Source organism: Vidua macroura, chromosome 6 (assembly GCF_024509145.1).
Source record: "Vidua macroura isolate BioBank_ID:100142 chromosome 6, ASM2450914v1, whole genome shotgun sequence".
Classification (NCBI taxonomy): Eukaryota; Metazoa; Chordata; class Aves; order Passeriformes; family Viduidae; genus Vidua; species Vidua macroura.
This window is the reverse complement of record NC_071576.1, coordinates 43,723,765-43,791,664: the sequence shown is the minus strand read 5'-3', so window position 1 is coordinate 43,791,664 and position 67,900 is coordinate 43,723,765. Positions and strand designations below refer to the sequence as shown.

The following is a 67,900-nucleotide window of genomic DNA, read 5'->3' as shown; positions in this document are numbered from 1 at the left end:
CTCTGCCCCCAGAGTTGGAAAAATAAGAGGGTTCAGCATCTTCACTGCTTTCCCTTAATTCTCTTAATGAACTCACCCTCTTAAGAGACCCCATAGGAAAGCAGTTGTCTTTTGTCTGGATTGGGGTCGAGTAACTTGTTTCCTTTCAACGAAGGCAGGCAGAAATTTTTTTATATATTATTCCTTTTGCAACGGCATATTTAAATATGAATGTTGATATTCATAGACCAAGAACTGATTGCACAATAGGGAAGCCCCTAACTAGTGAAACTGCCCTATTCATGAAACTTGTTTCCTACCAGTTTTCTTTAACGAGAGTGAACCTTTCCACTGATTGTTAAATCTTGTTGATGAAAAGTGTACAGGAAGCCCATATTCTTAGGGGTTTTTTTTGTGGATTCATTGGGTTAAACTGTTCTGATTCTTAAGGGTTTGTTTGTAATCATCATAATTTCATCTTACCTGTAAAGTAACTGACTAATGGGTGGCATAAGAAGATCTCCCATTTTTAAAAAATATTGCTACGTGCTAAGACTTTGACACAATAGTTAAAGTGGAGGAAAAACTGTTTCATGCACTTTACTTTGACTTTTTAATATTTTTTTAATAGAAGACCTTTTTATTTTACAAAGTCTGCCTTTTATGTACATTATATATGTTCATAAACTTTTCTGTAACATACTAAAGAAACTGATATTCCAGTAAAGTGTGTTAATGTTTTGCCTTCGGTGGCCTGGATGTTTGCCTGAGCTTTGACAAGGAAGCATGCATCTCCTAGGTCTTTCGTGATGGGTGATGGAGGTCACCACTTCACAGCTTGTCACTCGACTGAACAGAATGAACTTTTACTCAGTCCCTCTGAGGCAAGGAGGGGTAGAGTTTAGCTTTCCTAGGTGTTCCTGAAAGGGGAAAAGCTCTTGGAGTGGCTAAAGTAGTGTGAGTGCTTCATCTGAATAGACATTTATCTGGTTTTCAAAGCCTGAAATGGACTGCCTGGGCTAACCCCAAGATAACTGAAGCGGTTAGTTTCAGCAAACTGACAGAGCTGGTGTGGGCTAGCTGCTGTCAGCCTTTTTGGGTGCTGGGACTGGATACCAACCTGGCGCAGGTTCAGCTGTTCCTGCTTCAAAGGTTTGTCCAGGAATTGGAGTGCTTTCAGTGGTGTTCATACTGTCTTCCCATTTTGGTTATCTTTGCAATGAAGAACAGGAAAACTTTTTAATCATTCTGAAATAGTTGATGGGTTTTTTTCCCCTACAGAATTCTGTTCTACGGCGAAGTAGTACCAGTGGACGTACAAAATAAAATATTGGCATCGCTTGCTTGCTTTTTTAAATGTACCAGTATTCATAGAAGAGGCCATTGTATGGCTCGAAATAACAGCCAGAATAAGGACAACGGATAAACTAATCCCTTTTAGACCCCAAATGCCAGTATATATCCTGCTATAATCAAACAGCAGCATAATCTCTTCTACATCTGGACAGGCAGCTCTCGATGAAGGCAGCAGCATGCCCCAGTGGCTGCTGTGCAAATAGGTGCTGTTTTCAGTGCCGAGCACTAACCCTCCCTTGAACTCGGGAGGGCTGTGCATTCCTATCTACAGGAGGTCTTTGGTCTATTCATTATTTAGAGTAAACTTCACATAAAGACAATTTTCATTGGCCATTACAGTGTTTTGGAGGTTTTGGGGGATAGTTTTTTTAGTAAGACAACAGTTTTGCAAACAAAATTAATGGTTAATTAATTAGATATGTTAGAAAGTGCATCTTTGTGTATGAGTATTTATTTCAATATGTCCCAGCAGCCTGCAAGACTAGCTTTCGTTCAGCTGCTGAACTGTCAAGGCTCTCTATTGAGCTTGTATTTATAGTTCACTGCATTTATCTCTACGAACAATGCACAGAATCCCATGTGACATTCCCTTGTCATTTACATGATAATACAAAACTTAACTGTAATTCTTAATTCTTCTTTAGCATTGCTTTGTAACTGGAATGCAGCAGTTTCTGTCACATTCACCTCATGAAAATATATTTAAATAATAAACTGCTAGCATACATTTTAAACCACTGTGAAGAGCAAACTGCTGTGCCACAAGCATCTAAGGTTTTATTTCTGTTTAAGTACTTCTATAATTATGGCACAACTGTGGCTTTGATGGCTAATGAGAAGTAAATCTCGTTTGCAATGTCTTTAGAGCCAGAGCCTAGCTAATTACCTCTTTCAAGAAGAAACATGATTTCCTATTTGGTGACTGGTGACTACCTCAAGTTATATATAAGTTTATATATAAGTTACATATTCAAAAATGGTGTAGTTGTAGGTTGGTGTGAAACCTAGAGATGCTATGCTGGGGAAGCAGTGCCCTGGGAAATGTGTTCATTCAAAAAGGATGGACAAAACTAGCATAGATGGATGACGATACTTCATTCTGTTGCTCTATTTTATTCTTCTGGTGCAGATCATCTTCTGTAAAAGCTTTGAATTATCATTATATTAAGGCAAACTTACTCTTTTTCTGTGATTTCTTTAAGGCAACAATGCTTTAAGCAAATTAGTAAAAGTAAATTACTTTTTGCACGTATTTTAGCTGTATGTGCTGTGTTACATTTGACTATCCTGCAGAACCAAGGGATGAAACTCTGTAAAACTTGATGTGGTGTAATTTCAATGGCACTCCTCTAACTCTGCTTACTTCCAGTAGAGTTTCTTTTGAGTCAAAGTAATCAGACAGGCAAGGAGAGCTGAGAACAGGAAGACTTCAGAACCTGAAAGTTGTGAGTAGAAGGTTGTCAGTAGTAGGATCGGCAGGTTCTGGCTATGCATTGCCAGCTCCTCAGCAGCACTTTACCTGGAGCTCAAGGAATTGTCTGCTCAACCTGTATGAGAATGGGGCTGTAGGGCTTTAGACCTCCCTCAGCAGAACACTTAAGGATGCACTTCCCACTACTTTTCACAGGCTTTCCATAAAGTGTGTGTTGACAAAGTGGGCTGCACTGGTGCCTTGGTCAAATGTGGCCTCTTGCATAGATCTGAAGAGGCTGGGTGAGGGTCACAGCCCAGATGTGGTCTGGGTCTCTCCCAGGTGTGAGACAGGAGGTGTTTAACAAAGTAGGTAGGAGACGGTGCTTAACTGGTAACACAAGCTTCAGGGGAAAAAAAACAAACCAAACAAAAAACCCCAAACAGAACAGGGAAAAGTATCTAGAGAGGATGTATTTGAATACACTGTATTCAGTTCCGTATTCCTGTATGTTTCCCTAGTTAAATTCAGAATAACTCTCCTGATTTTTTCTTGCATTGGAATCTGAGGAGGCTTGTAGGGTTAGGTGGTTGCTGCTATTCCCAGCTTGAGTTCATAGCCACTGGGACAGTGTCTCCAAGAACTAGCACAGTGAAGGGAGGGCCAAGTTCACAGTTTCTGAGAACTAAAGGATATCAAAATTGCACTTCCAGTGGCTATTGCACCCCCAGGGTGCACCAAACAGCAAAGCCTGTGAATTCAGTGGGGTTCCCACTTGGTAAAAAAAGCAAGAATGTTGTTTGCAGCACAAATCTCCTTTGCTTCTCTTTGCTTGCATCTGAAGTAATTTCCAGTATGGATTTATTTTCAGTGTGGACTTCCATTTGAGAATTTCCTTCACAGCCTGGGAAGCTCTTCCCAGGTGCAGAGTTCCCTTACCTTTCACACAAAGCAGCTGCCCTGGGGATGGAGCTGTTTTGACCTCTGGTGCCACACACTTCACTGCCCTGCTGTGGCTGTGTCAGCCCATTCAGAGATTGGGGAAATAGCTCAGGGCCAGTGGAAGACAGCGAAAATGTAGTTAGTAACACTGACTCACTGGTCATACAGCATGCTCTTGACATCACCAGCATATTTTTTTGCTTTCCCTTTGAAGTTTGATGCCTTTTTTAAAGTTAATAAACTTAGAATTATCTCACTGACATTACTAGGTGGTCCAGGACTGTGAGATAGGAGATTATATTAAAACTTAATCCCATTTTGCATGTTATTCCTACTTTGCAACCACAGCATGAAATCTAATCACTTCTTCAGAGCTGTGCTCCCTGGGTTAAATGTGGTAGAGCTCCCAGGAGAAGGGGCTGGGCTGCACATTAAGCAGTGCCTGCCAGGCACCCACAGAGCTCCTGCTACTCTCAGTGACCTAAAAAACCTTTTACCTTGCTGGCTTAGGTGCTAATATAGCTCTCCCTTCTGAAGCAATGCATGCTTACCTGAGTAGAAGTTAACTTCTCAGTGGGGTGATTAATGTATTTTACTGTGAATCAACTGGTGTTTTAACAAACATTATCAGTCCCACACTCAGGTACTGTTTAATCTGAGTGTACTTTGGGTATGGGGCAGAAACAAGGTGTTATATTTGTGATGTCTTAACATCCTCGTGTGCTGTGGCTTCTATTGCCTGCTCCAGTGCTGGATGAGTTTCTGGGAAAGGACACACACAAGCCTGCATGAATCAGGGCTGCTGCTGTGTGCAGGTATGAAAGGAGCTGTGCAGATGAAGGAGACTGATTCCATCTGAAAGCAAACCAATGCTGTACTCAAGGAAAAGAGCTCTGGCTGGATTATTGGAGGATGAACAACAATAATAGGACTAAAAAGAGGGTCTGACTTTGCAAATGGATCGTCTGGTTTTGCATGATTCTGCTATTCAGCCACTTCCTGTGGGGTTTGTGTGTGTGGCACTTGCTCCATTTCTGCAAGAAAACAAACACAAGGGAAGACTGACTACAAAGTGCAGTGATTGCTGATGCAGGGAAAATTGAGCAGAAGACCCTGAAGACCCAGACCCTTCCAGTTCCTATCCCAACAAGGGATGCACAGGTGAGGGGATTTCAGGTGGAATACAAACAGAATGCAAGCTGGTTACAGGGACAATTAAGATGGGGAGATTTAAATTGTACTGCCAGGATGTCACCATACTTATCCAGCCTCTGTCACCTGGGCTGTTTAAAGTGACACACTGTCAAGCCAGTCTTTGGTGTCAATCCAGCAGAATGTGTTTTATAAGAAGTAGTCAAAGGCAAAAAAAATCAAAAAAAGAAAAAAAATATGTTGAGGCACTTTAAAGCAGGCCAATTCCATCCAGATGCTGGGACCAAGCAGCAAATATCCTTTGATGAAATTGGATGGCAGCAAAGATAGTGTTCCCCCAACAACATCCTTTCTCTACCTTCCGTGACAGGTTTCTTGCAACAGCCTCTGAAATGGGCCTTTTTGAGGCAGTCTGTGTCACAGAATAAGGAGAAAAACGTGGAAGTTTTTGGCACTCCTGGTGTGGAGGATCTGGCTTTTCCCTGTGTAGACCATTGGCAACTAATGATCTGGAAAGAATAGGCTCATTTTCAAAATCTCTCATGAAATGTTTTTGTTATCTGGTGAATTTCAGCCTGTGTAACATTATGTATCCTCAATGATTTTTAATGCCTTCAGCATTTTATTTAACCTACTCAATATTATTTGCCAAAACTCATTAAGTACTTTCCCCATTCTGAGTTTTGAGCCATTCACCAAAAACTCTCTTTTGATGCCGTAGAATCCATTATAAAACTTAATATCCAAGTATGTAACAGTTAAGGTTTACTCAAACTTGGGGCATCCTCAGATCTTACACCTTCAGCTGTGTGATGGTGAGGATTAAGAGGTTTGGGATCAGTGTAGTTTTGTGTGAGTGAGGCTGGAATGGGCTCTTTGCTGCTGCCACTGGCTGCTCCTCATGTTCCCCAAAAGTATGTGCAGGAGTTAAAATTACTCTTGGTCTGTATGGTCTGAGTTGATTTTCCTGTTTTGACTAAAATGTAGCTGAAGGGCTTTGTTCTGAATAGTATCTCCCAGAACACAAGAAGGAACTGTTTTAAGTGTTATTATCCATCATGTCCTGCCTCCCACCACCTACCCTTCCCTAAAAAACTCCCCCTTCTGCCAAAAGCCTTCTCCCCTCATGGTGGGATTTAAAAAAAATGCATTGCAGTGAAGCCAGACAGGTATTTACTTCAAATGATAGCAGTGCAGTAATGCCCCCCAGTAATGAGGCAAGGAAGAAACATTTTTTTTTTTTATCAGTATCTCCAATCTCAGCATAAAAGAAGGGAGGTGGATTTCTGCATAATGTTTCAGTCAGAAAAGTCATAATTTTTTAATGTCCCTTTTTTGCCAGTTTCCTTTCTGTGTCCTGCTGTGGGGTAAAGGGCATTAATAAACTTTTCAAGCTGCTGTTGTGAATATTTTTTAGCCATACATGATTTCTTGTAGGCAAGCTAGAAGTCTGCTCCCAGAATTTATTTGTTTAAGTGATTGCTGTTAGTTAATTTGCTTTAGTTTAGCTGTGTCACCTTTATCACCCCTAAAGTTTTCAATGTCCTTTACTGTATTCAAGCTAAGGGGAGGTAATTGCTTCCTTTGTTTTTTTGAAAACGTACAGGATTTGCTCATCAGAAAAAGAGTTGCTTTTTATTTTTTAACAGTGCAGTTCAAAGTAGGGTGGCAGATTCTGGATGAACCTGGATGCAAGGATCTGAAGGATATTAATGGTATTATTTCCTTTCACACCAGCTACCCTGCAAGGCAACTGTACAGTGGAGATATTTCTGGTTTGATAGCCACCAAAGATCAAAATTAAACCTTCTGTTTGTGATTTATTAAATGCAAGTAACACACTAAAGCATTTTCTGATTTACAGCCCTGCAGGCGTAAGAACATGAATTTCCCTGCAGTTTGGATGCAAAAACTGTTCATGAGTGTATCCACAATAAGTGTTATTTAAGATATGCTTTTAGAAAGGACAAAGGGAACTACAGTGGAGCCTCTTGCTGCTTTCTTTGCTGACTAACCCAGCAGATTGCTGGGATCCCAGCTAACTAAAGCCGGCTGTGAGAGTCAGGGTGACAGGAGGCTTTGAGACCTCCTCTAGCAAGAAATATTTCAGGTTGTGCCAAAAATGAAGCCATCATCTTCTAGCTCATAAAAACAATGAAGATGAGTGGTTGGAGCTGCTACAGTTAAATGGATGCTCCTGGGTTGCCTTCTGTTTTTCTGGAATCACAGAATCACAGAATGGATAAGGTAGGAAGGAACCACTGGAGGTCATCTAGTCCAACCTACCTGCTCAGGTAGAGTCCCCTAGAGGATGTTATTCAGGACTGTGTCCAGACAACTTTTGAGTATCTCCAGGGAAAGAGACATTTTTCTTTAAAAAGAAAAAAGAAAAAAGAAAAAAAAAAAAGAAAAAAAAAAAGAAAAAAAAAAAAAGTACCCCTCCTTAGGTTTCTATTAGTGCTTCAGGTGATTAAAACTAAATTAGAAATGCAATTCCCTTATTAGTGAATAGTCCAGATAGTTATTTTACTTATATGTTGCTCCTCAAGGAGTCACGGTACATAAACGAGGTTTTGTCAATACAAAACAGTTTTTGTCAATAGTGAGTCTCCAGGCAATTTCCTAAACCTCCAACAGAATCAGGGCAGTGCAGTAACCACAATCGGTGCTCCTTGAAATGAAGCTATACACATAAAAATAAGAAAAATTAATAATGTATTTTACAAAAAAGAATATTTAAGATTTTTTCTTCCTTAATCTTAACAAACAGGCCACAATTTTTTCCCCTTTCAGACTGTCAGGTTTAGCTCCTTTATGCTGAAGGCAGAGGAGACAACTGCTTCATGTGACATCATCTATTTCTTACTAAACAGCATGGCAATCCCATCTGTTTTAGCAATGCTTTTGGTGACACCAGGAAGGTTGTCTCTGATCAAAGAGGCATAGTACAGGTAGGCTACTCACTGAAGTATGGATCCAAGGCTTGGTTGCTTCATGGGTGATGTGCTGATGCTTTGTGAGTGTATGGACAGTTTGTGTTGGTATGTAGATCCCTGTTGCATATGCAGTGTCAGAAATTGATGTGAATTGTGACACTAGTGAATTCAGGTGTTAGAAAGGTTCTGTTTTGCACTGGGAGAAGAAAACCCTTAGGATCACCCCTAAACAACCATCTCCCTTCCTCTTCCTTCACCTCCCCCCTCTTCAGTTGAAAATAGATGTTTGAGTCACAGAGCCAAAGCAAATTCAGCAAGCCAAAGCAAATTCAGGCAGGATCAAAACAGGTGGCCCATGAAGCTGGAAGGTCTGTGCTAACTCCAGTGTAATTCTATGTCAGCAGAGTGGCAGCTGGCACAGAGGGTGGAGCTGAGTTCCTCCAGGAGCAGTCACCCTGTCTGCCATGTCACAGTTCTGTGTTCTCTCTGGCGACATCATCCGCTGTGCTGGGGGCCAGAAGCCGGGACAGGCACAGCTCTCTTCCTACACAAGAGAGAAACTGGACACATGATCTCTAGCAGGTATCAAGTGGCAAAAAAAAAAAAAAAAAAAAAAAGTTTTTTTCTGTAAATTTGCTGATGCAAGGTAACTTCTTGCTCCAGACTTGGTGCTTTTCCCTGCTAGGATCATTTTCAGAACTTCAACAGCTAAGGCTGCTCTTGAGACACAGTTTGACCTCAGAGGTGGGAAGCAAAAGTAGAAGGATCCATTAGGAAGAAGGGAGACTGCGGCTTTTGTTCTTCACTCCGGTCTCGGGCAGCTGGGGCGCCCGGCTAGGTGCTGCCTTTTGGTGAGACCGAAGCTGCCACGTACACGGAGGCCCTAGGGCTGAGCGCTCCGACGTGGGTTTACTGCTTTCGTAGCCTTTCCCGTGTGGCTGCTGCGGTGGCTGGAGCGGCTGTTCCCAGCCGGCACGAGGACAAAATGGCGCCGGGACAAAGATAGCATTGGGTTAAATAGGGGCGGGCAGACAGGGGCGGAAATCCCCCTCGCCCAATGGGGACAGACAACAGGGGAGTGATGTGAATTACAACAACCTTTGGAAACGTGACTGAGGTGGGTACAGCATTCTGGGACAACTAGGAATGCAAAGGTGGGGTGATTGAAACAGAACTTTCAGGAAGAATTCAGGAGTGGCTACAAGACTGACATGGGAAAGCTCCTGTGGTAGACAACTTGGAGCGAACCATTGTGAGGGGAAAATGGGGGTACATAGAACTGACTAAGTAACATTTATTAAAACCCCTAACTGAACCAACCCAGCATACAACAGGAGACATCCTGCAAGTCAAGGCTGCAGATGTAAGCAGCTCAGCTTTGCCAGTGGAAAGGTTGGAATAGGGGCAGAGCCAAAACTGAGGTGGGATGGCTGCTTCTGCAAGAGACTTAGCAGAGTCCAACCAGCAGGGAGGAACAGGCTCCAGCCAACTCATCTGTTCTGATGGCATTGAAAATGCTTAAATCCATATTATCTGGAAAGAGAACTAGAGTGTATTGACTCCTCACTTTGTTTAAAGTGCTCAACTCCTTTTCTTTACCATCCAGGTAATTTTTGCTGCTGTCCAAACTTTGCTTCAAGTTCTCAGATGTCTCTGATATTCACACATGCTGGTACATGTTATACAAGTCTACCTGCCCCAGGGTCATGCTCCCTCCTCTTTGCTACTCTGCATTAGGAGGACCTACCCACACACATGGTGCCCCAGAAACACCAGCTGGGGTGGTAAGAAACACATGACATGCTCTTTTATGTTGAAATGCAAATAAGTGTTTTCCTCATTGTAATTTTTCAATCTGCTGTCATTTTAATGATACCCATCCATTTATTTCAATTCCAGCAACTATCAGTATGTTCAGAGTCATCAAGAGAATATTTTTCTCAGAAAGAAAAGTATACTCACTGAAAAACTTTCAAAATTATCCTGCCTGATATGAATTACTCACAAAGCTTGTTAATATTTCAGTTCTCAGTTTGCATAATAGCTGAAAAATATAGGTGTGCCAGATGGAATCTTTTGTGCATTAGAAATTACAGAATTTTGACTTCTAACATTTCAGATGTACATATATCTTCCTGAAATTGTTTGGAAAGGGCATATACAAGAAAAGCATTTCCAACATCTCTGAACAAGTGCTAAGAATCAAAGATATAGCATGGATGCATAATAAAGAATAATATTCATGCTTAATGGTAATGACATGGACCATTCACAGACAATAAATTTGGTGGTAATATTGATGATATGCTTTGAACTTTTGCAGAGCATTTCGTGATGGATTCAAAGCATTTTATGAAGATGAGTTAGGCATCACAGTGCTCTTGTGGCGTCTTACTGCTCTCATGTTACAGAGAGAAAAACAGGTATGAAAAAACCATGAGAGGATGTTGAATGGCACTGGCAGAGCCAGAACATCCAACTTAGCAGGAAAACAAGGCCAGTGATGGGTGAGCTCCAGTACTGAAAGTGGAAGTGAGCAAAGGCAAACCTTGCACCCATGTGGCCAAGACTTGGACACAGGGTTTTTTCTACCAGCCATGCTGTGCAGGCAGTAGCACTCTCTCACTTCAGTGGTGCTCTCAATGCTGCTGGCTGGCAGGAGCCTTCACCATCTGCCATGGGCAGGAGGAGCCCTTGTTCAGGGTCCTCTGGGGACCCACTTCCCCAGAGCTGGCAGCTGGCAGCTCAGGCTGCCTGCGCTGCTGCCAGGAGCCAGAAGAAAGCTTGCTCCTGCTGCTTGGCTTCCCCCGCACCTTTGCCCTTGATGGAGCAGCACATCCACGTTGAAGAGGGCCCCTTGTTTCCCAAGAATGTCAGACAGGTTTCAGGGTAAAGAAGAGGGATTATAGATACAAGTTTCATCCTTGCATAATTGCAAGTAAAAGAAAACTGTGACATCTTTGTCTCATATTTCTCCCAGAGTCCTTGTGTGATACATGCCTTGAAGGGCAGTGATGTGAATTCAATGGAATAACTCAACTTCAAGTACTCCTCAGTATCCAGATGAATTATTTCTCTTCCCCTCCATATTTGGACCAGGTCTTTCTGTTCTTAATGAGCACGAATGTGGAATCAATGTCTCACATACCTACATCTGTTGTCTTCTGGGATTCTGACCCCAGAAAGATGGCTTAATACACAGCCTTAAAGTGTGCTATGAAATCTATGAGATTTTACCGAACAGTGCTGTATTAACTGCATGCATTTTCTGAGAAAACTGTGCTCTTTGTGCCTGCCTTTGCTAGCAATCAGACAGAGCATCTTTGGATACAGTATTAGCAGGAGTCCAGGAAGAAGTTCTGTTCTGGTGAAGCCGTTCAGATGAAGCTTTTCCTCTCTTCATACTGTTAACCGAGGAATGCCAGGCTTGCAATGTGCAGGTGGGAGCTTGCAAAGTGGTTAGTCCAGTGTAATGCTCTCATCCCTCTAGGGTTGTCTCTGGGCTTCTTGTAGAGGGCGGTGTCCACTCCCACCTGCCACTGGCCTGACCATGGAATGGGTTTCCTTTACCTCAGCAGGGCACACGCAGCCCTACAGCACAGCTGATTCCAAGCTGCTCCTGGAAGAGCAGAGCTTTAAAGCTGAAATTTGAATATTTGTGACTGGAAGAGTCAGTGCAACACTATATATTAGCACAGAAATGTTCACTTACAGGGGCATGGTAATGACTTGAACAGATTTGGTATTTCAGTGCCCTTTTTTCATGTAGATGTGGATAGACATTCAACTAGGAAATGGTTTTTCCACTGCCTTGCTGTTGTAAGAATTTGCACTTTGTGTGGATCATAATGACTGTAAAATAAAACCTTACAAGAAATTTATAGTTTTATGCATTTTACTCATACTCTATTTGTGTAAATAAAACCCTAGGGGAAAGCAGAAGAAAATCAGACCATTTTATGTTGTTGACTACCTAACTCAATCACTGTTCCCAACTTCAGAATAACTGGGTTTGAAAAAAAATACCAAAACATTTATTAAGACAAAGGAATGAATTTAAATCACTAAACATAGGTAAGGCTTCTGTAGATCAGATATCAAATGCAATCTTATCACAAATGTCACCTAGTATTAGCAAAAATTTCCAGTGCTCAGGAGCACAGGAAGGATGTTCTTTTGTTTTAAACCACTACAGCTTGAAAACTGATTTTCTAATTTTCTAGCTTTCTACCAGTAGAAGTCAGATCAGAATCATGTTAAGAATATTATTAGTCCAAAATATAAATATTTGATAAAGCTTGGTAGGTTTTTATATTGTTGTTGTTTTGTCGTGTTTTTTTGGGGGGGGTTTTTTGGTTTTTTTGGGGGTTTTTTGTGTTTTTTTTTTTTTTTTTTAATGAGGTTGGGGTGTTTTTGGGTTTTGGGGATTTTTGGTGGTTTTTTTTTTTTTTAAGTGAGTTATTGGGTGTTTTTTCCTATAATTACTTTTTGAGACTAACTTGTTTGAATGTTTGTCTGTTGAGAGCTGCTTTATGACTGTTAGTTTGTATTAGACTGTGAGTACTGTCTGCTGAAATAAATCTGGCATTCATATTCTCCTCACAGAGCCTCAAGTTTTGCTCTATCAACACTTTTCTTAAGTTCACATCATTAAGAATTCAAAATGACAGGTTTGCACCTGGAGGTAAAGCCTGTTCCCTCTCCTTCTTCCCTAAAACCCCAAGTCTTTAATTTTCCTTTGTTCAGGATAAAATGATATGTAAAGTATGTGTTGCCATGGATGCAAAACTGAGAGCCTATTGATCCTCCCCTTTGCCAGGTAGATTTCAAGCAGAATATTTAACATCAGAGGGCACTATGGCATGGATTCCAGACAAAGACAGATTGGGGCAGGAAGAAACTACTTTAAAATTGAAGTTCCCATAGCTCAAAAGCATCCTGGGGATATAAGGCAACTCTTATGCCCACTGGGAAAGCTGCTGGACTTTTCCCCCATGTGCTCAGCAACATTCCTCTGCCTGCACTCCCTCCCCTCCTCCATGCATTCCCACCATGCCAGGGACATGGTTCATTCCCATTTACCCCCCAAACCCACTCAGATTTGAGCTGTGTCCCAGATAAGAAATTTGTTGTGCATGCCACAGATGGTGCAGCAATGGTGTTTAAATGCCATGGGAGAGCGCTGTGAAGGTGAATATCTGTGAGTGCTGCCAGAGGATCCCCCACTGTGGAATAACCCATGCGGGTCAAAAGCTAGGGCAAGCAGCTAGGGAGAGTGGAACACACTGCCACTCACAGCTCAGGGACTTCTGCAGACAACACCTCTGCTGCTGTGTTTTTCTCTTGCAGCAGATGAGAGCAAGCACCTGGATTTTATGCACAGTACATGGGGTAATGTTAAGCCAATGTAAGTGGCAATCATCTCACAAGAGTGTTATCATGCCAGAGAGGGACGCAGTTGGGCTGTGGTACAAATATATACATTTCAAAAGTGGTTTACGATGTTTCCCTAACTTAATTTCAACCTTATTTTTTTATATCTATTGTTTTTGCCATGGCTTCATACCCTTTCCTTTCAGGAATGGCATACATAACAGAACGTCCATTTTCCATTGTAATTACATTGAACTGTGGCCTCCACAGAACTCCTCTAAAATCATTGTATTTAATTTTGTCTAAAGAGTGTAGTAGTATTGCTTCCACAGACTTGCACCAAAATTGACTCATTTTGTTCAGATTAATTTTTTCCCCACAAGATTGCATTATTACAGCCTGCACTTGTTCTTCGTTGCCATAAGCACACCCTTTCATCCAGCCTGGGTCATGTGTTAAATGCCTTTTCAGGAGGGTTTATATTTTTTATTGCTGGGCAAGTTCTGAGTACTTATGGGTAGAGCACCACCAGAGCCCTACTCAGCAGTGCCTGGTTCAGAGTAGGGGAGGCCAGAGGTGAGCACCAAGCTGAAATTAGCTTCTCATTCAGGCAGCTCGATGTCTCTGTTATTGGGGCAGAGGAAGGTGAGGGCATCTGCAGGAGCAGCAGGGCCCATTGTTTCCCTTGTTTCCAACAATCACTCCATCGTAGGGCCCTTGCTCCTTTGTCATTCATAAGAGCCACTGCTGCAGAAGGGCACTTTCTTGTTTCTAACTGAAAAGGGCTTTAATAAAGCTATTGTATTTGATCACTGGCTAAGGAAACAATAATTTAGCATAATAGAAAAAGATCATTAATGTTCAATGAACCTAACACTCTGCTCCAGTTTTTTGTTGCCCTAGGGAGATGGAGAAAACTCTTCTTTCTTAATTGAAGACTAAATAGAGTACATTTCATTTTTCATTTCCAGCACTTTTTCCAATAGGCTTGTGATGTTTGCTAATGTGTGCTGAAAGGGGTGGACTGCCTGGCAGCAGCAGAGAAATTGGGTGGGAGGGCTTAGAGCACATAAAAACTCGCTTGTTCTTCATCAGACAGCTCTCTAGGGCCTTCAAGTTCTTTCTTGACAAGCCTAATTTCTAAAGCCCCTAAGGACCATACCAAGGAGATGCAGTAGTCCATTACATTACAAAATAGAGAGGAACAGAGGACAATTCTCATGTCCCCAAATGTCCCACAGGCATCTCCCCATGGGACACCTATGTCCAGGGACACTGCTGAAATTGAGGTCTGGCTGGCATTTTGATTGGAAATGTAATTTTGTATGAAACCAAGCTGATAAAAGCTTACAAGCATGATGTTTGCACCACTGCAGCTCTGGATTCAAATCGAAGGCCCACTCCCAGAGAAGTGCAGCCATTGTTCTTTGCACTGGAGACAGCTCAGGGCTGCCTCCATCTCTACAAATCCCTTCAAACACTTTAGCATTGTCATTTGCAGTCACCTGCACACACACCCCCTTCCAGAGGCACAGCATAGTTCCTGAGCTCTCCCCTCACAGGGGCAGGAAGGTGCCTTTGCATCTCTTTCTTTTGTCAGTATTGTTGGCTGCGAAGTTGGCTCTGGCTGCTGTGGCCAGTGTGGGAATGAGCTCTGGCCATGTTCACCTGTGTAAGATGAGGAGGTGAAACACATGGCAGACACTGCTGTTTCAGCTCTGCCCAAAGGAGCTTGCTGAATAAAATGCCTGAGCTCAGCTGTCATGAAACAAGCAACTCCACAGAAAAACTGTGGCACAGCTAACAGCATAGTGTAGCCTTCATTTAGTGCAATAAAAAAGAGCACCGCTAAAGACTGGTTTTCCCCTAGGGTTTTCCTTGATGGATTTTGCCATCCTCATTCCCTGATGTGCAAGAACAAAATTAGAGGACACAACAACCAGCAGTAAGAAGCAAACTGAAGCAAACCGGGTGGCGATGCTGCAGGAGGAACTCACCCTACAAAACTAATAAAGGACTTAAGAGTGCATGTTGCTACGTTGCCTGATGCTCAGGAAGACATCACTGAGAAAAGCCATGCCTATTGCAGTGATAATTAACAACAAGATTAACGATAATTGCTTGTTCTGAAGCTGCAGCGAGTCCCTGGTGATGCAGAGCAGGTTCGCTGTCCCTGAGGAGTCTGTGTGGGTGCAACTGGTGTCGGAGCATGCACTGCAGAACGCCGCATGTTTGGGATGCAATTTTTGGGGGTGTCAGGCTCTGTCAGACTCGCCACAAACTCTGCCCACCAATCCTGGCAGGCGGCAATCCCGCTTTAAGACCTGGAGGCCCACCCTGGCCCCGTGCCGCAGTGGGAGCACCAGGTGTGGGGGATCGCGGTGCCCCTGGCCCTGAGCGAGGCGGGTCTGAGGCAGTGCTTCGGCCCGTGAGGGAGGGAAGATGTCAGCACTGACGGCAGCGGGTGCTTTCCGTGAGGGGAACAGCTGGGAGCTCCTGGCGTAACATATTTGTGCACGTGGCTCTTGATAACCATCCAAGGCATTTCCTGAATGTCTCTGCCACCCAGCCAGTCTCTCCTGAGCACCACCAGCCCACTGCCATGTCACTCCAGGTGTGGCAGAGCCTGCAGGCCTGCGCAGTCAGGTGGCAGCTTAAGGACCGTTCCAGGAACCTGCTGGCACAGGGTGCCATCATAAACCTGGTAGGTCTCTTTGTAATGTCTTCCAAGATGTAGCTTGATGGCTGCTTTCCTGGAAGTCAAATGAAAAGGCGAAGCAGTGGCAGGCTTTTAAAGTACTAACTAGACATGAGCAGGGAGGATATTTGGATGAAGCTCCAGGGATTGGAAGTTCATTACTCAGCTGACAGTCATGTTCATTAACAGACAAAACAGTCAGTGGAAGAAGCTAGCGCTCCCTGTGTTTCCCCATGTTCCTTCACTGCTGGATGCTTTGGGAAGTTCCTCCTCAATCCAGTGCTAGTGAGGGAAGGGAATGGAGTGGTTCAGGGTGGGCTGTTAGCAAAATATCAATCCTCAAGCCTTCAAGTTGCTTCCAACCATAACGGGCGGCTGCTGCCATGTGATGATTACTATGGGTAGCACATACACCATAAGTGTTGCCTCAGCTGGCAGGGTTATCAATGGTGAAGGGTTTCTTTCAGACTGCTAGATTAAATCATGGTGCAAAAAACATGCTGTTATTACTTAACATATTTGGTATGTAAAATTGGGATTTCAGTCTTCAGGATTTATAAGAACAGCTCCTGTTTTGTGCCCAGGGTCCATTGTGACTCTAGTGGGAATTAGGCATATTAAGAAATGAAAAATGAGGGCTGCTATCTAGGGTAATTGAAGAAATGTAACACAAAGTCTTCATCTAAGGAGTAGGCTGTGGTCTTTCTTTAATGCTTCAGGTTACTCCTGAAGATCAGAGCTTTTCTTTATTTCTAAAGGAGGTGTCACATCACAGACCTGTTCATTCAAGCAAGATTTCTGTGTAGCTGTGGGTGTTCTTGTTTGTCCATGTCTACATTTAGACATTAAGCAAACCAAGAACTCCAGAAAATCAGGATGAAACCTGGCTAGCTGAGTTGGATTTTTTTGGAGGAGGCAAGGATCCCTTGTTATATTCTGTGCTTTGTTTCAAGATACCACTAGAAGAATGCTAAAGCCTTTGAGACAGCTTCACCTTCTTAAAGTCTTTTTTGAAGTCTGATTTGGAACAAAGTGACCTCTGGCTGGCTTGGAGTTGAAGTAAGATTACTGACAGTCCTTTCTGTCACTGCATGCCCCCTGGAAGTTGTTCATAATCTGCCTTTGATCCATACTGACTCTTATAATGTACACAAGTTAAATTAATTGAGTGTTACTGATTTATATTTACCCAAATTAAATCATTATTCACCCATCTCCATTACTGACAAGATAAATAGTTGCTAGCTAAAGCTTTAATTTCCTTAGAATACCATTTTTCTTGAAATGAGTTTGCAAGCTGGTGTTCATCATGTGTCCTCTGACACCTTCCCAGGCAGTTGGTGCCTGCCTGCACTGTCTGTGTGAGATGGGCTGAGGCTGCTCAGGTGAAATTGTTATGAGTGAGAAGTGCTCTTCAGGACAGCATCCACATCTATGTGTTGGTAGGCTTCCTGCTGAGTAGACTGAGGGTGGGTCAGGTGGAGGCCAAATATGATGGATTTGTCTGTGCTGAAAAGTCTTTGATGGCTAATATTTTTTAGCACTGGGATAGATCACAGTGTCTGCAATGTGTGTGTGTGTAAGCCTAAAGGACTCACCTCCTGCCCTAGCAAAGAAGTGCCCCTGCATGTTGTCGTTGTGCCCACTTATTAGTTACGAATGTTTTCTTTAAGGAGAACAGTAATGCAAAGCACTTGGGACAGTATCTCATCTTGCAGAAGAACCTTACAGCAAGGAAAACCAAGGGTGCAGAGGATGCCTCACACTGATCAGTGGTCAGAGCTGTGGAGCTGCCAAAGTGGAGCCAGGTCACAGGTGAAGCTGGAGTCAGGTGGAACTTGTACATAAATCTCCCTGATTTCATATTCAGTGTCTGCAGTGTCTCTTGAGAAAGGGAAAAGTGTTCATGTTTTCTCCCTCTATCAGTCACTTCATGGGGATGTTAGTGGACTATTGGGATTCTTCTTGGCTCATTTAAATCATTCTGTTTTCTATCTTGAGTATTGCAAGTCCCTCAGGATACTTGACACCAATGCTGCTTGGAAAAAAGAGTATTTGGAAGCAATTCTGCCAGCATAGCATCTGTTAGAAGTTTATGGTTTCCTTTGCTTGGCAACTTGGGGCACCTGTGTGAAAACTCTGTGGCTTTTAATTTTTATCTCTTGCTGCTATTTATGCTTGTTATGTCACAAGCTGATTGCTCAAGAGATAATTGTGCTGTCCAAAGTGGAGGATGCAGTTCCTAGCAAGTGTAGTGATTGGCACTCCAGAAACATCCTGACACTTAGGGAGAGAAAGGCGGGTGAGGATCAGGGGAAGTTCATTCATTTCCATGCACCAAACCCCAAATACGTGTGAAATTGGATTTTATTTGTTTTGTGACTGTCTGGTAAATGAAATTCAGAAGAGCTCTTCAGAAGTGGGATGAGTACCTTGAAGACAAAAATTCTTGAGGTAATGGTAATTGGTGGTATGGCAAGGGCCCATTCACCTGCATCAGAAGGAATTCTGTTAGTGTCAAACAAGGTGCATCCAAAAAAAACCCAGATTGTTGGTTCTGTTGTTGGAAGCCATCAGTGCCAGTGGGGGATGATCTCTTTTCCCTTCTCTCATTGTCTCCTGTGGTACAGTTAGTTTAGTCTCGTCTTTGCCCCACACTCACTTTGGAAAACTTCTGTACCAGCACTGATTCCCATCAACTGTGCTGTGACAAACCCCTGGAAACTTGAAACCATGGGTAGCTCTGGCATCTACACCACTTCTTTGTTTCCATTGGGAGTGGAGGTAAGAATCCCAGTGCCTGATAGCAGATGATGCCTGCTTGGTATAGCAGTTTCTTTTTTGTGGTGATCCATAGTGGAAGGATAAAGCAAACAGTAGCATCTTTATGTAAAAATCCAGTAGTCTTGTTAATTTGTGGTCTGGATTACTGGGCAAAAACACAAAGAGGACCTCCAGCATTCTTCTTGCTCTTCAATGTGTGAGCAAGAGTGAGTTTGTCAAGAGTGATATCTATGAGGGGCTAGATTTGGCAAGGAGCCTTAGCTCAAGTGTCACATCTCCCAGCTTTGGAGTCATTAGGCAGCTGTAATACCAACTGTTCATCTGATTTAGGGCCTGAGCTTCCCGTGTTATGTGTGAGAACAGTTACTGCGTGAGAGGATGATTTAGGAAACCCAGAATGTGTATCCATGAGGTCAACAGATGCTTAGGAGAAATATATAGTTTAAGCTTTATCCTTTGCCTTCCATGCCAAGGAGAACACCTGTTTCATCCTGGGAAATACAGCAATGAAGCCTTTTTTGTATTCCAACTAATTATTTTTGCAGAGAGGAGGAGATAGTGAGATACTGAGTCCTGTTCCAGAAGGGCCAGCAGACCAAGCAGTGGATCACTTCTGTTGAGAGGACCTGTCAAACAGAGAGCATCACTGAGCCTGATTCTTGTTAGAATGGTGTCAGCTATGCAAGAAAGGCTATCATGAAAGCACTGTTTAGATTTGTTTTACATGTGGCCTGCCTGTGGCAAAGGCAAAAGAATGGTTCAGTGGATGAATTAGATGGGAAACAATGTGCAAGGCTGCTTCCAGGCTGTTTGGTTTCTGAGACTTAGGCAGTCTCCTTGATAGAGGAGGGAAAAAGAATATCTAGAGTATTTTGTTGGTAGACACTAAAATGTCTTTAGGATTAGATGGGAGTTGAGGAGTGACATTTTGGAAGTCAGCATTTGAATCAAGGTTTAGTTATCTAAGCCTCCCTCTAGCAAGGTGTCAGGACATTTTTTGGATTCTGTTCTGTTAAATGCTGTAGATGAAATCAGAAAATGCTCCTGGAAAACAACTCCATTAGACTTTGCCTCAACTCTTTCATTTGCCAGCAAACTGCTGCCTCTCAAATAAGAGCACCATTTTTTTTGCAGGGAGTTGTTGATGCAAATTAAACAAGTATTTCAGGTATTTCTAAAGTGCCTCATACTTCACATTTTCTCTCCTGAAGCAGGAATCCTTGATTGCTTCCCTAATTAGTACTTTTAAAATCTCTCTACATTCCCATTTATAAATAAATCAGAATAGATAGTCAGAGTATTGATTTATCAGACATTCAATGTGCACCTTAGAAGAGCAAATTTAGCACCTGTGCATGCAAGCAATGAGTGTCCCCCACAAACTCCTGAGCCACTGACTTTGTTGGTGGCAGTGGAGCATCCAGGAACATCTCTTGTAGCCCAGCTTGATTAACAAAGATGCAAAAAAACCATGAGAAAAATTAATTGTCTATGCAATTACATTTAATTTTCTTTCTAGAAGGTTTCCCAGTTCACTTGGCAGCTATTCTTTCTTCTTTTTTTTTTTTTTTCTTCGCCAACTCATGCTTTCTTTCATTTTTTTTCCCCATTCTTTCTTGGTCCTTTTGACTGAACAAAAACAGTCCCACAAGGGCAGGCTAATGTATTCATAGTTTTGCTGCAACTTGGCTGATAAAATAGGCTGAAAAAAAATGCTGCCTCCTATTGTTTACTAAGAATCTTTGTTGTGCTTTGTAGAGTTGAAATGAGTGCTGTCTCGTGCCCTTTGCTCCCCATCCTGCCAGAACAGAACCTGTTGTGTGGAACCTGTTCAGGCTGGAGATAGTGGGAAGGCTAAAGTTCAAGTTCACAGACCCAAAAGTAAGTTACAGAAATGATTGCTTGTGTGAGCGTTCGCTTTCTTGCTGTTGCCTTTCATTCTCCTTGATCTAAGCACAGTGTATTGTTAATGCCTATCTGAACATTGCATTAAACTCTAATTAAGCCTGCCAATCAAAAAAACTCAGGAAGCAGCCTTCTAATGTGCCTAGTAGTAAGTTGTATTTTCACCCTCAATTTTCTGACTGCGAACATGTAATGGGTTTGTGAGGGTTTGTTGTTGTTTTGTGTTTTGTTTGTTCATTTTTCTCTGAAGTGCAGACAAATATTTAATGAACTCATACCCCAATGTTTACCTTAATGACTAAATTTCATTATAAAATGTCTTTGAACAAGCATCACATGAAAGGTCCAGACCTTACCAGGCTGTAGCTAAGGTCACACTGGAGGATCATAGAGAACTCAAAGCTGTTCTTAGCTCCTCATGCAATGTCAGGAAACATGCTAGTGCTAATGTGATCAGGGTGGGCAAATATGATGAATCATTCCGTAAGGCCTTTTTGTAAATGAGAGAGTATTGGAGTACTGGATCCTCTATCTGACATTGGAGCAAGAGCCACCAATAGTTACAGCTAGTGTAAATCCTAATTTGATAACCAAAATCCAAAAGTGGAAGTTTCAAATGATGTGGCTTAGGACCTTCCACTGAGGCATCAGGAGAGAGGAAGCTGGAGGTCAAAGCCACCCTCTAGTAGTACCATTTTATAAACAACCCTAAAAGAAAAGACGTGGTTCTTAGTTCCCGACATATTTGTCATATAAAGCATATTGGTAGGCTTGAGCTAACCGTATTTGGTACAACATTTTCATGACTGTAAGGAAAAATGAATAGGGTTTGCACATTCCAAAAATCCTCCCAAATCTCAGTCAGTAATTTCCTTTCAGAAACACACCAGAAGCTTAGCTGCCTTATTTTGATATAAATTGAACAGGATAAAATAATAGCATAAACCAGAGACTAGAGTGAGACTAGCCAAGTCACCCCAATAGGTCTTTCCCATCTCTAGCACTCAGCATCTATTTTCCTGTGGAGCACAATAGTGATTTCTGCTGTTTGGAACTGCTGACTCTCATACTTCAGTGCTTGTGAAGTTTGCATCAAGTGTGGAAGTGCTACAGCATTTGCAATCCAAAGCTAGGCATCTGAAAGGCCATGCAGGAAGGTTATGTGTGAAAACATGCTGCTCCTAGATAGGTTATCCTGGCTCATGGACTTTAATTAAAGAGATCTCAGACTAATTAAACTTTAATGCTATGGTTGGGGAAGGCTGACAGCTCTGCTCTAGTCTGACCCATTTCTCAATGTGCTTCTGCCTGAATTTTTTCCCCTTCCTTTCCCTGCTGTAACCCTTATGGAACATCCGCCCCAGCCAGAAACAGACACTTGTTCTCTGGATGCCTCGTCCTTGTGTCCTTGTCGATACTGTCCAGTCCTGAAATCCTCCTGCCCTTTGTTCCTCTGCCACTTCCCCCCCCACAACTCCCTAAGACTTGATTAAGCCAAACGCTGAGATCCCACAGGTGCTGTAGTTATTTTTAGCATTAATGTTAGAGCTCTGCAAAGGGTAGACGGAGATTTATGATTTTGTCTCCTACAAATCTCGTGGTTTTTCCTATCTTTTCTACAGCTTGGATGGATTCCAACATCCCCCCAGATACTCCAAATTGCCTTTTATTTCTTTAATTAAAGAGCTGTGAGAGCCAGCAGCTTTGACTCATGACTGTGGGGCAGAGTGGGTCCCTCATCCCTTCTGAAGTTCAGCATGGTGAGCTCTTGTCTGCAGACATTGCAAATCTTCATCCTGGAAAGAGCCTTTTTAGCACTTTCTGTGGTGAGCTGGGAGAAGAAAGGTTGCTTAAGCATCTGAGTAACTAAACACAGCTTTCGTAGTGGATGTTTGCATTATTTTCTACTTTGATGTGTTCGTTCACTCTTCATTTACTCCTATAGCTGACATATCAGTGCTTGACTTCAGCAGGTTCTGAGTTTGTACTTGTGGAAGAGTTGGGGAAGATTTTTTTTTTTCATTAAGAAATGTCAAGAATTAATTTGTCTCTCTTTGCTTGTGCCTTGAATGTTGCTCTCCTTCCTGAGCTCTGCACATTCAAGCATGGTGTTTCAGTATGACCACGATAAAGCTCTCTCCATGGATTTTTTTTTCCCAAGTCAGGCATGCCATACATCATAGCTATTTCCTGGTATGCCTAAATCTTACATCTCAAACCCATGTTTACACCCCCCTTAAAATAAATTTGATGCATGGGAGGCAGATGTAATTACCATATATTTTCCAGCATGTGTTTAGCCATGCAGGTGTGCCTACTTCTGCCAGCTGGGAGCTTCTGTTTTGTCTGTGTCCTCCTCTGGCTTGCAGGCTTCCCCCTCCTCCCCATACACAGGGAGAGCTACATTCCTGGACTGTGGGGGCACAGAATGTTCCTTAATGAAGAATCAGGAAAAGTTTCAGTCTAAAATATTCTGCAATATATTATTCTGCAAAATTATTCTTTTTGGTTCAACATTCTCTAAAACTTTGATGATTATCAGCAATGCCTAGTAATGTGCCTTTGCAGTGATGCTATAGACTTTGGGCGATTTGGGGGCTTTTGTGGCTCTGGATACAGGAGGAGTTGCTGTGTTAGAGGACTCCACTTCTTCCTCCACATGTGGCTGTGCTGTGGTGCCAGCCATTGTAGGACTAACCAGCTAGGGGTGTCTCCAATTATACATTTCCGCATACAAACATAAAATCAATATGCTGAAGCAATTAACTAGACTTCATAAACTTCAGCTGGCAAGCTTTCTGGAGTCTGTTCAAAAAGGCAGCTGCTTTGGCTGAGAGGGAAGTGAGCTCAGGGCATTTCTTTTGTTTAACTGGTGAGGTGGACACTGGCAAGCCGAAAGGGAAGAAGATTTAATTACTTTGTTTCAATCTCAAATTAAAATATTTTTTAAAAATTTTTGAAAAATATCTCTGTATCTTCAGTATTATCAGTGGGGAAATTAATCTTTTCAACATCTGAGTAGGATTAAAAATTTGTTCTTACTCACTACCATCACCTCTTTTCGGTAGGAATCAGTGAGTTAATTTTGGTAACTTCTGGTTTTCCAAATGGTGGTTCTTTTGCCCGAAGAGCTGAATGAGATGCCTGCTCTTTTGACAAGCAGACCAAAGCTGTCAGGCTCCCTTTCCCTGTAGGTGACTATACTTCATATTCCTGGTGCCAGATAGTATTTGACATTTAATTTAGGACTCTCAGTGCCTGCATATAAGACTTTACTATAAAAATTATGATAAAGTGTCTTGAGTATTGGATTTGACAGTCTTTTCTTTCTTCTGGTATATCCCCATGCCCAGTTTGGGCTGAAAGATCTGACTTGAATTAAGGAGAGGAGGAGACTTAACCCTAATATTTTTTTTAATGAATTGAGAAGGCCTTACTTGAAGATAAATATCTACATATGAATCTTATTCTATCTATGAGATCTATCTATGAGATCTATGAGATGGCAGGCAGAATTTATTCAGAGGAGAAAGAATGGGTGAGGGATAGGGTCAGCAGAAGGACCTTCTGTATATAATTCATCCAGTTACTCATTTTCTTACAAAATAGCACACACTGTATTGATCAGTGGAGAATTTCCCATAGAAAAAACCAAACAAACAACAACAACAAAAAAAAAAAAAAAAAAAAAAAAAAAAAAAAAAAAAACCCAAAAAACCAAACCAAACAAACAAACAAACAAAAAAACCCCCAATGCTAATAGTATCCACAAGGCTGTGTTTGTACTGAGGAGGAGATAGCTGGATTTTTTTATGAAATCATGTTTAGCTGCATCTGCATTGAAGGTGCTTCAGTCTATCCTTCAGGGAAAAGTAGGTCAGGTCAGTAGCTCCCAGAAGCAGAGGTCAGTGATGCCATGATAGCTTGTCTCCTTTGGGGAGCAGAGGACCAAATGACAGGGACAATATGTCTACCTTTCATAAGGAGATAAACTTGGAAAGAGCTGAGGTGGTGATGCTGGGGCCCAGGCCATGTCAATGGTGCATTGTCCTTGCAGTTCCTCTCCCTGGTGCATTTTCACAGGCTCTCTGCAGCAGCAGGATTTGAAGATTCCAGTGTCAGTGCCTCAGGATCTTGAACACATGTTATTTTTATGCATAATACACACATGGTAGCTGTCCTGCCCTCTGACTGCAGAAGCCCAAGTTACTCAGTGGTCTTTCAAATTACAAAAAGTGGCACAGAAGCAATCCTTGTCTCGGGAGATATAGGAACACACTTGAAAATGAGCTAATTTTTTTCTCCTTTTGCCTTCCACTATTTAAAAATGCCCTGTTACTGGGTTCAACACCAGTGCTCTGTCACTTTCGTTAGTTGGGTGGTGAGAAAAAATTGTAGTGAATCATGCTTTTAATGTGCAGATTAAAATATTATTCATTAGTGTGTTGGAGACAGCCCTGGTAGAAAGCAACTGGGAGGTGAATTCTTACAGGAAGATAAAAATTGCTTTACAGAGTGTTTGGAATCTAATATGCTTCCCATGCAGAAGTTATATACCTAGTCCTATTGCAGGGACTAGAAAGACTAAATAGATAGTATTGGAAGTCCTTTAATTTAAAGTGAGTGGGTATGGCACAGTATGGGGGAATGGATTTTCTCTGAGCAGAACAAATATTCTACATAAGGTTTTCAAAATACTGCCTGCCTGCCTGCCTGCTTGCATGAAGGCCCCCAGTTCCTTGTGTCACTTCCAACCATGCACTTCCTCTGTAATTGTGTGGAGTGCACTTGTTTCTCTCCAGCTTTTAGCAGTTAATATGATTGCTGTTTCAAAAAACCTAAACAGCCAAAACTCAAAACAAACAAACAAAAACCAAACAAACAAAACCAAAAACCCACTAAAATTGTCCTGTTATTCTTGGAAAATCCTGTGGCTACTTTAGCATATATGTGATGGAAAAGGTGTGTAGTTGTTTAAGATGTGGTTAAAGCACAGTGACGCGACAGCTCACACAGAGGGGCTGAAAGTTCACCGTTGAAACTTAGCTCCAGTGCATATCTGTATTCTTGGGATTAAGAATAGCCAGTGGAGATTAGCCAGGATCCCCACTGCCAGTCTACTTTATAAACAGTCTGCAAACATGCTTCTTTTTTGCACATTTTTTTGTGTCAAGGTTGCTTAGCCTGCATTCCAGGGTTTTTAACGTCTCAGCAGATAGACTTGTCTGGGGGCTGACTGGCAGGTCTTGCCTTGCCTTGCTCAAACCTCACTCAGGAGTTGGTTTTAAGCCACCACCACCTTTCTGCAAAAGCTGCTGTGTTGCATACTTTGTAATTCTATGGTAAAACAGCTCCTGACCATGGCTCAGGCTTTTAGAGGAGACACACCCCTGTGACAGCAGGAGAGGCTCTAGTGAGAACAGGAGCTGAGGCAGTGGGGCTTGCAGGGGGCTGTCTGCAGCAGGTTGATGCCACAGCCATCCCATTGGTGCTGCCAGAGCAGAACACAGAAACCCACAAAAAATTCAGATAGAAAGATATTCCAGGAAGCATCGAAGCCTGCCCTTCCCTCAGGGCAGGATCATTTGTGAAACAGATATTTGCCTAACCTTGTAATGCAAACCTTCAAACTCCACAGCCTCTTTGGGAAGTGAATCCAAGTCTGTTACTACCTTGAGCATTAGGAAGCCTTCCCTAATATCTTTTTTAAAATATTCCTTGCTGTAATTTAAACTCACTGTTATTAGCTCTTGAGTATTCCTACTACTACCACTTTCCATTTTTCATTAAGAATAACTATTACAAGTACTTATTCCTTATTAATAAGTGGCTTGTTCAGTGTTCCCACTTGCAAAAGTGCTTCATACCAGAAGCTCTAACATGAATTTCAGATGAATTCATTAAGTGGGAGAGGGTTAGCAGGATCTGGCTGAAGTGATCTAGAATAATTAGCTGTGCTATTAATATGTCAGGCACATAGAAGCACTGTATGATACTGTCATTTATGAAATGACAAAGCAGAAAGAAGGCATTTGCCAGTTTTTGGTGGAATTGTGCAGACAGCTGTAAGGTTTTCCTTGACTGAGTGGGAAAGGCAAAAAGGAGGTGAAGGGGCTGATGAGTTGCAGGAAAAGGGAGCAGTGGGAGGGTTACCTTACCTCAGGAACATAAGTGGATCTTAGTTCAACCATCAATGGTAAGAGAAGTCATCAGAGTTCTAGCTGTTTGAGAAGCTTGAGTGAGGATAAAAGGGTAAAAGTTACAGGAAAATAGACTGGAACTTGGAGAACAAAGGTTAAGTGCTATAGAAGACTAAATACACTGAAAGCAGGTCCAAAGAATCAGCAGATATGAAAATAGTTGTGAGGAGATGCCGAGGGCACAGAAGAATAGGGACTGTGGGAAAGATAGTGGAGAGTTTCTCACTACTAAACCTGGAGCCCTGATACTTTGTTGCAGCTGCTGTAGAGCAGGGCAGGGAGCAGCAGGGATTAGGTACAGCTAATCCCACACTGCATGGGTTTGGCATGTGCATGTCAATGTTTTGAGTGTTAATTATGACTGGGCAGCCTCACACCGCAGGCCTGCTGGGCAGAGCTGCTTGTAGACCATGTGTTTCTTTATCATTTCCTTGTTGAGGTTTATTATTTCACAGATAAATTAGAACCTGGTTTGGGATGCTAAATAAATAGATATGCTCTAGCAAGACACAAAAGTGTCAGCTGAATATGTAGAAAATTAAGAACTCTTCAGCTGTGTTGAAAAAGGACTGTTGTTCATTATCCCTGCTTTATACTGGCCAATCTACCTGGCCACTCCAAGCAAGCAGCCATCAAAAGGTGAAGTGCACATTGTGCTAAGGAGATGCTGAGTTATTGTTAAAGACATGTTTCTGAGGGAACTAAACTGTTAAACAGATGAACTTGGGTATATGCAAAAAGATTGTTCCTGAAATTTCTGAGAGGAGAAAATGTGGTTTTAATTGCCTGCTTTTTACACTCATGAGTGTCTGGATCAGGAACAGAGAAGTGTTTTTGTCCTATCCTGTCAACTGCCTGAAAGAGCAGGTGGGCTGCCTCGGCCCTCTCTCAAGGTCTGAACGAGGTGCAGAGGTGTGAGAGCCAGGAGACATGAACTCAATGTCTTGTCAGCCATAAACTTGATCTGACGTTGGACAAATTGTTCATATCAGGTGCCTGGGTCCCACTCAGCCGCTCGGCACTGGTCATGTCACAACACCTCTGCTGTGGGGAGGGCCTGTGGATGAGTCCTCTGTAGTCCTGCAGTTGCTTAGTGCAGCTGCTCTGTGTCTCACTCCTTGTATTACGTGACCTGTTCTCAAGTGAAAGATTTCCTTTTGTAAAGCACAGTGGCTGAAGTCTTACAGGGCTGCATCTCAGAGATCCATGAAATTGAATATAAGCCTCCCTTTGAACAGCCAGATTTTTTTAAAAATCTAGTAGAACTGTTAGTGCTATGTTTAAAAAAACCCAAAACAAACCACCAAAACAAGGTAAGTCAGCTGTCCATCAGCATTTTTCTCTTTGAGCACCCAACAATTGTACTGCAGAGGTGGTTTGAGAGCAAAGTAGAATTTGATGTCCTGATTGCTTGCTGGTGCTGCTATGTTTTCATCAATGTGTTCTCAGGGCTTTTGGACAAAGGCTGAGACCTTTCTCCCCTCTTTAATTCCCTTGTCCACTGAGGGGCTAAGACCTCTTTGATAATTTTATTTGGTACGTATTGAGAGTGTAGACCAGGGTGGATGTGCCATTCAGTATCACGTGTAGATTAAAATATCTCCGTGACACCAGTGAGGATTGTTGCTATCCAGAGAGCAGGAAGGGGACCCTTGGCTGCGAGGGGCAGTGCTCCTTCACAACTTTTGCTGGCAACTTTGCCCAGTGGAAGATTTGCAGCATGGATGATGAACAATGCTGGGTATGGATCTGGTAAAGAAGGGGAATCTCCTCACCTGCTGCTGGAATCTGCCCCAGTGATGGGACCCAGAACTGCTTCAGCAAGACAGACCCAGGTCTTTCAAATATTTTGTTTTTATTTTTACTTTCTGTTATTACTTGACAAGCTGTCATTGTTTTCTGAGGAATACAAGCAAGAGAAAGCAAATTGCCTTTTTTTTTTTTCCCTGTTTGTAAAGCAATAAAACTTGGAAGGTACTTCAAGAAGTAGAAAAAAGGCACTTCACTAGCTTGAGGGCTTTCCTCCATGACATGAAAAAGATGGATCCTTTCCAGGAAGGTATCATTGCCAGACTTTTCCTAACAAAGATTGGGTTTATCTCTCATTCTGGAAAGTCCCATTTAGGCAACGTAAGTGGGAAGACTGCCTGCCTTTTTTCTGTGCATTTTTTGGTAGGTGTGAGTACTCTCTAATTTTCCAAGACAGTGCTGAATTTAACCATTCAACAGTTGGTGAGTCATGTGGCCATCAAAAGTTGTTGAAAGTTACAGTAGTTTTGCAGTAGTGTTGGAAGTAGGTACCTCTAAAGTGTAAGACATGGCGCTGTCTAATTGCTGCCAACTCCCTGATTTCTCAGGAAGCTGCATACAGTGCCTCCTGCAAGAGAGACATGACATTTAAATTCAAATTCAAATTGGAAATGCATGGTTATTCAGCTATCCCTGTGTGCAGAGAAAATTTGAAGGTATGTGCTATACGAGCATCTGCAGCTCCAAAAACAATTAGGTGATGAGCAGATACCCAGTGAATGCCACTGAGAAATACCTCCACCTGACTCTGTCTCTACTTCTTATTTTTTCATTCTCCCAAATGAAAAGCTGGATAGAAAATAGTGTGAGGATTGCAAATTCTCTCAAGGCATGGCCCTTAGAGTAATCAGGTTTTATTTTGGGAAGAGCTCTGTGCAGAGGACATTTTTGGCACTTAAATCCAGTTACCTAATTAACCTTCTTGAAACAACAACAACAACAAAATGCATCACCTCTGGAGCAGACCAAGACTTTGGAAAGCAGCCAGATAAATTGACTGGGAACAAATAGAGAAATTCCCATTCCAAGTTTATAAATTTTAAAACCTGGATAGGGTAGGCTTCCATTGATTTGTTGCTGCTTTGCAGACAGGGCAGGAAGAGAATGTCCCCTTGTTCTTTGCTTACCTTTCTCCTTTTCAAAATAGCAGCCATTCAGAAAAGTATCTGAAGTGGAGCTCCTGTCTTGATTTTTATTATTAGATCTGCACTTTCATTCTACTGCCCTGATAAGTTTTTGCTGGAAGATGCCTTGTGAGCAATTGTGAAGAGGACTTTCCACACTAATTTCCACCAGTATACAACCATGTTAATTAGAAGCAAACCTGTAGCAGAGAAAGTTACATGCTGGTACTATTCTAGGTAGCTTGCCTATCAGTCAGAGTTAACCTGTGCCAGTTCAAAGATGCTGCCTGAGGATACCATTTAGCATGACCTATAAAGGGTTCTTTTTTCTGTCTCTGTTGCAATTGCAGTGAGAAATTTTAGTAGTACACCTATCAAGGTCACCTCAACACTTTGTCCTAAGCAGTTCTGAATGGATTATATTATTACCAAATAACAAGCATTTTGGCTGAAATTTTTGGTCTATCTCACCATGTTATTATTTTTTGTCGTCCAGAAAAAAAATGTCCAGCCTTTCCCACCAACAGGACTAGAAGGAGACCACTGCTTTACATTAAAACAAATGGGCAAACATATCTTGACAACTGCCTTCTTAGGAGCTAGAGTGTCCTGAAAGCTTGTTAGCCAGTTTAGGGATTTGTCACAGGGGTGGCCTTTGGGGTCATGGAGTGACCTTTACTCCTTGTGTGGGAAGTTGCCCAGTTTTAACCCATACTGTGTGTATGCAGCATTGATTACCAAGTCTTCTTGCTGAACATTAAGGTTTTCTGTTCACTGAAAGGCTAAACCTGTCCCCTCAATTACAGCTGACCAGCCTACTGAGGAGCAGAGTAAGTGAAGCTGGACAGGCTGTGCATTAGTTAGAGACAGGAGAAGAGACAGCTCAGAAGCAGTCAAGCAAGTAGAAGGAAAGGCAGGACAGCCTGTGCCCGAGAAAGTGTGCCATGTCCTACATCCTCTGGAGAGGAACCCATGGTTGCTGTCAGCCAGGATCTCAGCCTGCTCTGCTGCCAGAGCTGGCAGCCCAACTCTCCCTCTTTCTTTTGCCGTGTTCCTACTGGGCAATCCAGCTAAAATTACCCAAGTTTTCCCCTGCATTAGCTGCCTGACACAACTTCCTATGACATGACATGACATGACATGACATGACATGACATGACATGACATGACATGACATGACATGACATGACATGGCGTTTCAAAGGAAGCAGGAGTATAGGATGAGGAGGCTGCACTTCCCTGCAGACACATGTCCTGTAGAACTTGCTGGCAGCTAGTGCATTTGAACTCCACTGGCAGCTTGTTTTATTCCTTCTCCAGCTGATCAATACAAAGGCCAGCTACTGTTACTCCTGTGAGATAATATGTTTGTCCAGGTAAAGGAGGTCTGTGAAGCAGGTTGGTAGGCAAAGCATTGCCATTGATCTCCAGGGGTGACAACATGAGATCATTTTAGGGTACTCTTGTTCTGTGGGTATTTTTCATAATTTCTTCTTGCAGTTAATTTTGATTTAGACTCACATATGAAACAAATGTCGAAAAGATGTTATTGAGACTGCAGGTACTTTTGACCATGGTAGACCTACTCTAACATTAATGAGGTTAGAGAACAATGAAAGTTACTGAATCCCTTCATGTTTGTCATAAAGGCCATACTCTATGGAGTGGATGGAATAGGCAAGGAGAAAAAATCTAATGATGTAATTAAGGCAGTTGCACAAGTTGGTGTAGGGATTTTCTCCTTCCCCCTTCTGAAAATCCCAATGGATTCTAGAAAAATATCTCCTGATTATCCTAATATTTAAACATTGTAATCCTCTTTTCACATTTTCAAAGTGCTCGGCCCTCTCAGCAGCTTCTTAGAAGCTCACACAAAGATACTCCTTTCATTTGTGTCTCAGTTCTTAAATTGAGAAGGGGACCCTGTTGGAAGGTTATGTCCTTTTGTCCTGAACACTGAGTCCCAATGTTATTACTCCTTTATCCTTCTGTATGGACCCTGAACAGATGAGATTTTACCTCACATACTCTGCACAGCTCAAGTGCATGTAGGTGAAGGAGGAAATTAGATCAAAGCTTCTATTTTGCTAAGTCTATGTTCTCTGTCTGTACAACGCACAAAGACAGGCTCTGCCCTGAAGAGCACTGGAAGCCACCCTGAAGAAAGGTCACACTCCTTTTGTCTGGAGATATCTCCCTGAGTTCAAGTATCTTTGCAAAATCCACAAAACTGTAAAGATACTGCGCTGTGCTCTTTGTGGGGTGACCCAGGAATGGAACTCCAACTGCATTGAGCGAAAATGGTGGTGCATGCTTCCTTAGGTATCCACGTGGAATATATTGTACGAGGGCCTGGTAACACCAGTTTTGAGTTGAGTTTAGAAGAAGTTTTGGATAAGAGGATTGTGTTAACAGACTTGACAGAAAAAGCCTTCTGGTATGAATTCCTGGGTTCTAAGATGACTTTTCATCTCGTAATGAGGGAAGTAAGATGTCCATTTTGGCACTGTTGCACTGGAATTGGTATAGTCATGCTAGTTTTTCCTGAAAGTTGTCCAGTTTGGACCAGTGAAATAGAGTAGTCTCTCACAAACTAGGTCCCGCCACTTACCTGTGGATAATGTGGACAGCAGCTTCTCCAAGTTTTGGTTCATTGTCACATCTCACCTCACATCTTATAGGAGCATTTTTTGACAGAGAAGTCTGAGGTCACAGGGTCCAGAAGACATGCTGTTGCCTCTGCAAGCTCTTGCTCTTCTTCCAGAAGAGGATCTGAGACTGTGCATTTGTAGGACCTTGTGAAATGCCTGTGTGAGGAAAGATGAACACAGTGTACAGGCACTAGGTGGAATCTCCCCTTTATGGACTGGAATAAAGAGAAAAAGGTTTCAGAGTGCTCATCATGTTTTATGCTGAGCAATTTGGCAATATTAGAGTCAATACAGGAACTTAGTTGTAGAAAGAGTGCTGGTAATCTTTTTTCTCTAGTAGAGTCTCCTTTCCACAGAGAAGAAGAATATTTTGTAGTTTACCCCCAGGATCTTCTGGATCACTAGACTGTCTGTGTCTTCAGGCTTCCTAGGTAACAGTGAAGACCTGTGGGATTTTTGCTTTGTTTCTGGGGCTACATCAGTGTGTGGAGCCTGCATTGCCCCTAAACCTTTGCAGCTAGCCCTGGCTATTCATTATAAAATGCTAAATATGTGCTTGTATTTCCCCGTGCTTTCATTTCCACAAATATCAGAACAGAGACATATTCCTCAAAGTCCTTTGTTTGGAGATAAGTGCAATAAATTTAAAATATGTTTACAGTCTTGCATATTCTGCTTTACATGGGGAAATAAGTGACAAGTGAAAACTGTTTTTTCGTATCAGTGACTCTGATGAAACCAGAAAATCAGTCATGATATTAAGCTTCATGTCCCTGGACCTTGTAACCCAGCACAGAATATACTCTGACAAGGAACAAAATCAGTTTAACACACTTTACTTTTAGGAGCATGCTGAATCTGTAACTGCTCTGTAGTTTTTGAACATTATTTGTTTTGTTCATTATCTTTGCTTGGTGTGTTGTCAAGGTCGTGGCAATCTAAGGACATCATTAATCCAAGGTTTGTAGAGATAATGTCTTGCATTAAACCAGCAGGTACAGCTGAAAAAGTCAAAGATGCTTTCAAACACTCCGTCAGCACTTAATTATGACTAGTGTGCCCAAAAGCCTTTCTGCTTCTCCCAGCTCTATTGTTTGGTCTTATCGGAGATTGTCTGTCTGATCACAAATTGGGTACTTAAAGGCCACAGGAATCTTGTTGATTTCTGCTGGCTGTGATAAAGACCCTCCCTCTGCCCACTCACATATTTTTTCCAGGACAAAATGAACAAAATGGATTTTTCACCAAAAGATTTTTTTGTAGGTAAGATAGGAAGCCTTGAAGCAGTGAAGAAATGGTACAGTTTTGTTGGGAAAATAGTCCTCCACCCTGCTGCTGCAACTGTTTAAAATACCATGAGCCTATTTTTTAATATTAGTTTTGAAACCTTCCCAAGTAAATTCAAATTACTTTAATGAAGTTTCTTTTTACTGTTTGTAGCCAAATTGTTAGTAATTGAGATATGAAGTTTGGAAGATGCCATTATCTGGTAATTGACTGTGTCAGTTCAGTTAAACTTCTGCAGCTTTAGCTTATCTTGCCTCTGTATCCCCCAGTCTCAAGCCATGCATTAATTCCTAGACAATTTTTTTTTTCCAGAATCTTTTCTTCTTTGCTTCCAGAATATTCTGTAGGACTGTAAATTTGGTGGTGTTCTTCTCAGTAGGAGCAGAGACTCAGAAGTATCCGGAAGCACTGGTATGTATTAAATTATAAATCCTCCGGGCTTCACCCGGGTGCCCAGCCAGTCCGGGGGAAAACCCTCGGCTGACCGGTCCGCGGGGAGGAGGTGGCGGGACCTGGATAGCTCCACCGGACGGACGGGAGGACTCCAGAGTAGCTGTATTTCTAGAGGCTTTATTTCAGGAGAGTCGCAGGAACAGGAGGAGGAGACGAGGGACACAAGCTCTCTAGGAGGGAGCAAGCTCCGGGAGCCCCGAGGGAAGGCGGGGCTGGGTATTAAGGGCAAAGGAGTAGGAGTGGTTAGGGTACAAAACAACCAACGGGCAACGGGTAAAGGGGAGGAAACAGAGTGGGGTGACATACAGAGAACCAGTCGGGGTACAGAGGAGGAGTGGTATTCTAATAGGGGCCAATGGGGATAACAGAACAACTGAGCTTTCTGGAACTGGGGAGAGTACCAAGCATTGACGGACAGCTCAACTGGGGTGGAGGGCAGCAGTTGATTGGCAACCTTTTCTAGACTGTTGCTGCCTCCCAAGGGAGAGCAGGAACCCCTCCCACAACTCCCCCTTTCTGATTTATTAAAAAAACATTCCCCAAGTTCCTCATTAACATTTTCTTAAAAGTAGTTAAGGCTACAGAAATTAAGAAAATAATAATCAAAATCCAAATTAAACCTTTAACGATTGGCACGGCCCACCCAGGAACACCCCACTGGGAGAAGGTCTTGTTCACCGCGTCCACCAGCCCTGGTTTCAGTCTTTAAGTCTTTGACTAACGCCTGGATCCGCTGGATGCTGGCTTGGATGGATGTGCTCTTCGATGTCAAGTTGAAGCAGCATATCCCTTCAAAGTCCTCGCAGCTATGGCCATGGGCGAGCAGCAGAAAATCAATGGCCGCTCTGTTCTGTAAGATGGCGTGCCTGGTGGTCTCTTCCTCTGCCAAGAGGTCTGATAATGCGGCAGACGTAGCGTTGGCCTGCTTACTCGTCCAACACCCCAGGTGAGAAATCTCACCGAGGGCTTTTGCTGCCGCATACCATGGTAGAAAAATAGAAGCGGCGACCCTCTTTCCCTTACTCCAATCATAAATTTCGGAATCGCAATTTGGGTCAAATTCACCATACAATTGCTTTTTGCGTGCCAATTGACTTTTCTTCTTCCAATCCAGAATTTGGGTTTTATTGGGGGTTAGCGTCGTAAGCTTGCCAAGGCTACAGGGACCCCCTTTGATATTGGAGGGGATCCCAGCCCACGCCCTGTCCTCACAGATGAGAAACACACCCCGAGGAAGCTCCTTAGGGAATGGGTAGGACTTAGACAACACAGGGCTTGTGTAATTGCACCACTCATTGATGTATTTTCTATTTGCTGGTGTTACGTCTTTGATGTTTTGCCCTGGTTTTGTTTGTGGGGCCTTAGTATAAAACCGAATACAAAGGTGGGCCCTTGTGGACCCCAGTAGGTCCAATTCCTGGGGTTCCTGTGGTGCCTGTGGTAGTGTCCTCATCCAACCCATCCAGGAGTCCGCCGGGTTGAGTTTCATCCCTGTGAACGGAAAATCATTTTCGAACAGGGGGACTCCCACCAGGCATGTAGACAACGGATTGTCTACACTGCCCATGGCCATGCAAAGCTGTTCTTGTCCTATAGACTTTGCCAGTGTGACCCAGACGTTTTCCTTGGGCTGTGGCACAAGCCAGCTTCCTGCCAGGTGGAGCCATAAGATGGTGACGAAGGCAGCTGCAGGAAGCCGGTCGCTGCGGGGTGTTCTGGCTGATGTAATTGCCATCTGGGTGGTCAGTAATCTAATAACTCAAACATACAAAAAGAAAATAAGACCAAGGGTCCCTTCAAATCCCCATCCTCCCCTGTTTAAATTAACATTGAAACAGAAAAAATGTGGGGTCAGGTGTGAGGATAAGGGGGGCGAGGAAAGTGGTAGGACGGGAAAGGGTAAGGAATGGTTGGGGATGGGGTCAGGGGGTAAACTGTCCAAGCCGGTGGGAAGTATCGATTAGTTATCAAAGTCCTTGTGGCGGTGTCGATGGGTCTGCTTCCCTTCCTTTTCCTCCGACTCCAGGCGACGGTGGTATTGGCCGGAGTTGACAATCTCGGGGGAGTGGTCCGGGGGGTGGCTTTCTTTCACGATGTCTTCCCGGTATGGTTTAATGAATTTGCCGGGGATCCACCTGGGGCCCTGTTCTGTGGAGACACAGCCATACCCTCTCCCCCATGTTATAAGAGGGTACGGACCTTTGATGATCCTGGACTCAGGGTCTTTCATGAGCACTGGTGGTCTTTCTTTTAACTGCGCCCTGGTGTTGTTGTGAAAGTGGCGCAGTATCGGGTGTTTGGCTCGCGGTCTGAACAGTTCATGAAATTGAGAACATATAGGGCTTTGCACAACCTCTCTACAGGGCTCGTGGTAAGGGCCGAATCGTTTTGCTGCTCTAGCAGTTTTTTAATTTCTTGATGTTTTCTTTCCACAATTGATTGCCCTGTAAGTTTGTGCGGAATTCCGGTGATGTGATCAATTCCCCATTGTTGCACGAATTCCATGAACTGTTTGGACACAAACCCTGGTCCTGTCGCCTTCTGATGAGAAGGCAGGCGACCTGGTTTCAAGACACAGCACGGCAACCCGGCCTCCCCCAGGTCACTCGGGCCACAGACATGCACAGACACCAATGTGGTGGATGGTCAAATGGCGTTTATTATCTTATCTCATGGGGTTAAATAGTCAAGGGGGCTTCACTACGTCAGAAGGGGATGGTGGGTCTGGCTGGGGTTAGTAAGGAGTGGAAAACTACTGAGTTAGGAGGGGCTGCATGCTTTAGGGGTAATTGATTAACTATAGCGGGAAGAAGGGGGGAAGGGTCTAGCTTTCCGTCACATCCCGAGATCTTCCGTTCGCCTGTCCCTATCTACCACATGGTCCATTGTCTGTTTTGATCGTTTTAGGGACACCCAAGGTGGAGAAAGCCATGTATCAGTGTTGATGATATCCTTTGTTTTTTCCCCCATGTGGGTGGAGGCAAACACTGCCCCCGAGAACGTGTCTACAGACACATGGATGTACTTGAGGCGGCCAAAGGAGGGAAAGTGTGTTATGTCCGTTTGCCAGATGTCCAATGCCCCCAATCCCTGGGGGTTAACCCCCATCGCTAAGGATGGTAAGGCGTGGGATTGGCAATTGGGACATGTGGCTAAGATGGCCCGCGCCTGCTCCTTGGAGATTTTAAACTGGTGGCAAAGCGCCGGAGCATTTTGGTGGAAAAAGGCGTGGCTCATCTTAGCCTGCCTGTGGACATCTGGCAAGGTGGGTCTCAAAATTGTAGGGTTTGCAGATGTGGAGGTGGCCAGCATCGCCAGGGCGTCTGCTCTCCGGTTTCCCTCGGTGATGTCACCTGGCAGGTCTGTGTGTGACCTACCATGCAGAATGTGATATGGTTGCTCCCGGTGGGAGATAAGCCAAATTAATTCCGAGAGCAAGCTGTACAATGCTTTGTTTTGAATTTCTTTAAGTAGGACATGTTCAGCCCTTTCTGCTATCCCGGCCACATAAGCTGAATCAGTGACAAGATTAAAAAGTTGTTGAAATTTTTTGAAGGCTCTCACGACCGCTGCAAGCTCAGTGATCTGGGGGGAACCCTGAACTATTTGGACGTCAGACTCCCACTTCTGACTGTCCGGGTCCTTCCAGGTGATCACTGACTTGTGGGATCTACCTGACCCATCGGTGAACACCGTGAGAGCACCTTTCAATGGAGTTTTACTTTTGTAGGATTTTGGGGCCAAATACAAGGTGTCTTTAAAAAGTTTGTGTTTGGGATAATGTATTAAAATTTGACTGGGATAGCTGTCTACCGAAATCTGTAAATTTTCATTTGTTTGTAAGAGGAAATCCAATTGGTCCAAATTTAATGGTAAGTAGATGCATGCTGGGTCAGACCCTGCGAGGGTCCGGAGGCGCTGGCGGGCCTTGATAATAAGTTTTGCCATCAATTCTGGAAAAGGTGTCACTGTTTTTGCGGGCTGATGTGGGAGGAACAGCCACTCTATGATCAGGAGTGAGTCCCTCTGGCTGTCGTCCCACTGGAATAAGAGAGTATGTAAGTTCGGGGACTTACCTAAGATGGCACAGTTGATGGGGAGGGACCGCGCAACCCGATGTGCCTGGTGGGACTTGATGGCAGCTGCGACTCTCTCCAGGGCCTCACAGGCATCCGGGGTGAGATGGCGTGGGGATGCCAGGTTGCTGTCGCCTTTCAGCAGTTGGAACAGCGGCGACAGCTCCTCTGTGGTGAGTCCTAGGAGAGGTCGGATCCACGTGATGGTGCCGCAGAGCTGCTGCAAGTCCCGCAGGGTTTGAGGGTTGTCCTTGATGGTGAGGGACTGGGGCGCGACGGTTCTTCCCGTGATTAGGAAGCCCAAATATTTCCAGGGGGATGACAGCTGGATCTTCTCCGCAATTTGGAATCCTGAGTCCTTGATGGTGTTTATTGTCTTTTCCAAGGCCGCTTTCAAGTAGGTTGCGTCTGCAGCGCAAATTAAAATGTCGTCCATGTAGTGCAAAAAGATTGCCTCGGGAAAGAGGCGACGGACCGGGGAAAGGACCTGAGCCACAAAAGTTTGGCAGAGCACAGGGGAATTTTTCAATCCCTGGGGCAGAGTGGTCCACTGATAGCGTTTATATGGCTCTCCTCGGTTGATGGAGGGAACCGAGAAGGCGAATCTGGGAGCATCTCCGGGATACAAAGGGATGTTAAAGAAGCAATCCTTGATGTCAAGGATTGCAAGCTGCCAATCCCGGGGCAGCATGGAGGGAGAGGGAAGGCCTGGTTGCAAGGGGCCCATATCTTCGAGGACGTCATTAACCCTGCGTAGGTCTTGGAGCAGGCGCCACCTGTCTTTGCCGGGTTTCTTAATCACAAAGACAGGCGTGTTCCAGGGGCTGGTGGAAAGTATTAAATGCCCCAGGCGCACCTGCTCCTCCACAAGTTCATTGAGCGCCTTTAATTTTTCAGATGGTAAGGGCCACTGGTCCACCCACACCAGTGTGTCTGTTTTCCAATTGAGCGGTGGGGAGGTGCGCTCTGCAGTGGCCCAGACTAAAAATCCCACGCAGGACTAGGGATGTCAAATTGGGCACCCCATTGGGACAAAACGTCCCTACCTAACAATTTGATGTTGGAAGCTACCACAAAAGGCCTAATCGTGGCAACTTGACCCTCTGGCCCCTCCACACATACCAGATGTTTGCTCCGGCGGGAATTGACAGCGCCTCCCACGCCGGAGATTGTGCCACAAGGGGACACCAGCTCCCAGTCGCGAGGCCACTCTGCCTGGGGAATGATGGTAACATCCGCGCTGGTGTCTGCCATCAGGTCTAGTGAGATGGACTTTCCCTGTAAAACAAAAGAAGTCTTAATAATAGGTCTCTGTCTGCTTACACTTTGCACAAGAAAGGCCGAAGAGTCCAAATCCGAAGAAAGGTCTGTTGAAAGGTCCATGCCGGTGTCTTCTGTGTGGACATGCAAGATGTAGCAAAGAGCTAAAGGAGACCCCTTAGGCAAGGAGAATGGAGGCTGGTAACATACCACGGAGACGGTGAGCTCTGTCCCCGGCTCGAAGTAGACGACCTCTGGGATGATGGTGAGGTCGTCCGGCGTGTTGGTGGTGTCTCCTAACAGCAAAACAGTGGCAGGGTAGTCACAGTAGGGCGGTGGCAGGAATCCCGCCGGGATGTGAACCAAGTCCTCATCTGGAAACATGACGTGAAGGCTGGTCTGGAGGACTTGGCGACGGGCGCAGTTCAGTTGCCTGGTTCTTCTGAGGAGCCGGAGCCCGTCCTCCTGGCTGCGGATGTCCAGAGAAGTGTACCGCTGGGGCCGTGGTTCTCCGGGAGAGATGGCAGCCCCGGGCGCTGGGACGGGCCATTTGGTGTCATGGCGCGGCCCCTCATTGCGCTCTGCCTTCCGTTTCCCGGCCGATGGAAGCGGGGATTCCTGTATGTTGGTCTCGGGGAGGGGTTGTAAAGGTGGTAAGACCTATCTGGCGGCCAGTGTGGGCAGTTCGCTTGGATGTGGCCCAACTGGCCGCAGCCGAAACAGCGAGTGTTCATCAGGTCTACCATCGCCTCCCCCACCCCTTTGCTCACCGCAAATGCCACTGTTTGCTCCATCGAAGTCGCCTTGGTGCACGCCTCTACCATCTTAGCGATGGTAGGCTCCGGATCCTGGGGAAGAGCTCTCAGGATCTTCTTGGTCTCCGGGTTGGCATTGGTCAGGGCCATCTTTCGCAGAAGTTCTTCTCGGGCCCCGACGTTCTCAATTTGCCTGTCGATGGCCTCCTTTAACCTGTCCACGAACTTGATAAAAGTTTCATCAGGGCCTTGAAGAATTGATGAAAAGTTTTGGAGGGGGGTGGTACCATCGGGGATTTTCAGCAGTGCCTCCTTCCCAGTGTCCCTTATGTCACTTAACAAATTCTCGGGAAGGAGGCTTTGGTCTTCAGGTCTGCTGAATTCCCCTTCCCCTGCCAAGGCTTCAAGGCCCTCCGCGCCGTCTCCTAACACCTCCCTGAGATCATACTTTGTTAGGAGTGGCTTAATTAATTTTTTCCAATGGCACAGCTATATAGCGAAGGTCGTGTTGTACAAGGGAATGTCCGGAAAAGGTAAGGTCCAAAACATTTTTAAAGAAAGGAGAATTCCTTCCATAGTCTTTGGCGGCTCTCCTCAATTCCTTCATTTCCGCGTATGCTAACTGTTCCCACCTCGGCTCTTTTCCCCTCTTATGCACAACTGGTGCCGCAAATGGACCTAGATCCCTTGCGAGATCTAGGTCCCCATCCTTAATGGCCTCAGCCCGGATCCGGGCCCAGCCCTCCCCCAGCTTGGTTGTGGGCCAGGGGTCATCGCTGTCCTCATCCTCTTCCGAGGATGAGGCAGGGCGGGCTAGGGCGCGGAGTCTCTCCCTTGCTGGTGGGTCCCGGTGACGGGAGACCCTGCAGGCCAAGATGGCCTGCTTCCGGCTGGGCCTACTTCCGGTTCCGGCAGCGTGGGAACCGGAAGCGGCAGGAGAGGGGGCATGGCCTGACCCACCCACCAGGGCGTGGCCTTCCGGCAGGCCTGTCCCACCCACCAGGGGCCCACCCAGGGGCGTGGTCAAGGAGGCAGGATGGGAGGGTCCCGACGTCACAGAGATCAACACGTGTTGGGGGGTGGGACCCGACGCAGGGGCGGCAACCGACAGAGGGGGCGGAGATGTTAAAATGGTGGGAACCCGAGGGGGTGAGGAGGAGGAAGAAGCGCCATTTTGTGAAAAGTGGCGATCGGCCACGAGGCCGTTGCCATTTTGTGGTGTTAACACAGTATTAGAACAACTATTGCAACTGGGGATATAACTGGGGTCGGGGACTCGCGGAACGAGGGAACGGGTAGGGCTCGTGCTGGGGTGGCCAGTCCCAACACAAGGAGAGGACAGGGTGGCACGGGAGGCAGCAGGGAGACGGCAGCAACCCTGTGCCTCATTCTGGCAGGATCTGTCTCCCGATCCACCCTTAGGGGAAGTGGAGTTAGGAGCGAGGGGGGCGGAATGAGGGGTAGGAGAACTGGGACCCAAACTTTCCCCTTTCGATTTAACTAAATTAAAAATGGAATCATAAATTGGAAAAAACCTCCCCACTTTAAAATTCCCCGTAACCTGAACATCATAAATGTAACGTCCAACTTTCCCCCAAAACGAAACAGAAAAGACGTCGTCCATGGAGACGTCAGGAAAGTGCTCAAAAATAAAATTAACAAAAGATTTTAAAACCCCTTTTTTAACAGAAACATTCCCCAACACAAGGGCGGACTTAACTTGGATATAAACTCCCGTTGTGCAGGGGAAAGGCGGTTTCCCATTTTTCCCGCTGCAAGAGAGATCCCCGGCCAAAGCAAAAGAGAGAAAAGAAAAAGGAAGAGCCTGCGTCAGCTGCTCGCGTCGAGCAGCGAAACTCACCGACACTGGGATGCGGCGAAATGAAGAAGGCTTTGGCAGGGCAGTGGAGGGCTGCTGATCTCGTGGAATCCAGGGCTTCCCCCAAAGCTGCAGGGTCGGATATCCACGAGTTATCAGCAGCGCCAGGAGACAGAAGTCTTCTAACAATAGAAGGAGAGCTGCTCCTGGAAGCGGCGGTGAACGGCGCTTTAGATCCTGGAGTGCAGGGTCATGGATCCGGACGCTCGCAGGAGACACTCCTCGGTGACCAGGGCAGTGGTCACCGCGTTCGGGGTGCCAATTGTATTAAATTATAAATCCTCCGGGCTTCACCCGGGTGCCCAGCCAGTCCGGGGGAAAACCCTCGGCTGACCGGTCTGCGGGGAGGAGGTGGCGGGACCCGGATAGCTCCACCGGACGGACGGGAGGACTCCGGAGTAGCTGTATTCCTAGAGGCTTTATTTCAGGAGAGTCACAGGAACAGGAGAAGGAGGGAAGGGACACAAGCGCTCTAGGAGGGAGCAAGCTCCGGGAGCCCAGAGGGAAGGCGGGGCTGGGTATTAAGGGCAAAGGAGTAGGAGTGGTTAGGGTACAAAACAACCAACAGGCAACGGGTAAAAGGGGAAGAAACAGAGTGGGGTGACATACAGAGAACCAGTCGGGGTACAGAGGAGGAGTGGTATTCTAATAGGGGCCAATGGGGATAACAGAACAACTGAGCTTTCTGGAACTGGGGAGAGTACCAAGCATTGACGGACAGCTCAACTGGGGTGGAGGGCAGCAGTTGATTGGCAACCTTTTCTAGACTGTTGCTGCCTCCCAAGGGAGAGCGGGAACCCCTCCCACACTGGTATATTACGGATTCTGTCACATTACAGAGGCTTGCATTCTTCTGGGTCTGGTAGCAGATCTGTGCTGTATCCCACGAACTGTGAGTGCTGCATTCCTAGAGGATCCTCATGTTTTTTCCAGAGGATGACTCACTCAAGGAAAGGGAGAATAAGTTTCAGGGTGAAACTCTCCCCCCTGAAGGCACAATCTAGCGCCGACTCCATTCTGAGGCCATATCTGAGAGTACAGCCAAAGCCCAGTGACATGTTTCAGCTCCACTTTATCTGCAGCCAGGCAGTCCTTTGAGGACAAACAGTGTAGACTTTATGAAAAGAGATTTTTCTTCCTAAGATCTGCAGGTAACCTGGTGAGGTCAAAATGTATATTCAGCAGCAATATTGATAAACTGTCTGGTAGGAGGACCAGAATGCTCTCCACCTCGAGAACCTTCAGGAAGCAGTGGCTCCTGCTTTTCCAGCTGTGGTGCTGACTGGATTCCGTGTCCCTGTGGCAAATCTGATCTGCAGAAACCTAAAGACAACCCAACACCTGCCTTCAATGAGCTGGCCTTGCCCAAAAAAAAAAGCCATTAAATATCCTAATTGATAAGCCACAACATGAGTAATAATGCAGGAAGTTGTCTAATCACAAACTTAGATGTCCACATATTGTCAGTGGTTATGGAGGGCGAAAAGCCAAATGTCTTCAGCCACTTAATACATGATTGCTGGTGTATTGTACATAAAATTATTGAGTGCTGCTGTAAAAGAGTGCTTTATCATCTTTATAACTCAGATGACAAATAGAGACACCCAGCTATTCAAGACTCACCTACAGTCCAGTAAATATATATGGCCCTCCTGGCTGCCAGGGCACTGTTGACTCATATTCAACTTGCCTCAGCCAGGACCACCAGATCCCTTTGAGTGGTGCTGTTTGTCAGTGCCTTAAGCCCCAAACTGTCCATACCTCCAGGGCTGCCCCATCCCCAGTGCAGAATTCAACCCTTGCCCTTGCTAAACTTCATTCAGTTGATGGTTGCCTAGAGTGAAAGAATTTTGCAGAGGACAGCGAGACTAACAGCTCCAACTGTTTATTTTTTTTTTTATTCCTCAAAAATAGGCATGTCTGCTGATCACCTTCCATTAATAAACTTGCGCTTAGAGCTAGCCCTATATACAAACAAAACTCTCCCCTCTCCCAATGTTGTCCTGAGTTATGTTAAGGTTTCTGCATTTGTCTTTGAATGTGTTTTTCTTTCTGTTTTCTGAAGGGGAAATGCTATGCCTTCATACTTTTTTATTGCCTGCTCACTTTGGTGCTAAGTATTGGGTAGGTAATATTTGAGTTGGATAAACTACCATCCAAAATTTACTTTCAGCTGAATTTCATAGTTCATTCACCTGAAGTAAGTCTCCTGTGACACCTCTGATTCTATAATTTTGGTCTGAGCCAAAACCACAAAGATGTTTAGGAGAAATTGTGGTTCTGAGAAGGAGAGGAGAAGCCTATCCAAACATTTTGGAAATGTACAGTTTGTATTTTCCTTGAAAACTTTAAAAACCTGTGATGTGTTTTCTGCGTTTTTTCCCCAAGCCTTGACTTTTCCACATTAATCATTTTACTCATCAATTTGTTTTCCTTTGTTTTCCACTCAGCAAAAGCTTCGTGAAACCCTTGTTGTTTATAGTTTCAGTATTTGTTGCAAGGTGAGGAAAAATTGCTCTGTTTAGATCAGAACGCAACCCAAGTGCTGGATACACATGTATGAGTCAGGGCTTCAGATTTCCAAGCCAGAACTGTGGCACCTGTTCTTCACATGTGGCTCCTGAATTGATGTTTAAGTTAGTGCTAAACCCATAAAATGGCTGTGCACGTGCTTGAATATCTGTTGTTGTCTTAGTGGAATTTAAACAAATTTTCATGCAGTCAATCAAAGTTCTATAGGGAGGGTGAGTACATCTTGGTACTGTATAGGTTCTTGGGAAGAGAACAAGAGAGGTTGCAGTTCAGTATCAATATTTCCTGAAGGCTTATATATTTCAACTGGAAACTTATAATCTCAATAAAAGCATTTTTAATTCACATAATTCTTTTAACTCAATCTTCCAAAACTCAGCTCTGATGAAATTCAGTTCATTGGACATTCAGTTCACTGGTGTTACAGCAGTAAAAGTTGTAAGAAACTTAAATTTGAAAGAGCCCAGCAAGTCTGCACTGGAACTTTAACTTTTCTTAATGCTCTAGGGAGAGGTTAATTCTGCTCAATCACCTTTTATTCACCTGAAGCATAAAAGGAAGTGCAGACACTTTAATATCTGAATTGAAAGGTTGTTGAGTCACCATTATATCTCTGTAGGGTTTGTTCGCTTGCTATTTTGCAGCTGCTTTTACCATTATTCACTGAGTTGCTACAGAAATCCCTGATAGTGGTACTAAGAGATTTTTATTTCCCTAGCAGTGGGAAATAAAGTGCTAATCCAAATCATTACTGCTAGCACCGGGGGGCTTTGCATTTAAAGTGCAGGTTGTACAGTAGAATTTGTAGCAGCAAGTGACTGCTCCAGGCATTTGGGAGCATATACTGGGTTATGTGTGTGAAGGTCTCTACAATTTTGAATTAGACTTTATAGGACTTGCATGAAATATGCCTAGTCTGGGACTTGACCCCTTGTCTACTACCATATTATAAGTCATTAATAATTTGGTAAGTATTTTGTCACAGCTTTACATTTCTGCTGTATGAGCTGAACTGTATTTCCTCTTATGTGCAAGCTGTAACTTGTGACTAGTGCCAGATCAAGTTGCACTGTCCTGCTTATCTCTCAGAGGGTGTCATGGAGGAGTACTATATATATCTATGTATATTATATTAAGTTTTATATTCTATTCTATTCTATTATTATATTTATTATATTTTGTGGAAAGGCATATAAGAAAGGCAAGTACTTAATGGATCCTGAAATACCTTCTACAGGTACACAGCCTGGAGTGACAAGAAAAGCCAGAATAGGTGTTTTTTACCTTTACCATACTACGCTGGAGTAGAAGCCACATGGTTTTGGGTCATGAATGGCTTTACCATGTGGGCCACCTGGTTTCCAGTACAGAGGCATGGGCTGAGCTCTTCCTGTGTAATCACATATGGTGCACCAAGGCCCCCATTAGTTGCCACAACATAAAAAAAATAGCAAAATAAAATAGTCTGAGGGGACTTTCCCAGTCTGATTGAAATAGTGAAGAAAATTGATCCTTTTTTCTGTTCTTCTTCCCAGTGTGTATGAAGAGAGAAGCAAACCAGAGTACCTGTGTGCTACACCAGGTCTCCCAATTATCCATATGGCTGCAGGGAACCATAGCAGCAGTGTTACACAGTAAGTTCAAAAGATACTTGAAGCCATTTTTTCCTGTTCAGATGAGTAATAGTCGATAAAAAAGACACCATTCTTATCTAGGAGTTTGATAATTAGTGTATTTCACCACCACATTTAATTTCATAATCAGTTTGTGAAACTGTGAGAGCTCAAAGCATGTTGTGTCAAGTCAGACAGGCCTGCTACGAATGCTTTCTGACAAAGCAGTCAGTAGCTTATACAGGAGCTAGCCTGCTCTTCTCAAAACCAAAGGAGCAATTCAGTACATGCTTTAAACCTAGAGGCTCCAGAGTAGTTCTACCAGTGTCCCACTAACTGGGCCCTGATGTGTTAGGAATTTCGCTTCCCTTATGCTACACAAAACATTTGATCAGGTATTAAGCAAATTTGCACCTGGTGTCTAAAAGCAATTGATGATGCACAGGATTACTGTTTTTATTACTCAAAAGTGAAGGAAAATTATTTTTGGGTTTGTGGGTTTGGAGGAGAGGTAGAAGAAACAAATATTTTGTATATTTTCCTCTCCATTCAAATAAGTTCATCGATGGGATTCTTGCAATGATGCTTGCAACTGAAACTCAATGTCTCTGTGAAGAGACTTCCCAGAGCAAAGTCAAAGCAATGAAATGGATTGCATTTGTGCTTTGTGGATGGATCTCTCTTGTGCTCTCCTCTGAGTTCAGAATTAAAATCAACTACAAACAAATGTGACAGTGTTTCCCTTATCCATTTCTCCTGTGAGAAAGTGATATAAGAAAGACACACAAGATAATAATGAAAAGAAAACCATGTTTGTAGAATTCTATCTCTCATAGCCAGCCGTCTGGTGAATAGTTTCAGAGAAGGGGTTTGATTTCTAAGAACCCCCCTGGTTCCATGCTTGCCTACAGTCTTTGTGTTTTACTGTGTATCTCAGGTCTTTTGCAAGCCTTTCCTACCTACAGGGGTGAAAAACAGTAGGGTGAGTGAATATATACAGCCAGATTTCTGTCCTTGCCCTGATGGATGGTGAGGAATTAGCAGCAAGAGCATAGTTTATATAAATTCCTAAATACCAATAATAAAATTATCTGTAAGCAAAGGTGTCTTAATGTAATATCTTTCACACTGATGTCCACAAGGCTTCAGCTGGCCTAAAAGGTGGTTTGAGCTTGAAGTGGTATGAGCTGTGCTGAGCTATGCTGTACATGTTTAGTTTCTTAGTTATGCAAAGCATGTTGAATTTGCATGCCTGCTTTGGTTTATGTGCTATAATTCCTTTCCAGATTGCCCAAGTAGTTAGAAATCAATGCCTGCTTAGTGCAGTTCTGTCACTCTGTTTTCTGGGTGAAAACAGTGGAGAGTAGGGAAAAAAGTGTTTTTCATGTGTGCCCACAGCAAGAACTCCAGTCTGCACAGATCTTGTGTGATTGATGCAGTTACCATCACCTGATACAGGTAATCTTAATTCCTTCTGTAACATATATGGCTTTGGAGAACACTGATTCTCTTCTGATACTTGCTTTAGACCTCTGGTGTTATTGACGTGACTGGAGTTTGTTCTTATTGCAATGGATTGTGAGAAGAAAGAATCTGTCCCTATGTGTTTTGCAGCATTTGCAGTTTAATTTAAACCCTGCTATGAAACAGAAATGGAATCTCTGAAAAGCTTGGTATCATAAGGCTTGTGGTATTTACACACCATCTGCTTCAATACACAATGGATAACTGATCAGCTCTTTTCTGTAGCAGCAGGTAACATGGTGTTCCTGTGAATGGATAATATTGGTCCCAGTTCTCTACTAGTGTAAAAGGAAAGAAAACAGGTCTTAGAATGTATTCTCATTTTTCCTATATTGCTGTGATCACATATTGTTGTGCAACCTAAGTGCAGTAATAAAAGCATGTGGCCTGTTAGCTCCTTCATACGCAGTCATCTGTAAGGATGATGCCCTCAGCCATCAGACTGTAAGATCTTGTCTCTGCTAATGACAGCAGGATAAAGACTATCCTGTTGCTAAGTGTTTGGTTCACAAAAAAGAGTTCTCAAAAGTGCTGAATCTAACACCCTTGACTTTCTCTCTCTCTTTTCTCTCTCTTCTTTTTTTTTTTTTCCCTTTTTGCCTGTAGAGCCAAAATGTGGAATGTGGGCAAGAATACTTTTTTCCCCTGCTGTTCTATTCCAGCTTTCTTTGATATCTGAAATTCAATTTTGAGAGAAGCAGCTCTTAGAAACTTGTATGAGCCAGTAGGGACCGGTCACAATATTAATGTTGTAAAATCTTCTAATGCAATTTGTTCCAAAAGGTGCTTGTTGTTAAAAGCCCAAACATATCTAAAAGCAGGCTGAAATGGTTTGTTCTTAGCGTATGCTATGCATCCACAGGTCCCATTAGCTTTGTCTGGCCCTGTGCTTTGACTTTTGATTATTTGGAAACCAGTTTTTACACTACATTCTTTTATGCCTGTCAAGAACATTTAGACTGGAGTGGGAAAGAAAGCTTCTCATCTTCAGATGAGATAAGTTCTTGACCAAAAGAGGTGAGAGAACAAGATCCCAAAGAGTTCCAGCATTGTTGTGTTTATTAAAGGAATTGTGTTCTTGAATCAAGAAGAAGCTGGCAGAGAGAAATAAAAACTGGTGGACACAACGTGTTTTAAATGACTGTGTTACAAAGGAAAATTTAGCAAATAATGTTCTTGAAGTCTTAGGTGTTTGTAGGTATGGGTTCTTCTGCTTGCAGTATTACTTTCAATTTTATAGCTATAAACCTAAGGAAACCCAGCTAGATGATGACCCATTGATTACTAGTATTATGTATCACCTATATTGAGTCTGAAATTTCCCTTAAAAATGAGGAAATTAACAAGCACAAGATGGTGAGAAACAATCATTGTATATGATGTTTCCTACTACTTTCTATTTTTTATCAGGTTTTTTTTTTTTTTTTTTTTTTAGCATCTCCATCCTCTTATCTGCTTACAGAATATACGTGCTCAAGTCCATCTGCTAAGGTTGCATCTGCAAAAAAATGGAGGCTCATCTGAAGAACATCTGTTGTGTCATTTAGGAATCTTTTTTTTTTCTTGACTGATGTCAGCTCGTCAGCAATATTTAAGCTGCAAACTTGCAAGCTGACTTTCTAGTTCTTTTTCCCAGATTCCTGCTGGACTTTTAGAATGCCTTGCTGTTCTGCACTGAAGAACAGCAGAACTAGTTTAAATCTGCAGGGACACTCAATGTTCTCAGCTTCCCCAAGGAAACTGGTAGCATTTATAGACCATCAGTCCAGCGGAGACTTAGGAGGGATGCATACCTTTCTGAGGAGCCACTCACTTTACCTGGATGAAATCTTGGATATCTTTGATTTGTGGATAGGCTGAGTTGAATGCTGCAGTGTGAGAATGAGTTGGTGAAGGTAACCTTGGGATAAAGCACAAGCAGATCTTCCCACTAGATCCTTGTGGGACTCTTGCTCTGGTACCATATGTTTTAATGCCATTTTAAGAGTAGAGCCAGGGAATAGGAAGGAGTGCTAACTTCTTAGAAGCCAGTGATGGAGTGCTGCCTCTGCAAAGCAGCCCTGCTAAACTTGTTGGTGCTAATTAGTTTGTGTCTGTTGAGCTTCCTTATGACACAGTCTGTTCTAATTAACACTTCCCTGTAGATTGCTGCTGAACTCCAGAAATCTCATTCATTTGTGACACACATTTCACCATCCCAGGGAGACAAATTTATTTTGTTGACAAACAGGCTGATAACACTATCGGACTGCAGTTTAATGTATGTCTCAGAGATGGAGAGAGGTGACAAGACAGCCTGAGTGGGAGAATGAGTGAAAAATGCTACTCAGAATTGCAACTGTAATTTATCTACTAGGTTGAATTGTTTGAGCCCCTGTATTGGCTACAGACAGTTATGGTCAGTGTTTATTCCTTCTATCTCCACCTCTTTATTTCATGTAGTAACATCTATAGACACAACAGATACAATTGAAAGAATGAGATGCTCAGAAATTATAAAAATATACTATGTATATATTTGTAGCTAAGCAAACTATGCACATATCTCCGTGTCTCTCTATAGTCTATATATATCGTTTGCTTTAAAAAAATTAAAAAATTAGGAGCTACTCTGCAAGTTAAATATAGGCCTTGCAAATAGAATATAGGCCTTGCAAATAGAATATAGCTGAAACTACTGCAAAATTTAGATCAGAGGCAGCAGCACCTAGGGACCTTGCAACAGGTTTTAGAAATAATTTGCAACTAAATATATGAGACCTTTTTTACTCAGGCTCTGGCACCTGTCAGTGAGGCTGGCTGTTGCAGCAAAGAAAGAAGTAATTGCAAAAAGCTGTCTGACTCCATATGTACAAGGAAACAGAATTGGACAAGGAGACCTGTGCTATTTCCAAAGCAGCAAAGAACTCTGGAAAGTCTGGAAAGCCTTCCCCTGCCACCTTAATCCTCCTGCACTCACAGCATAAGTCTATGCTGAAGCCTATCTAAAAGTGGGAAATGCTGGCCAAGGATTGGGGCATTTTGTTCCTTCTACTCAGAGTGGGCACCAACTAGAAGGCACCACCCTTGTAGTTTACATGATGTACTCTATGTGAAAGTCCATATTTTATAGTTACAACCATTGAAGTCAGGAGCTTGTTAGCATGAGTTCTTCCCGAGGTCAGCTTTTCCTTGATGCTCATGGTCTTCTCTGCATCTTTCATTGCTCCCTTCTGAATGGTTTTATGTTTTACTGCTGTTCTGTAGCATGACAGAAGCTCCTCTGGAAATGCAAAAGGCAATTCCTCTACCTTAACAGCTAACTCAGAATGAGTTGACTTCTGCCATTTCTCTTCAATCCTCTCTGCAACATAACAAATATCTCATCCCATAATGTGGTTTCCTCTAGACATTTTGGTGTTGGCAATGTCCTGTACTGTGGTATGCCAGAAACTATACTTTCTTACCACATTTTATTTTTCCTGGGTCCAGTTAGTAATTATTCTAAGCATCACATATATCCCTGAAAAAGTTGAAGAGACCAGTGTAAAACGTACAAGGATAAAATGAGGCTTGAACAACCTGGTGCAACACATGTAGAAAGCTTGCATGGAGTTCTCTGAATTTTTCTGATATTGATCTCTAATTCTGTTTTTTGCAGCCCCATTCAGAAAGATTTCAATTTTATATATCAAAGATGATCTCTGTTGTTAAAGTGACTTTGGACACTGCCTTTGGGGAGTCCAAGCCAAGCTAAAGCTGTCTTCCTCACAATAATAAAATGTTAACAGGATCGCAGCTGAAGAATAAATCATGAACCAGAACAATCTGCTCACCTTACACAGACCAGTATTGAGTTAATAGCTTAGCTTTGCTACTGGGGAGTGGTTATCCATTGACTTCCCATCTGCCCATCTTCTGTCTCAGCTTGATTAGAAATGTCTTCAGATGTGGGTGGAAATGGAGATTTAATTAATTGTAGTCAATTTAAAAGGGTTTTTGCAAAGAATGCCTTTAAAGAGTGGCTGTTTAAACAGGAAGCTTCCTATTTTGAAGAAACATTTTTCTATTTCTGCTCAAGTTTTCTTTTTGTTCAGCTTGGTTTTGCCATTCTGCTTAATCTGAAAAGAAGATGGTAAATTATGGCAAATGTTTTAGAAAAGTCTACCAGCCCAAGCACGAAATCTTCCTGGGATCATGAAAAGGCAAGTGGTTTGCTTGATTTGACAGGCAAGTACTTACCCTATGTTTTACATCTCAAAAAGCAATATTGCAGCTCCCAGGCTTCATATAATGCTCATGTCCCTTTTTCCTATATAAGCCATATTTTGCTTTAGTAGCAAGTGGTATACCAAAAAAGGCACTAAGTAATTGGAAACTTGAGCAATAACTTCTTTGCAGTTTGCAGGTGCAAGAATACAGACCTTCAGTGTTTCCTGTGCCAGGACTCCTCATGGAAGGATATCCTAGCTTTAGAAACACCACTTTGCTTTGCAGAGCTGATCAGCTTTCCCATACTTGGAACGGAGACCTGCTTCCCTTCATGCTGAGGTAAAAACAGTGTAATTCAAAAACTAATGAAAAGAGTTCCCAGCTGGCCTAGGAATATGTAACAGGAGATTCAGGCTTCTGTTTTCACTTTAACATTAGCAACATCTAATTAAGATAAGCAATATCTTTGTCTTTGAAGCATCATGGTTCATTAATCCTTTCCCTGCTGCTGTGCTTTAGATACACAAAATGTTTCTCCAGCCACTTTGTGGCCCAAAGAGCAAAAGTGTTACTTCAACCACTTCTTTCCATTTTTCAGATACTGGTCCATTGCTCATTTGTTGCATTATCTTAATTTCAGTGCCCTTGTGAAGAAACACAGGCATGTGGTATGAGGCTAGGAAAGCATGAGATATGAGAGTATAGTCATTCATCATTCAAAGATATGTTGAGGCATTCCTGTAGGACTGACATGTGAGGGCCTCTCATAGGGCAGATAAGCTGAGTCCTTTTCCTCTTCTCTCGTTTAAGAGAAAAGCATTTTGTATAAACTTAGACAATTTTTCTTTTGATCTAATCTCTAGTCAAGCAATTCATTTCCAGAATAAACAGCTCAGTAATCACAGCTCTCACTGAAAGCTTCAACATGATTCTGACACATTCTTCTCCAAAGCAGCACTTCTCCAAAGTGGCCTGTTAATTGCTTATTGTATTGATTTAATGAGGCCAGTTTTCTTTATGATAGTTTGGATTTATCAGAAATCTTCATGCTTTTATCTTCTACTAGCATCTTCAGTGGACTCACCTAACATGTTACAAGCTTCTTAGGCTTTTTAGTAACTTTTTGCTTCTTAGTAACTTTTTGCATATTGATAAAACAGGAAGGAATATCAGCATTCACAACAGGTGGCAAAAATACCAAAGTAACAATACTTTGCTCTATGCCCTGTGCACAGCTCGAGGCACTTTCCAGAAGACATATCTCATCCATTTGACATATAGAGAAATGGAGACTGGGAAGTTTTGTTAAATTTCTACAAGTAACTGTGGCAGAAGCCAAAGATTTGAGAGTTTCTTGGCCACATTATCAGGGAATTAGCACTTTTCTTATAGCTGCATGTTCTTGGTTATATTCACTACTGCCTTTGAGGAGGAGAGATTTTACAGTAGCTCCAGATCAAACTTTGGTCCACTAAGGACAAAGATAATTGGAGGATGTTTACTGATGCCACAGCTGGTCAGTTGTCTTCACAGTGAAGAACTTTACTCTGTGTTGGTGTTCTCAAGGTGAAGAACTGGACAATTGTTCAGAGCTGCAGGCAGCCAGGCAGTGCATTGTGTTGTTTTTTGAAGAACAGCAGAACACACAGGATGTGCAGCCTTGTCAAAAGGTTTCACTAAATGTCTCAATGCAAGTCCCTCTGGCATGTGTGGGCTATCTTCCTTTTTGATGTTAATTGTTTATCAAAAGCAGCTCAGGTGTCAGGAAACTAACAACAACTTGTAGTCTGCTGTGTTCAGACCATGCCTACATCATCTTTGAAGCAACTTCTTCTATGTCCTAAGGTCACCACAGTTAGTGAACCCTGGGCAGACCTCAGGAGCACTCCATCCATCCTGATGTAGCGTCCTCTGGTGTGGTCTGGATGACCCCTTGCCACAAATAGGCATGGTATGTAGACTTATTCTACACATTCAAATGCTGAGGCAATTTTTTAATGAGCACTTTGTTTTCAGTGTTAAAATGTTGCTTAACCCACTTTGCACGTAGTTAACACAAGCATATTACAAGGGCTTTTTCAGAGGGTGACCTGTTAGTACGGATGTGGCAAAAATCCATAATGATGGTTTGACTTGTTTTAATTATTGGCCAGTGAACTCTCTTGACTTGTGGAGGTTTGGCTGGGAGGCTGTTCCTGTTAACTGTGCTTCGTTGAAGTGATTGCCAGGCTGGGCAGGTGGAGGGAGATCTCAGCTTTAGAAAAAGCCAAGGAAGTAAATAAAATACAAGATTGGGGAAATGTTTTTTTTTTGTGTGTGTGTGTTCAATATTAAACATTCATGTAGTTTTCAACTTTCTCTGCTCCTGCTGTTATCAAGTGGTTCATAATAAAATTTTGTATTTGTTTTGTGGTCACTTTAGTTTATCTGTGAACTTACATTGTGCCATGTTTGTCAAAGTCATATCATTTTGTGTTGCAGTAGGTGCAAGCCAGAGTGAGGTCTTCAATGAGTTAATTTTTTCTCACTAACTTAATCAGATCATACTGAAATGTCTGATTTTCCCATCTAAGAAAAACCCAAACCCCCCAGATTTTTCTCTAAGTAAGGAGTTGTGAAAAACGCCAATCTCTTGGTTTTTAAAATTTTTAAAGTTTAATAATAATAAAATGGTTATAAAAATAGTAATACAATTAGAGTAATAAAAATTTAGAGTTAGGACAATTACAAGACAATAAAAAGCAAAGAATTACGGACGTCCGGATGCTCTTGGGCACTTAAGCCACGACAAGCATGCCTTGTGAACAAAGGAATCACCTTAAAAGCAATAGCCTGTTGCATATACAAAACACTTAATGATTATGCATATATTTTATTTAAAACAAGAACTTCGTCTGGTACTTGTCAAAAAGTTTCTGTTAATTCCCAGGTGCCTTTGAGTCTCAGTCAGGCTTGAAGAAGTTCATTTCTGTTGATAAGGAAAGCCATAAATTCCTCTCCTCTGGAAAATTTAGGGGTTTCTGTAATTGTTATCCTTGTGCGAAGAATTCCTTGATTATCTCATCTCTTTCTTGAGATAGTTAAAAAGTATCTTACATAGTATAGTTTCTATTTTAACATTGTGTTATAACCTAAAAATACATTCAACACACTACTTGAGAGAATTAATACAGCATAACTTTCCAACATTACACATATAATATTCATTGTAACTATTGCGTAAAGCCAATCATAAAATATGCATTTTTCACACAGTTAACAAATCAGATGCACAGAAAACAAGACATATTCAAAATACTTTTTGTGCAGCCATGGCAGTACAAAGCTGTAAATGCCTCCTGTCCTACACTGAGAATTTCCCCTGAACTGGACGAATTTGATTGCCCAAGCGGAGGGTCTGTAATCAGGTGTGCAAAGGTCTGAATGCTGTTATTTCTCCTATCTAATCCATATGCTGCTGCAAAAGGAAATTAAAATAAGGGCCTGCATCCAGCTTTCCTCCTGTATTCAAATCCTGCTTCAGACCTTGCATTAGCTGAATATGGCCAAAATACCTCTGCAGTGTCTTTAAAAAGAAAATATAATCTGTGTAAAAAAATAAATAATATCTACATGACAAATAGCAGTTAACATTGCTGACTCTTTTTTTTAAGACCTGGATGATCTTTTCTGTGCTACTGAGTGTATCAGGTCTAGGGAAAGTATCTTTTAAAATCCCAACCATAGCTGTGCAGTGTTCATTGGAGTACACAGACAGCTCCTCAGGGCAACTCTCAAAGATGCAGCTGACAGCACGATATCAAACAGCAGAAGAAAGGAAGTTTGTCCTCTCCCAAAGCTGCAGGGACTAACGCATTAGTGGGGCAGGAGGAGCCAAGTGTGTGCAGCATCTGGGAAAGAGGTGGTGTAAGTCACTGCTGAAAGCTTTCCTGGTCCCTTGACTGCAACCTGTCTCATTGGATCACAAGCAGTTTACTGTGACTGCAGGAGGGCACCTGCTTCCATGATCACTAAACAAACAAAGGATATATTCCTGTCTTCCTAGCTGAGTTTCTCTTTTCAGTTGCCTCCTAGAGGTTCAGCAGCTAAGGAAAGAGGAATGTTCATTAGTCACCCTGTTGATGCAGGGTTTTCTGCTCTTCTCTACCCAGGGGTTTTGTTTCCCACATAGTGTAATAAAACAGGATATTGTGGGAGAAGATAATGGGTGGGTCAGGCCCTCTCAGTATGAAGCCTTTTTTAAATTAAAAGCTGCTGCTGAGAAACCTCTGGATTCTCACCCACATGTGCCCACTAACAACACAATCAGCACCTGAGAAAAGGGACTATAAAGTGAGAGAGGTGGGAGGAAATAGGTTTGGTGCTATGTGTCCCCCAGAAGGGATATGTGTGTCTTCTGTCTCTGCAACTTCTTTCCTAAGAATGGCTGAACTGGAGCTATTAATGTCATGCAGTTGTGGTGTTATGTAGGATTTGAAGTAAGTACTTGCATATACGATGCAGAAGGATCTTGTGTGGTAACAAGGCAGAGACGTACAGAAGGCTGCCAGCTGCTCAGCTGTAAGCACTATGGTGACCACAGTAAGCACTATGATCGGGTCATTCTGACATCAGGGTCTCACACTGGCCTCGCAATGTGGCCAAGACTTTGGTGTTTTTCCTTCTTCAGTTGTTGCTCTTACATGGCAAATTCACTGGAGGCCATTGATAGAGACCATGGGACACAAAGAGGACGTCTGGGTACAACACCCTTCGGTGGAGTGGCTTTAAAGCCACACTGGAACACTCCTTTCCTTCTGCCCCTTCTCCTTTCCCTTCCCCCACTTTGACTCTCCCTTTTCCTAGGATCTCAGTGGTTGGAGATCCCTTTATTCCCTTCCTCTCAGGCAGATGTCTCCGGGCTCTTCACACCTGCAGGCAAACTTTTTGTTGCTGGGTAACTTTTCTGTTGTTAACACAACATCTTGTGACTGTTTCCCATTTTTACCCTCTTAAAAATTTATTAAAAATGCATCATTTTGTTTCTTATTATCTTTCTTCAAATACCTGCTTTCTCTTTTTTTTTTTTTCCCTCAAGCTCCCACTTCTGCTTGTCCATTAACAAGTAAGTGCTTATTAGAAAGGTGCTCCTTCTTGTGTACTGTTCCCCAGACTTATTGGAAGATGTAGTGTCAGAACTATTCTTCATATACCCATTCTTAGGAGTTGGTATGTATCAGCTGACTAACACTTCTGAACTAAGAGCAAAGGTCTGTCAGTTATCCTTAAATTCCCTTTGGGACAGGGGAAAGGGGAATGCCTCCGTGGTCTGGCAGTGATCTACAGTGATCACCACCTGAATTTCCTGCACAATGCATCTGCCAAATGATTACTGACCCAAAACTGTTAATATTTTACTGAGGTCCAAATTATGACTTGTGCATTTGCATCAAACCTTTTGTTGTAATCCCCATTTTCTGATAGAGGCCCTGGAAGACCAGAATTTTATTGTCTCACAATTCTTGGACAAAACATATGCTTTTCTTGCCACAGAAAATAGAAGTTACGGCTGTATTTTACACAAACAAGGTACCAGGTTTAGGTTTCTTGTTCACACCTGCCTGTGTTTAGTTTCTGAAAGAGCTTGTCAGCTCCATTTTGTTACCAGATGGAAAGGTAGGAATATTTGAAATGTGTTTCTTTAAGACCAAACAGGAATGTCTCAAATTTAAGAAGGGAGCCAAATGCCCTTTCTGAATGCAAGTTGGTGGCAGGACTGCAGGTGCCAGGTCACCTCACTATACCTCCCACCTCTTCCCAGCAGCATCCCTCTTCACCCTCCTTCTGCCTTCCCTGTTCTCCTGGCCTGAGGGGATATTAAACACCTCTAGGAAACAGCTTTTCTTCGTCAGGTCTCCGTGTCTTATCTTGTAACTCCCTCCCTATTATTGCCTTGGTCCTTGGCTTAGGGCTGAGTGGAAGGACATGGATGTCACCTACCGTGCTTCCTTCGCTGCTCTGGTTTCTCCTCAGCCAGCCCTCTCAAGGTGCAGCTGGGCTTACCTCTGTAAGAGGTAAGTCTTACCAAGTCTTACCTCTGTGAGACTTGATGGCTCACAGGGGCTGTGGTTTGGCTTCATTGGCCACTGCTGGGGCTGAGCTCTGCTGCCTCTGTGGTGCCTCAAGGACTGCCTCCCCGATGGTTTGGGCAGGAGAAATTTTGGGGAGGAGACGTGGAAAGTGGATGTGCCCTAACAAAGTGACCTACTTCTGCCCAACCTGCTGGGATGTCTGCAGCTCCTATGTTGAAACAACAGACTCTATCCAAGCAAGGCCTCCCAGAGTTGCTGTTGGTTTTACTTAATAAGGGAAACTGCCTGGGTTTCTTGCCCCCTCCTCTTCCTGGAGTTTTACTGCTTGAGAAGAAGTTGTTAGAATTTGCAGAAAAGCAATTAATGAAGGAGTTGGGATTTTTGACTGACATAGTAATTACGCTGGAAAATGTAATTTTCCCTGCATATTAGAGATGGGATTATTTCAAGGAGATCTTATTAATGTGCTGTTCACCAACAAAGAGCCCGGTAACCTCTCTCTTAATAAGATTAGCATGGGGGTCATAATGCAGGAGACTGCTAGGGTGATATATTCAAGGTTTTGTCCTAAAGAAATAAATTATCTTCTCCTGTCTGGTGAGGGCATACAGGAGTTGATTTCAGTTAAAAGACATATCCTCATTTCCTAATAGCTAGTGGATAACCTGTGCCCAAACTCCTTTGTCCAGATGCTCTACATCAGCAGTGAAATCCCAGGGTTCGGAGGGGAGCCTGGAGCAGAGGTCAGAGCAGCTGAGAATGAGCAGCCAGGTAGTTCCTCTGGCATCCCTCCTTAGATCAGTGACTTCTTCCTGTAGCTGCAAGCATGACCCTCTACCATCTGCTTCTCTCTCTGTCTATAACATGGGGATAATAATTGTCCACAAGTCATTTAAGATTAATGGCTGTTTGTGCAGCATTCCAGCTCCCATGGAGCAAGGTCTGCACCCCTCATCACAGACTACAGCTACTGCCATCATATGTGACCTGTTGTGCTCTGAAGTGGGCAGGAAATGGGAATACAGAGGGATGGAAAGGGGTGTTGTCGGTTTGGTTGTAGTTTGATCAACGTGAAAATTCAGCTTTTCTGGGACACCATATAAGTGATGCAGATGCTTTTTCTGGTCACACAAAACTTCTTCCACTCCCTGCTCATGGCTGTGGGATGTTTTGGGGTAAGCCAGAGAGTGACACTGCTAAAAACTTTTCCAGGCAGCTTTCCCCTTCCTGACTCTGCTCACATCTGTCCACCATCTGTTTTGATTTTGCCTCTGTTGTGCTACATGTAAACATCCTCTTGAAATGTTCAGGGCACAGAATGTTTGGGAGATCCTCCCTTCCAGCATGGGGTGTGAGGTGCAGCCTCCTGCTGCTACGTTAAACATGGGAGATGATGCCCAGTGCCATAGAGGAAAACCAGCTGGCATTTATTATCGGCACTGCGGGTCTGTGTGAATCTCAGTTATGGGTCAGGGGTCTCTGCTGTTGGGCTAAATGTGCAAACAGCAACTGAGTCCAGTCCGTACTGTCCTGTGCTAACCTTTCCACAGCAAACCACCATATACAAATATTTTTAAAGTTAAAACCACAAGTTAACTCTACTTCAAAAAGGGAGATATGTCCAATGGTAGAGTCTTCAATGTCACTATTGATTTTTACCAGAAAGGCACTGATGTATTGTAATAAAGTGCAGTGGTATTAAACCCCTTGATAGTTTACCAGAGGAACCCAGGACATCTCTTGCATACATGTTATGTGCTTAACTGTTTTAGCACTAAAATAAATAAATGAAGCATTGCTTATCCTCTTGGTTCTTGATACCTCATTACCTTTCAAACAATATGCAGAAATAGGGGTAGGGAAAGGCTACTTCAAATTTATGTGGGTTGAAAGTTTGCTCAGCACAGTGTAGTGAGCTGCAGTTAGGAAGTATATTTTGATGCAGGTTCAGTTTGTTTATGAGTTAGATAATAGCACAATAAATTGCAGAGTCATAAAGCTTTCAATTCTGGGTCATACGCTGAAGGTATTTGTGCAAGGTATTGTGTGTTAAATGTTATTAATTTATGGTTTGAGCCAGAAGAAGGATGCCATGTCTGAGAACATTGCTTTGCTGGACTTGGTGAAAATTTAGAACACAAGGTTGTCCCTATGCCAAAGAAATTATTTTTGAAAGGTATCTCATTTAACCTAAATATTTTGCAGTCTAAACAGATAAGCATGTTAGTGGTAAGGCAGAAGAGCCCTGAGGTGAGCGGAGGAGGGCTTGCAGTAACATTTCTTGGGCAAAGGAGAGTAATAGTTTCTCTTTTTCCCCAAAACACCTTTCCTAAAGGCCACAGTGAGTTACCAGTTAAGTGAAGCATTTGTATAGCTGAGAAACATCAACCCTTTTAAAAGTTGTTTAATATACTGCTGTGTCTCAGTGGAGTTGAAAATAGGATTTTCATATTTCTGGATAGGGAAATCATGGGAAGAGCTCTTCTGGCCACACAGTCTTGACTACTTTCTTTTAGCCAGTTGCAGGCATAACAGAATGTCAGTTATGCTGCTGTATCTGCTCATCCTCTCCTTGTTAAAAGAGACTAAATATAAAAGACTAATGATCAGGGGGTTCATTGGTGATAGTGGAAGGAATTGATAGCCAGTACAACTTCTCACTACTCCTAAATCTCAGTTACAGATTTTGGAGGTTTTCACTTTCTTCTTCCTAAAATACTGCTGTTATGTCTGTTTTTACAAAAGTCTTACTTGCCAAATGCTATTGCATTTTCAGTGTAGATAAACCAGGTCAGAGTCAGTATCAGCACAGATAACACTCCCTTTAAGTAAGTAAGCAAAACACTGAACATGTTTCTTTCCTCTGAAAGCTGTATACATTGCTTCATCATCCACTTGAATACTGGATTGGTATTTATGGCTTAACTTATGATTTCAATGCTAAGGCAAATTAATTCCACTGCTGTTTGTTAGGCAATGCTTCTTTAGAATCAAGGGAGTGTAAAGGCTCCACTGGATTGCAGTCCTAGGAATGGTGAAGGTGAATAGCATGATTTCAGTGAGTTACCACATGTTAATGTTAGAAGCGATGATCTGATCATCCCTCTTGATGTCCACAGAAGTCAAGGCTGGGAGTTTTATCTGGTGCTGCTGTGCTGGACCTTAGTTCAGCCAAAGTATACCTGTCCAGCAAAATCTCTGCATGGAACACAGGGTTTGAGATACCTGTTCAAATGCATTCTAGCCTGGTCAGAACCAGAAGAGTGATTGATTGGTAATGCAGGATGGGAGGAGGTAAACTGTCTCATAAGACAAGTGATATACTAAACTGCCTGACTGCCTTCTGCTCTCAGGGTCCTCTGTGAGTATACTAGCAGCCACATCACCCTGGTCTCCTTTGGGTTCAACCCTTTTTGTGGCTTTCACAGTATCACTTTTTTGCCTATCAAACTCTTCAGAGACAGTACTTTTATTATCTCTGTCTCATGTATCGTTGGATGTTCTCCTGTCAGTGTTTTACTGCTTGCTTTCATGCAACAAAGCAGAGGGAAGGCTGTTACTGGAAAGATACATGTTTAGTGTTTTGATTTTTTCCCCACTTGTTTGTTTTACGGTCACAGTGAGACAGATATGGGGGGAAAATCCGCAAAATGTGTACTCAGCTACTGTTGTAGTTGGGCTGTAACACTGTAGAATATTCTTGTGTTTGAAAAATAGAACTTTTCAGGCTATTGTAATTTGACATCCAATCTCAATATATGGCAGGATTTCCAAGTTGACTTTTTTTCTTTTTAAAACTTCCTAATAGCTCCCTTTTTAGCAGTTTGACTCTGCAAAATTTGCAGTTTTAGTGTGATACACTACTTGGTGCCGGTCTGGGGTGAAGTCTGGCACTGTGCATTTTTTTGTTGTTGCACTTAGGAAGGAGCCTCTCTTGCCTGCACTTCACTTGCTTCAGTAGTGGAACTGGTCTCTGAAAAAGGGAAAATTGTGTCTTGAACAGATGGTCTGACCAAAACCCAAGAATTTTATGATTCTCCCTTTGCATCCAAAAGCTAGGCACAGACAACAGTGTGGAAGGCCCAGAGTTTGGGCTTAGCTGGGCACTTGGGCCACTTCTGGAAAGGTCACTGCTAGCCTTTGCCAAGATGGAGTGGAAAGTCAGGCTCAGGTTCTTCCCATTGACTGGGGTCTTCAGAAATGGAACAGGGCAGCTTCATGGCTTTGTTTCAGAACATGGTGAGAGAACTGTGGGACTTGTTATTTTCTTTTATACTGGGTTTGAAAGCCAGCAGAAAAAAACAAGAAACAGGTTACCCTTTTTCATGAATTCACTATAGCAGTAATTTTGCATATTATTGAGCAATAGCAGCCAGTCCACAGCCTGCAAATGAATTTCTTGGTTGCTTTCTAGTTCCCTTTTTTTCAGGCCTGATATACAACTTGGATGGAATGAGACAATTTTCTACAAAAACACTTATGTTGAAGCAAAGTGAAAGCACAAGAGCAGAGGTGCTGAATGAGAGCCTTTTTTGTATTACAATCCTCTAACAAATATGAGGTGTTTTTAAGCTAGCTTACCAAGTTTTTGTGAAATTGATTGCAAAAGGAGTCACATTTTAAAAGCACATAGGAACAACTTCTTCCTTGTCATCTACTTCCTAAAGCAGGTTAAAACATGAACACCACTAGCTTTCATGGAAATTTAATGACACTTGATTACAAAGATTGCTTTTGTGTACGAGAGTTCAAACCTATTAGTTCCTAGCATCTGAGCTTTTAAATTTTTTAATAAAATTGTTGAGGTTATAAATATTTTTGTTGTCAAAGCATTCTCAGGAGCATCGCCTTAAGACAGCACCAGCAAATGGTTCTTCTCATTGCAAGCACAAAAAGGAGAGTCTCTGGATCTTTTTCAGTTTATATGGCAGGCTTACAATGTAACTCCACCACCCTGCTGTGGCCTGTCTGTGTTAAAAAAGGAGTTTTGTATCCCAGGGAGAAGGTAAGGGACAACATAAGAGGAGTAGGAAAAAGAGATGTTTTACTGTGGATCATGGATATTTAATAAAGTGCTGAAGTCACTGAGCCAAAATTTGCTCTGGTGGCACTGACCAATAAAACACCTGTTTTTCAGTAGCGCTGCACTCATTTACTTCAACAATTCCCAGGTGCTCTGCTTCCTGTTGGGTATTTTTGACCTGAGTTGTTGGGATGAATAGCTAACTACCTAAGATGTTTTCAGTCTTCCATCACAGGGATATAGAAAAAAGGAATTGCCAAATGCTGATGCAACTTCTGCTGGTGGTGTGATTTGGTTACAGCCATTGCTGACTGTATAGATATGGCATTTGCATGGGAAGTCTGAATATCTGTCCCAGGAAATATTTTTTTGCCTTACTGCTCTGTACATGCACACTTGCACATTCATTTTTTGCACTGAGGTGTGATTCATAGTAACCAATGCTTTGCCTTCAGTGAGATGAATTTGGTTTCTGCTGAATGGCTTCATGTAATAGTAGAGATAAAACTTGCATGCCTTAGGTGTCTTCTAATCCTGATTGTAGATAACAGAGAAATGAGACTTGGGTTGAGTTACAGGTGCCTGTTCCACCCCTTAACCTTTCTGAGACTGCATAGAAGTTTTAAAATTTTCCAAGGGGATGGTTGAAAGCAGCTCTTTTCAGAAGTCTGAAAATTGGGTTGGATACAGCAGTAGCAAGCATCCTATAGGGAACATTTCAGCACTGTAAAGTGGTCTACATGGCTCAGATTCAGAGACAGAAAAAATCCAGTAAGTACAGAGCAACAATAATTGTGCAGCTGAGGTGCTAAAAATCACAAGCATTTGCATTTGTCTTTTGAATCTTTGAAGCATCAGCTTGCCACTACCTGACTTCCTCTTAAATATATGTGACACAGCCATTTCCTTATTATCACTTTTATAGACAAGGGATCCAGTAGCACATTACTTCTTAAATGTCCTGCCATTATGAAGGGATTTGCTGTTCATTGTAATAATGCCAATCATGATGAATTCATTTTGCATTCATGTAGATGTCATGAGCACTTTAGATTATTTTCTCCCCTAATTTAAATCAGTAAAGGGACACTTAAAAGCAGTATCTGTACCCCTGTTGCTCTGCCAATGAACAAAAAAAAAAGCATGCCTGTAGATTCAGGCTTGTATAATCCCCTGCACAGCAGGAAAGCTTCCTCCTGGCTAGAAATTAGCAACCAACCCTTCTGGATTGATTGACTCTTCCTTGTGACAGCATGGACCTTAATCAATTTGTTGCATGCACACCGGGCACATCTGTGCCTGCCGAAGGCATTTCACTGTCATTTAGAGGCTGGCTCAATTTAATGGACCACTTACTGTATCAGATACCTGCTTTGAGGGTCTTTTGGAGCTGGGGAAGGGAAGGAGCTCCCTGTATTTATCAGAAGAACCATCCTCTTTCTTTTTTTGCAGAGTGCTCTGTGTGCTTCCCCTCACATAAGTGCACTTTATCTGTGAAAGGCCAGTGCTGCCATGATCAGCCTGTTGTCAGTGGATAAACTCTGTAGTTCAGTGATGCAGAATGTCTGCTCAGTGAACTGGGAGAGAGAAATAATTTGGTGGCAGATGTTTGGAGTTCAAACAGCACTGAACTTCCAAGTGCTAATGTGAATTACAGAGTGTGTGGAGAGGGTACAGGAGGGGAGAAACATCAGGGGGACCAGAGGGCTTATGCAGAGTGAAGAGAGCCAAAGGAAGGCATTTAAATTGCTCCAGAGTTCTCCTACTTAACCCAAGCTCTACTGGGTCATCACACTGCAAAGAAAAACATAGAAGTTTTTACATACCATACACTCACACCATTTCCTGATACTCTCCAAGATTTTGAAGGTCTGAGTGCTTCAGTTGTCTCTGGAAACCCACCAAAGCTATTTTGTGTATCAGTGGGCACATAAGTTACTCAAGTTTCCCAACACTCTTGTGAGTCAGCTGACAAAACAGTGGCATTGAAGAACTATGTCATCATTGAGGGTCATTGATGAGGTAAGCTGCAGGAAAGATTGGAATGTTGAAGCTCCAATCCCTAGATTTCTGTCCTAGATTTTAAGTCTCCTCTGTTCTTTCCCCATGTCTTGGTAAGTAAGTCTGGTGCCATTTTACTACATCAGACCCAGCTGACTCCAAAATATCTGTGACTTCACACCAGGACTATAGGCTTCAGGACTGTGTCCTGAGCACTGAGTCATCAAATCAAGCTTTCAGGTATCCAACTGGCTGGTTTCATTTTCAGAGCCTGAAAGAGGGAAAGGCTGGGAAACAAAATAACAGGAGACCCAGTTTAAACCAGAGCAGCACAGGTAGGGAAAATGCTGAATAGAAACCCATAGATATTTTTGATAATGCAGTCACAATCTCATAATGAATAAAACAATGTGTTTCACTTGACCACTCCATCTAATAAGGATTCACCTCCATGTGATTCTATAATTTTTTAAATAATGAAATCTCTGCATCATCTTGAAAGAGATAATTTGACCTTTGCGTTTATATGCATGTGCATGACAGCAATTTCTAGAGTCACCCAGTAGGTCCATTGCTACTTACCTTTTTGATGCAGGAGAAAGGCTGCTTCTCAGGTTTATTGGTTCAGACAGCTAGCTGGGAGTCATGGGCTTGAAACCAGCAGTCTGCCCCTGCTGCAATCAACACTCTTTTTCCACACCAAGAAGGCTACCATGTGGTTTAGACATAATCATTTCAGACACTGAACTGCAAGGAGGAATTCTTAATGTGAAAGGGGAATGTGCAGATGGGGAGTGAAAGCAAAATAGCCATTGTATTTCAGAAAGAGATTCTTAATTCATTTTGAAATATTCCTTTATGGGTAAGTTCTTACAGGTACTACTACCTTTTATTGTTTTTTTTTTTTTTTTTAGGTGGAAATTTATAACGATTAATATCTGCTGCTTTGTGTCTATGCTAGAAGAGACTGGGCAGGGGACGGGGACAATAAACCTGTTCAGGTCCTATGGTCACTTCTTCAGGTGGTCTTAGCAAATTAAGTCAAATCAATTACTGGTGCCAAAACTTCCATATACCTTATTTCATTCCTGAATCCAAGGTTTATAATTGTGGGACATTTTTCTCTCTGGTTTAGTAGAACTGAAGGGAGCAGATTTAGTTTGGTCATGCCCCTCCTGTTGTGTAATGTGTCAGAACTGTGGAGATTGATCATACAGGCTGCTATAGCTTTTGGTCCTGGCTCGTTTTTAGGTTTTTAGCCATTCTCAAAAAATCCCAAGTATTTCCAGCACTGAAGGATCCTTCCTATCTCATGTTCCAGTAACCACTTCAGTTGAAGTCCAGGTAAATTGCACCTTTGGATGGAGATTGTATAAACCGTGGTGATTTTTTTTCTTGAATAGTTTTTATGGGGTTTTTTTGGAAATGTCCAAGAATCAACTCCAAATTCAATTTAGGAGCAGCGGCAGGCTGTGCAAACATATGTGAAGTTAGAGAAGAAAGCAGTTTGTTGTGAAAGGAGACTAGAATTTTTCACCTTCCAGTTTTGAGCAGCAGTGGCACACTGAACCTCAAGAGATTACTGTGAGTAAGAGTGTGACTACAGTGCTCTTTGCTGATCATTTACTTGAGATGCAGAATTCTTTTTGTGTGCTATGCTACTCTGCAAGATAAAAAAAAGGAATTCAATATATAGACCAGTGTTTGCCCCATTATCTCTTAATTTAAGTTGTTCTTTGGCATCAGTATTTACAGGCATGGCATCAAAGTGCCACCAGAAATGCTTGTGGAGATTACAGCTGGGAAATTACATCCTCTCTTAAGACAAGGCCAGTGCTACACGGGTAAAGGACAATTTCCTAAGTGCAGTGACAGCAGTGTAAGCATCAGTGCTGCTTCTGCCAGGAGCCTGCACTGCCCTAGAGGCAAAACTTAATGGTGCTCTAGCCTTGCAAACTACCTCAGTGACCTGGTGGTACGAGACTGTGAAATCTGTGTAGAAGAGCATTTATGGTAATTAATCCACTCTGTCCCCAAGCCACTGGTGGTGGACTGAAATATGTTTTTTGTCCTGTTTTAATCAGAGGTGGATTGTATGGGAAATGAAAAACAAGAACTGAATCTTATATTGGATCATAGACTTGTTCTAGTTACTTTGCAGGGTTTAGTTTTAATTCCTGCTTTGGCTGTGCTCAGATGAACCCAGCCAAAGTAAGTAAACTGCACTACAAGAGGCCTGGAGACTTGACATTTCACCACTGGAATTCGGGAGAGTTTGAGGATGAAGTGTGGGAATCCTGAGCTGGCCAGTCTATCCTGAAGATTAAAAACAAGTGATGAAGGTGAGATTAATCTGAAATACCCTACATAGTTTCAAGGGAGGTGGTTTTTCTAAACAATTTCTGAATGATTCTCAGCTTTTAAGAAATGCATATTTTGCAAGAAATACATAGTACTCACTCTTCAAACAATAAATGTAAATTACTCTCTTTAGTGAAATCATGCCATTTTATATAAGAGAGAACATTTTCCATTTTAAAGCTGCATTTATTCCTTGTTTTATCTAGTATAAAGCCTTTGCATTAGCTGGCAGAATGGCTCATTAAACACTCTCCAGTTTGAGTGTGTGTGTGTTGAGCAGGCAAGGGCACATGCCACTGTCAGTGGTGAAGAACACTTTCTGCCCTGGCTTCTCAGGAATGGCAATTCCCACTCCAGTCCTCTCTGCTTAGAACAGGCCTGGAGAAACCTTTTTGCTTCAGAGGGAGGTCACTACCCTGGTCCCCATGTCAGGATTATGCCACTGAGTTATGGCATATTATCAAGGAAAGGGGTTTACGTGCTGTGAGAACAGAGAAGTGTTTTAAGACATCTGAATACTGAGTTCCCATTAAAAATAGAACTCTATGGGCATC

General features: G+C 43.0%; 1 protein-coding gene and 2 long non-coding RNA genes across 3 annotated transcripts in view; all 3 read left to right on the top strand.

Moving 5' to 3' along the window:
* FJX1 (four-jointed box kinase 1) overlaps positions 1-2,587 on the top strand; it is a 4,281-nt gene extending 1,694 nt beyond the window's left edge. Inside the window, exon 1 of the mRNA XM_053981550.1 lies at positions 1-2,587. This exon is cut by the window's left edge and continues 1,694 nt beyond it. The gene's annotated coding sequence lies outside the window, so the exon portion shown is untranslated.
* A 4,643-nt stretch (positions 2,588-7,230) lies between these two features.
* LOC128809350 (uncharacterized) lies at positions 7,231-15,178 on the top strand. Its single transcript, XR_008437692.1, has 3 exons — positions 7,231-8,358; positions 10,100-10,199; positions 15,020-15,178. It is a non-coding gene; the product is annotated as an uncharacterized LOC128809350 (long non-coding RNA).
* A 326-nt stretch (positions 15,179-15,504) lies between these two features.
* On the top strand, positions 15,505-51,877 carry LOC128809351 (uncharacterized). The gene is made up of 5 exons (XR_008437693.1): positions 15,505-15,853; positions 20,390-20,512; positions 46,098-46,196; positions 47,574-47,633; positions 51,760-51,877. It is a non-coding gene; the product is annotated as an uncharacterized LOC128809351 (long non-coding RNA).
* Positions 51,878-67,900: the final 16,023 nt, after the last annotated feature.